The following is a 72,089-nucleotide window of genomic DNA, read 5'->3' on the forward strand; positions in this document are numbered from 1 at the left end:
AGTTTTGAAACTCTTTGGATTTGACAAGACCCAACTGAATTCTGCCAAGGCACTTTTTCCTAATTTTTTAGGCTCTTGTGTATTTGTGGAGAAATTTAATCCTTATGTTACTGATTCATTTACACTTAACTCATCAAAATGTTTGGTAAATGCACTTGATATCCAAAGAGCTTTATGAGAAGTTACATCTGGAAATTCTAAAGTTTTATAAATCATTCTTGAACTTCATTTCTTTAAACCAGAAAGTCACATTTTTCTAAAGCATGTGGAACTAGAACCTCAAATTTAACTTTAAGTTGGTACACTTTTGAAACCAAGTAGGAGTAAACTTAGTGAAATGTTTTTGAGTATTCCTCTTGTAAGGTATTTTGGTGTAGTGGATTTGGGTTTTCCCTAATGGGATAATATTTCAAAAATTAAAAATCTGAGTAATAGTCAAATATTTCATGTGTGTTGTCTTTTAATGGAAATGTTCCCTCTCAGAGGATGAAAAATTACATTTTAATCATTTTGAAAGCTCTCTTAGTGGGTAAATTTAATATAATAAGCCATATTGGCTAATTAGTTATCTGATTTTTCATTGGCAAAAACTTCAAAACTAACAAAATTGCCTGTGTCATAGTATTTTAAGTGTGATAAATGTTGTCTATGACCTCAAGAATGTGTCCTAAAGCAAGCAATGGTTAACATGTTAAAAAGAAAAAACTTTTAAAAATGCATTAGATCATGTCTGCAAAAGACAAATGTTTGTTAATAACACTGTGTTATTTGGCCTAACTTTTTAATGTCCTGAACATAAGGCATTAATGAAATAAGATTACACTTAAAGCAAATACTAGATGTGAGTAATCTTATTTCTATTCAGCAATCAACTTATGAAAACACAATGTGTATTTCCCTTAGATACACAAAACAACGTAGTATCATCAGGACATTTATTAGGTAAACAGTATGAAGTTGCCATTTTTACATTAAAAACTGATCAAATACAGGTAATTTCACAGGGCTGAACCAATATATGGTCATAAACAAATCAGTATGGAAAGCATTGTTTCTAGAATTGCTCTATGAGGAAGATCCAATTTACATATTTTAGAAAAATCTGTTCATATTATTATACTTTTCTAATCCAAATGTTTTCTTAATCTGGAAGTGGACTTCAAACTTTGGTAGTTCTTCAAGTCTGTCAGTCAATGCAGCCAGGTTCTATAGCTTTAACCCCTAAATTGCAGTGGACTAAACAATAATAAGTTTAATTTCATTCATGTTCACTATCTGCTTTGCATCTATTGCCTTCACTCTCAGACCCGTGCTGATGTGACACTGATCGTCATGGAAGCAGAGAGCAAAGGGAACGTGGTGAAGGACAGACTGGCTCATAAAACTTCCATGGGCAAGTCAGAAAGTTCACTTCTGCTCACATTTCACTGGCCAAAGCAAATTACATGACGACATCTATGGAAGTGAGGAAGCACAATGCTGCCAGGTGCCCGAGGAATGAGAGAACAGAATAGTGGTAAACAGTTTTAATGACTAGAATCCTGACACTTTAAATTAGAGTTCTGATAGATGAAAGATCTACTCAGAATGCAAACTTGCAGTAATACCTCATGTTATTCCAAGTGCAACTATAGAAGGATCTGTAAATATTAATAAAAAATGAATGCCGGAGATATAAAAATTAATTATGCATCAAATCTAGCAAAGACAGTAAAAAGTACTGCGTAGGATGGGGGAAAGAATATTCGTACCATTATCTTCTTTGGATGAACTATATTGTCTAGGCTTAAATTAGATTAACACTTACTGAAGTAAGTGAAATAGGACTGAGTCATATAAACCAGTGGATATGATCTGAACTAGAGATGATGATTCTTCAAGGAGCCGAATAGACTGTTGACTATGGCTTGCCATTGTGTCTACCTCAGTCAACTGGCTAATGTTGACTCAACTGAGACTGAGGGGGAAATAATAATCAAGTTTATCGGATTTTTGGCTTTGGAGGACTTATTGGATGTTTACAGAGAGACATACTCACACACGTTTGTCTTTTTCTTTTTCTTTTTTTCTTTTCTTACCTGTCACTGTAGATGTTAGCATAGCGTGCTGCATAGCCAAGGCCTGGAATAACAGACACCAGCACAAAATTTATCATTTTGTTTTGTAAGGAAGCAAACTGTATATGCAAGATGGTCAAACAATACACATGCTAGTAGGAGTAAATTATTTAAATATTTTTTTTACGTGAGACAAAATAATTTCAAGAAATTATATAAATAATAAAAAGAAATATTTGCACCACTTGGACTGTGTTTCAGCAGTAAAGAGTCAAACAAAAGACATTTAAGGGTAGAACATTAAGTCTCTTTAGGTTAACCAGTTAACCAACTTAAGTAATTTTGAAGTCACTATGAATGACATACTTAAGAATCTGATAAGCATCAATATTGTGATATTCTAAGCTTTTAAATAAATTATTTTCAAATTAGTTTTTGTTTCCTGATTCAAGAATCTTAGATCAAACACAGTGGTGGTATCACTAACTGCTCCCAGTGTAGTTACAAAAGGACAAAAGGGCTAAACCCATGATAAACTCAAGGCATGGCAAGTCATTTCCTCTAGCGTATAGCTTCTCTTTGCTTGATTTAAAAGACATCTGATATTGCTATAGGGTGGAAAGTTGACTCATTAGAAAGGAATGTGAATGTCTCACTTAGAGACCCCCTTGCTGCCATGACAGATTGTATTAGTCTAGCAAGCGACAGGGAAAACATAGCTTTAGTGAACCTGTACGTGAGTGGTCTGGTTGGTTTTATTCATTCTGATCTGACCACCTTCAGCTTTCTTTTCAAATGTAGCTATAGTTTTCTTTTTAAATGTAGCTACTCCATATTCAAGGAAGAGGGAACATTATGACAACATCACACAACATTAAAGATTCAAATATTAGGTATTAAATTTAAAGTATTATAGTAAATACATTATTAATGTAAATATAATGTCAGACATATAATACAAAAGAACCAATGTTATTTTTCATAGAAGCACTTTCTTTAATTAGCCATAATTTATTAATGACTGGAGTTTGATATTTTGCAATAAAAGTTTTAATCATTTTGAAACAACATGCTATTTTCCATGATTGAGTCTCTGCCTACTGGATAGGCCCAGAAATATTTTTATATCCTCTATCTCTTTTTAACTTTTTTCTTGGCATCTACTTTTGTATCATCTTGTTCTCCAGATGGTAGGTCCTTGCCTATGAGGCATGGCTCAAATATTCTGCTATTAACTTTTCTAGATCCTTCACATAATATATATCCTTATCCATGGTGTTTTATTGAGTTCACTCTCGGCTTTGTGGCTTCCATGGCATGACTGTCCGGAGATATTGTTTCACTTCAAAGGCCTAAATCAATCCCATTCTCATCTGCTGCCTCCAAGATCCAATTTTCCCACTCCCAACAAGCAAGATCTTGCCATCTTTTTTTTTTTTTACACATTGACATTCTTTTCTTTTTTCTTTTTTCTTTTTTTTTTTTTTTTTTTGCACATTGACATTCTTTTAAATGTTTTTAATGAGCCTAAAGCGCCAGCAGGATCTTGGCCAACTTTTCCACATTTACCTGTCTACTGTAATTCCATCTATTATTCAGCAAACCTACAAAAAGTTTTTTTTCATATTTTGTACTTTATACTTTCCATATATTGCTTAACCAAATTAAAATTAAAAGTTGGATTTAGTAAGCTATTTGGAAAGAAATGATTAATCTAATTTTTGAAATTTCTATAAGGTATTCATCAAGCAGATAGAGATTTCATATTTCTGTGAATTCATGGTTTATTTCTTACCATAAGTAGGTTTTTTTTTTAACCACAGTTTCACATTAAGAAAAAATCCTTATCATTAGGAAAGCCGAAAAAATTAGATTTGATGCACTTGGCTTAGTTTCTACCTTTCAATACACATTTACCCTCTTCAACATAGAGCTTTATCCTTTAAGGAGTTTTGGTGTGATTTAATGTTGTCTATTAATTCCTTATGTTTGATGCTTGATAGGAGGAGACGTAAGGACCCCAATCCAGAAAATATCATGAAGCCATTTCTCTTGCACTTATACCTGGAAATATCCTGGGATTGTTTGTACTTTTCTCAGTAACCTCTAATTCCCAAATCTCTGCCCACACCATAGGCAGTGACTCTTCACAGCAGAGATAAGTTTATTATTTTCAAGGCTTCAGCTGAAAGATACATACAACTTAGAGTGGGAGAAACTCTTCTACTCTCTTCCTAGGGATGAATTTTATTGGAGCCAAGATAAGCAATGTATTTCTAAAAGAAGTTTCATTTAAAAGATGAAATTGAGTCAAAGAAATAAATATTTATGAAATGATATGGTTCAGGCTTTCTAACAGATGAAAATAGATTTTGCCTTTTTAATTTTTTTTTTTTTTACCTCCCAGTTTTACCGCATGGCTTTTCATTGGCTTAATTCAATATCTTAAATAAGTGTATGCTAACTTTAAACAATAAGAGCCAAAGCTATTTGCCAGTATTATTTTCAGATTGCATTTGAATTCCCTCCATCTTTATGTTAAACCTCATTCCAATGCACAGGCAAGACAAGATTGATATAATATTTAAACAGAAACAAAGAAGGTTCTGTCCATAGTTGCAAATGATGTTGATGCAAAACCACTACCCTGGCGCTGAGTGATGAGTGCTACCCAGATAAGGAGTCCTAAGCATCAACAAACATCATTTAGGTAGTAATCCCAGGGAACTAGAGCAACACTTCGGACAGTCCTTAAGGGAAGATAATTGATAGTAAGTCACACACAAGCAATTTACTATTAAAAGCAAATAAAATAGTTTGAGGATCTTTTATATTTCTTTCCTTTTGAAGCAGAAAATGCCCTATTCACTTAACAATAGGAGGAATTGTAGTAAGAATCAAAAATGGAAGAGGATGAGATTAGCAGTTTGGTCTCTAACTATCTAAATGAGTAACCAAGCTTAACATTGTTAAAATGTACTTGGTTGATTTTCCTACTAATAACAACCACAAAGCCAGTTATTAACAGAAAATAGTAAGTAAAGATGGTGTTATTTAAACACTGAGATTACAAGACTTGGGCTTGAATAGTTAATGCTTTGACAACTTCCCACCTGTTAATGGAAATTAAACAAATTCATGATCATTTTAGACTATCACAGATTGAGTGATATGGATCAAATTGTGCACCCCAAAATTTGTATGTTGAAATTCCTAAACCCCAATGTGATTATATTTGGAGATAGGACCCATAGGAGGTAATTAGGGTTAAATGAGGTCATCAGGGTAGTGCCCTAATTTGATAGGAGTAATGTCCTTATCTGAAGAGACACAAAAGAGTTCCCTCTTCCTCTATTCTGTACAGGAAGACACAGCAAAAAGGAGGCCATCTGCAAGCCAAGGACAGAGCTCTCACCAGCAATCAAATTAGCTAGCCCCTTGATCGTGGACCTCCCAGCCTCCAAAGATGTGAGAAACAAGTTTCTGTTATTTAAGCCAGCCAGTCTGTGCGATTTCATGATGGCAGCCTGAGCAGACTAAGGCATTGGAATTAGAGCATTTGATGGAATGTTAAGGACAAAGGAATTTGTAAGAATTGGTAATCGAGATTTTTTTTTCCCCTTTCCTTACCGCACAGTAATAAATTCTGTTAACTTGTTTTTGCAGGAATGATATGGACTGTCATTATTGTTTCTTCAGCGGTTCTAAAGATAATTGGGTGAATATGTTTTGAAAATTTCAGATTCCAAGGTAAACACAAACCTTAACATGCAAAGTTTTTCTTAATTTGCAGCCTTTAAACTTTATTCAACCTATTTACATTCAGAAGAACAATTGCCACTAAATTCTGAGTCCAAACCATCAGGGTAGGACTTGTCACCTTGCCATTTTTTTTTGACCAGTTTTATTAATGTATTGGGATTGCAAGAGTAAATGAATTTACTTTACATGAAGTTGGTCGTGGTCCAAGTTGGCAGATGTTCAATAGGAACTTTTATGAGGGCATAGGTCAGAAAAGAGTATCAGAAACCAATTAAATATGCAAGAATTTCTTTTTCAATTATAGATATATTCTATTTATCATTCACTATTAGCAGTATGTTTGCCAAAGAAATAGAACAACATTGCTGACAAATGTTGTTGGGTTAGAAGTCCATTAATGAGCTTCTCTTATAAAATAGCTTCTTTCAACCTGATCGGTCATGTCTCTTCTGATGATTTAAACATGGTTCTTTAAATCTTAAAATCAAAACCAGGAGGTATAGTATAAATCACTGAAATGCAACTTCCCTTAAATTGCATAAATGCTTACAAAAAATACATGATTATTTCCTCCGCATTAGAGAACCCAAGAGCTCCTTTCACTTTCCTTTGAGATTCCATTTTTTCCTTTGGCAGGTGTCCAGTTAGGCAATGACATTTATGAATTATCCTGTGTGGACAAAGAATTCTTCTAGGCAAGAAAGAGAGATAAAAGCGAAGATGATGTCATAGACTAGAACTATGTTTTAGAAAAGGAGAAAGGGATTGTTTCCATTTTGCTGTATTGTAATTTGACCCTTGCATTCTATCTTTGCATTCTATCTTTGATATGCGTGGAATCGCACCATCTACGATCCCGCATATCACTGAGGTCTATGTACCTGGCACGTAGATAAGCACTTTACATGAATTCTTTTCTTATTTTTCAGATATTTTATTAGGTTGCTAGTAATATTGCCACAATGTTAAAGATAAGGAACTGAGACTCAGAATTAGTTAGGTAACTTCTTCTCAGTAACACTGCTTATTAATGGTGGTGCCACAGTTAAATATGTCTGTCCAGTTGAAATGCCAATGTTAATTTGCTTACTTTATATGGACTCTGTATAGAAACTGTCCTCTTCACTAATATCAGCCTAACATTAGCAAATCTCTGTAACCAAGATAAGCAGGTCTTTGGGGATGTGGCAAAATACACACATGGAAAATTACACTTTTAAATCAAATTAACAGAAAGTGAAAACAAATTTACCTTCTCATTTATGCTGCCATTTCCATTTCAATGATTTCTAGCATTCTTCTCCCCAAGTTTTTGCAGCATCATTAGACAATTTAGATAGGGGAGCAGACCTACCAGCTTGGGTAGGTCAGGCCCTGGGGGGAACTGGTCCAGCTCTAGGTGATAAGATCCGTTAAGTCTGGTGAGCACAATAGTTTCAAGCACAGCAAGAGCCTGAGATAAAGTAGTTGGTTTCCCAGTAGATGGCAGCAAAAGCAAAACACGTGTAGGCAGTATGGCAGAATCTGGGTGACAGGGCAGAATAAAAATCAGAGAAATGCATGGGTAAGTAGCAGATCTGAAGGCAAAAGAGCATGAGATTCAGGATGTCAGTCTCCAGGTAACTTGATCGTTATTAATAGAGGAGGGAACAAGATCTAGAAGGAAAATGGGGTACCAGATGTTCACCATCACAGAGACTATGTTGACCCAACATAGGCATCAAAAGGGAATCGGACTGGGGGATCACCATAGATACAAAAGTTTAAGGCAAAGAGGCTCATAAGCAGTGCACATGACTAGAACCAAGGCCAAAGAATAAAAGGTTAGAGCTGAATCAAGAAGCCTACCCACAGCAGAAATCAGGTGGTTACTGGATACTGAAATGAGCCTTACATCGTCACACAAAATCCATACATTTCTTTCTTTCTTCAACTTTCCTGTTGATTCACTACCATTTCCTCCCACCACTCTAATCAAGAACATTTTTACATGGAGACCATAACTAAAAATTGTAACCTTTCTTCAGTTCCTCTCTATCCGTGTTGCTCAATACTGTTCCTTCCAGTCCTCGTCTTTCCTTTCCCTCCTTTACTTACTTCGAATCCCACTTTTACCACTCTTCTCCCATCATAGCAGGTTCTCAGAAAATTAGTCATCTTGTCTCACAGCATCACTTCTCATGGCAGCAGGCATTTGGGGCAGTGCCTTGATGGCCCAGGAGGTCTCGCCATGGCTGCCAGTTGGTGAGAAAAATAGACACTGCTCTATGCTTTTAAATACCAAGTCCTAGTTCCATGACAATGGAGCAGGGTTGTATCTGTTACTCAGTGATGACCTTTTTATTAAATCGCAGGATTCTTAGAACATCAGGAGATGAACCGTTAACCTACATTATATCTCAAAGAACAAAAATGACCTATGTGTTGAGGAAGTTCCTAGCAAGATTAGACTCTGCCTCCCTGTAATTTGCTATTTCGGGTGTTGGGTAGAAGGGCTTAACAACAAGGAAGAAACCAAAAAAAAAAAGAGAAACATTCCTCTCTCCATTGATTCAATATTTTTCTGTTTCCATTTTAAAGATTCTGCTAACTACTTCAGAATGAGTAATCTCTGATTGTGAAATCAAAGGCTATTGTTCTAATCATAGTAAGGCCTATGCAAAGTGAATTTCAGGCTTACATTGCTGATGTATACATTTACAGCTGTGACAGTGAAATTTATTAATGTCAGTGATATTGAGGAAGTCCAGGCCCTTGAAGTCCACATTTTCCTTAGGATTAGTGTGTTTTTTTTAAGGGGCTCCAAATTTTCATATTGCATCCCCTACATAGATATTACATTTCAAATGTAGGAACTTTGATGTTTCCAAACAGTTTTTAAACATTTAGCTATAAATATATGAGAAAACCTAAATATAATATTTAACTCATTTTGAGAAATTAATGACAAACACGTATCAGTCCCCTTCAGTCAAATTCAGTCTTTAATTTTTTTAAATTGTTTCCTCTCTTGAAACAAAAGAGTACCTAGAAACTTGAATTCTACAATTTAATATTTACAAAATTTTTTTTCATTGATATGTACACAGCCTGGTTGAGATGACTAATTCCAAGTCTCATCAATATAGTAAAGTTTTGCATACATTACAAAAGAGATCAACAAACGTTTTCTGTAAAGAACCAAATAGTAAATATTTCAGCTCTGGAGGACATACGGCTTCTGTCGTAACTACTTAACTCTGCCATTGTAGCAGAAAAGCAGCCATAGGCCATATGCAAAAGCATGAGTGTGCCATGTTCCAATAAATCTTTATTTACAAAATTAGGTGACAGGATGGATTTGGTCCACAGGCTGTAGTTTCTGACCTCTGCATTAGAATTTCTCTCTTACTGCTTTGATTTGAGGAAATCATTTCCCAAAACTTTGTAGGAAGTTGTATATATAACTTGTATTATTATATGGAATAGTTGTGCATGTGTGTACTCATGACATCTTACCAAGGTCGTGTAGGTATTTGTGGGCATCTGACCCATTTTTCTCTTCCAGTTTTATAGATAGCAATGTTTGGTCTGATGGCATAGTCAAATAAGAAGAACACAAAACAAAACAAAAAAACCATCTACAATAACCATTTTCTCCTTCTTACTTTTCTGTAGAAAACAGTCTCATAGAAGACCAATGCCATGTATGGACTTATGGAATGTTAGATGAGAATGGACTTTGGTGATCATTTAATGTAAGTTCCTATTTTGCAGATGCGGATATTGGCATAAAGAAGTAAGTTATTAGGGCGCCTGGGTGGCACAGCGGTTAAGCGTCTGCCTTCGGCTCAGGGCGTGATCCCGGCGTTATGGGATCGAGCCCCACATCAGGCTCCTCCGCTATAAGCCTGCTTCTTCCTCTCCCACTCCCCCTGCTTGTGTTCCCTCTCTCGCTGGCTGTCTCTATCTCTGTCAAATAAATAAATAAAATCTTTAAAAAAAAAAAGAAATAAGTTATTGTTCAAATCAATATCGATAGGGAAAACAAGACAAGCAAACCCACCCAATTTCAGAGTTCAAGTCCGGCCTTCTAACCCTTTGGTATAGTGATCTTCTCACACAATCCAAAAACATTTTTAACATCTATCATAATCACTTGGTAAGTAGGAGTATCAGAGAAGGAGCAGCCTAACATTCTGGCTATTACCAAGATGCAAACAATGGTCGTTTAATTTCTCTGCCATGCTCTGAAGTTGACTCAAAATAAACTTGTATTTTCCTCAACTTTATCAATATTACTAGTTATAAGACATTATGTATTTAGTAAAGAATAAACAGCATGTTTATTCCATTCTAGCAATGGAAGCTGCACACTTCCCTCGTAAAAAGTATCCCATTAACAGTAAAATCTAAAGAGGGAAGAACTAATTCATTTCTATAAATCTCTATGTGATCTCTTCAGGGTTAATAATAACCCAGCTTTGATCTGCATCTTATCTTTTAGAAAAGTGAAGGTCAATCTAGTTTTGGCTGTAGGGTGTGAGTGTGTGTGTGTGTGTGTGTGTGTGTGTGTGTGTGTTCCCCTGTGAGCTTATAGAGATGAGCAGAATGTGTGTGGAATGTGATCTCCACGAGGGTACCAGAAGCTGGATGTGAGGTTGCTAGGCAGTTTCCCCATTGTTTTAAACAAACTGCACAGGGCTGGCAGCAGCTGTCAGAGTTCCTGGCTCTTAAGAATAACAGAGCTGAAAAACACGAAGAACAAAGGTCTTCCACAATAAATGGCAATAAATAACAGGAACTTTCTGTGCCAGTAAATGCAGGCACTTGGATGTTAAAGCAATTAATAGGGTTAACAAACACAAGAGGTCATTTGAATTCTATTTGTTGTCAAATACTTTCTTCCCTTGGACACTTTAATTTAAATGGTAAGACAGTCTGAAAAGAGAATGGTAGACTGCAATTTTAATAAATCATTCCTTTAAAATCACCGTTTTCTTGCTTGTTTATTTTTATTTTATTCATGCAGAATTTTACCTCAGAGGCAACAGTATAAGCCTTACTCTAAATAAGTTTTAAAGATTTCAAGTAGAAACAAATGCTACATTTTATGTTAAAAAGAAAAAAACAATTCATTCAACTATACTATCACCATAAGACTCTCTTTTTACCCCTTTATATAAGCCACATCCATTCTTCAACCCTTTTCTCTTCAGCATGGCGGTGGTTACACAATGCTATATGTGTAATGAAATTGAATAGAGCTACACACACACATGAGATCATTTATAACAGTTGAAATCTGAATAACTACTATAGATTCCATTATTGTCAATTTTTTGGTTGTGACTATATACTATAGTTGTGTAAGAGACTGCCATTGGCAGAGGCTGTGGTGTGTGAGACTTGCCTATACATAGCTTTGCAAATTCCTGTGAATCTAGAATTATTTCAAAATAAAAAGTTTTCAAAACAAACAGGTCCTTCGTTTCTAATATTTCGAAATTGGAGATTTTTTCTCTTAAATATTAAATCCTAGTCTTGTTGATTTACTTCCTATCAGTGTGTGGATGATTCTTTCCTTCAACTGATTAGTATTTGAGCACCCATTGCAAAATCATTTGAAAAGATGAAGCTCAGACATTTCCAGTCAATCAATTTTTTGACATATTACTGGGCTTAAAGGTTGTACAATGATTTTTTAAAAATCTATCAAAAATAAATAAAATCTATTTATGGAATCTGAACTTTTGGGGAATCTGAAATCAAGGGTCATTCTGAATAGAATGATGACTTAAGAGTTTGTATACTAAGAAACAAGTCTTTTCAAACCAACATTCTTTGTTTTTCCAAGTGTGTGTGTGTGTGTGTGTGTGTGTGTGTGCGTGCGTGTGTGTATTATAACTTTTTATTTTGAAATAAATACAGATTTTTTTGGAAGTTGCAAAGATAGTAAGTAGAGGTTCCATGTATACCCTTCACTCAGGGCACCCCCCCCCCGACAATGACTACATCTTGCATAACTATAGTCAAAAGCAAAACCAGGAATTCATATTGATACAGTATATGTGTAGAAGTCTATGTTACCTTAACACACATATACGTAGATTCTTCTAACCACCACCTCAATCAAGATTAAGACCTATTCCATCATCACAAAGAAGTATTGGTGTTGACAATTAATCAATTCACATGAAGTGTAGAAATTTCACCTCCTCTTAAGGAGTCTTCCATTACTCATAATACAATTATCCTAAATATTCCTTTACAAATATTCTATCCACATCAGATAATGTTACATTTAATGCTCTGTTAAATATAGTTCAAAATACTCCTCTCTCTCTCTCTCAAATAAGTAAATAAATCTTAAAAAAAAAAAAAACTGGGGGGGTGGGGCACCTTGGTGGCTCAGTCAGTTAAACATCTGCCTTTGGCTCCGGTCATGGTCCCAGGGTCCTGGAATGAAACTCCACATCGGGCTCCCTGGTCATCAGGGAGTCTGCTTCTCCCTCTCCCTCTGTGTGCTTGTGCTCTCTCTCTCTATCAAATAAGTAAATAAATCTTTAAAAAAATATAGTTCAAAATATTCAAGAGGAGAAGGAAAACATATTTACATTCACTTTTTTTCTTTATTCTCTCTTCCTTCTTGATGTTTTAAAATGCTTTCTTTAACATGAGAGACTATGGACTATGAGAAACAAACTGAGGGCCTCAGAGGGGAGGGGGGTGGGGGAATGGGATAGACCGGTGATGGGTAGTAAGGAGGGCACGTATTGCATGGTGCATTGGGTGTTATACGCGACTAATGAGTCATCGAGCCTTACATCGGAAACCAGGGATGTACTGTATGGTGACTAACATAATATAATAAAAAGATCATTAAAAAAAATAAAATAAAATGCTTTCTTTATTGTTTTCTTTCTTCCAAATTAAAAAATCATATAGTATGTTATAAAACTCAGATTTTACCCATTTTTTACCTATTTCTTATATTCCTAACTCTAGTCTTCCCAAATTTGCACACAGCTCTTAACCCTTCTGTTTCAATTGGGTTTTGTTATTATTACTGTTGCTGTTATAGTTGTTATTTTTGTTCTCAGTGATTCATCACTTGCATATAATACTCAGTGCTCATCATAATTGTTCCGATTAGTTTTTAGGCATTTAGGGATTTAAGATGAAAGGTTAAATGCTAAACTATCACTTCTTTGTTACTAGCCACACCAATACATAGTAGGCCTTCTCATATTTCCATTTAACATTTATTTTATTTCATTACTTCAAAGCAATCAGCCTGTCTCAGAAATTTGGTTTCCTTTTTTTGTCCTCTGTGTCTTTCTACCACAATTAAAAGACAGACAGTTAAGCCCACAACATCATATTTATAGGCAGGAGTGGAGTTCTTTTTTTTTTTTTTTTTTAATTCTAAATTCCTCCTCCCAGAAATTGAATAGAACACACAGGGTTCTGAATCTGAGATTGTTTTCCTGCAATGTGAAGAATTGCAATGCAAATCTGAATAGGCAAACTTGGTTTTCTTTTTGAATTATTCATGCTTGAATGTTTGAAGGATTATCTGAAAAGGTGTGAGTAAACTATATCGTTTGAAAAGAAAGTAGAAGTTATATGTAGTAAACAAAGCATTTTTCTTTTCACAGAAAAGCCTTACCATAAACTTAGTCTAAGTCTTAAGCTAGTCAATGTTATAAAGTCCATGCTTAAAACAATAAATGGCCAGTCCATACCTAATTAGTCTATAGGTAATATTGTAAGTAAAGCAGTGTTATAAGAGTACTTCTATTGATGATAAAGAACATTCTGGAGTCTGTCAACAAAAGATAATTTCAAGACAGGTGAACATAATTTCCCTATATGTCACTAGAGTTTTACATAATGTCTGCGTGAACTACATGCTCTTCCAGGAATAATAGATTGTCTCTACTCCTCATATTAAATTATTTATCTAAGTGTTAAAATTTTGAAGACCTTTCCGGGAATTTTATGGCTTAGGCACTTGAGTTCTGAGGAAGCACTGTACTAGTTTTAAGGACTTTATTTTCTTTTAAGACTAATGACTGAAATTAAAAACGTCCCTTCATAATTTGTAAGATGTTTATTATGTACCTACAATTTGTCACACTTTGGGGATATGTAAATAAACAAAATGAGTCTTGTCAAGCTGTGGTAGCATGAAGTAGGGCTCCTAACCCGTGGGAGTTGTGGGTATTAGGATAGTCAGAAAAAAACTTCCCAGAAAAATGATGGTATTTCTACTAGGTCTTAAAAATATGGTGAGATTGAGAGACTTGGAGGTGAGAGTGATTTTTATTAAATATTTTATTTCAGAGTAATAAATTACAATCTTATTTTTCTATATTTTCCACCACATTTGCTTAAGGTGAGAAGAGATAGAAAAACACAATTAGAGGTAAATGCTGTGTGCCAGGCATTGTTTTAGATGTGTTATAAATAACAAATCATTTAATCTTCAAAATTAACTTGTAAGGTATATTACAGTATTAACATACTCATATGGAAATATCAAGATGTTCTAAGAGCCATGGGCTGATTTTTATTATTTTTTTTGTTATTTATTTTTAAGGATTTTATTTATTTATTTGACAGAGAGAGACAGCAAGTGAGAGAGGGAACACAAGCAGGGGGAGCTGGAGAAGGAGAAACAGGCTCCCTGCTGGGCAGGGGGGTTCAATCCCAGGACACTGGGATCATGACCTGAGCCAAAGGCAGCCGCTTAACCAGATGAGCCACCCAGGTGCCCCAGTGGGCCAATTTTTAAACTCGTATGTCTGAATCCAGAGCCTTCATTTTTTTTTTAATATAAGGATTATTTTTTAAAGATATTATTCATTTATTTGAGAGAGAGCGAGACATATCACACAGGGAGAAGAAGACTTGCTGCTGAGCAGGAAGCCTAGTGTGGAGCTCAATCCCAGGACCCTGAGATCATGACCTGAGCTGAAGGCAGATGCTTAACTGACTGAGCCACCCAGGCACCCCAGAGCCTTCATTTTTAGCTACCACAATATATAGATGGAAATGAATACAAGCTTTGGAACTCGGCAGACCAGCTATCAAACCTCATCTTTACCACTTACATGCTGTGCAATCTTGGCAACTGGCTCAACCATTTAATGTCCTTATCTTTAAAATGGGAATAAATACTCTCATCTTGAAAATTTTATGAAGATTAAATTAGGTTAATCAAAACTTTCAACACTCCCTAAAAAGTCAACAAATAGTAGCTGTTTTATGATGTTATAAAGTTTTCTTTATAAATATACAAAATTAAATTTTATTTGAGTATTTTTCTCCTAAATGTGACCAATATTTTTTTTTAAAGATATCGATATATACTCTTTCTCTCCAATGGAACTTAATGCATTTTTTTCTCTTTCTCCCTCTCCCTCTCCTCTCTGCTTCTATCTCCAACTTCATCTCTATCCCCAGGAGCCTTATGTTTGACATTTGCATATCTTACTTTATCAACATCTCTCCAAAGTAAACCCTCCACTCTTGCCATCTTAAATGACCTGAAACGTGTTGAACTCATTCATCACTTTGTAGCTTTGTTCCTGTTGTTTTCTCTGTCTGGAATGTATCTATACGGTGTCTTCTCTACCTAATTCAAATATTCAAACCTAAAGATTTAGTTGAAATTCTGCCCATTCAACAAAGACATCCTATCTATTCTGGTTGACAATGTAACTCAGTATCGTCTTATAAAGTCCAACAGAAATTCTCTTAAGCCCCATTAGGAGGGATAATTGCATTAACTCAGAGTACCTGGTTTGGTTTTGGTGTATTTATACTGCCAATCATATAATAGATTTTTTGTGTCTATGTTTACCTGGTTATTAGGAACTCTGAGCTCAAATCTGTGGTCCATTTTAACAGCTGTAAAATACTTGAAAGCATGCAAATTGCTACTGTAAGTTGATACATGGATTAATTAATTAATTTTGCTACCCTATTTCTCCTTTTTCCTACCATATATATATTTTTATCTTAATTATTGCATCTAATACATTCTAAAGGTGCAATGAAATTTTATGTCACAAAAAGTAACCCTACAAAAGGAAATCCCTACACAAATCACTGAAAAATAGAAAAAAAATAAAACAAACTTAAATTATCTATAAATAACCAATAACCATCGAAAAAACCACTTCAAATATTTGGACCTATTCACATTACATTTTCTATGAATTTTATGGTTTTGATTATTTTAACAGGCTTGAAATGTGCTAAAATATAATTTTATATTACATTTTAAAAATTAATATTATGTATTTTCATGTCATTAAACATTATTTGAAAACATGATATTTAGTGCTCTTATAATAAATGTATCATCATTTAATTAAGGTATTTTCATATGGCTGAATATTTATGCTGTGTTCAGCAGTAAACACATTACTACCATGACAAACAGCATTGTGTTAAACATCTTCATTGTTAAATCTTTAGGTTCACATTTTTCATTTAAATTAATGGAAATGAAACTCTTAATTCATTAGTTGTGCATATTTCAAAAAGAATTAATAGTTGTCAAATTTTTCTTCATACAATTTCTTTATTAATTTGATATTTGTGGGCATTGCAATTCATTGTATATTTATACTATATGTATTTCTATAAATCAACATCTTTGGAAGAAGATGTATAAGTAAATACATAAATTAATAAATTAATGGATATATTTCCAATCCAAATTTATCTCTCCTCTAAAACCATGTAAATGATATATTTACATTATTTCACAGCTTTTTATATTGTGTTCTTTTTTTATCTTCTTTTATCACTGATATCATTTTTATCTCTTAACATCATTAGAAAGATTTTCTTGAAGAAGGAACTATGTATGTTATTTCTTCCAAATCTGTTTTCATCCTATTTGTGGGAATATAGTTACAAGCTATAGTACACTTGTCAGCTGACAATTAGACTTCAGAGTTCACAAAATAACACAACAGAACAAAAACAAAAAAGAACACAAACCTTTATCAGGAAGTAGTATTTATTGTAGTGAGAATACGAATAATGACAGACTCTCTCGTCCTGTCATCAACAGTAACATCATGACAGCTAAAAATAATCTTCCCCTACACTGCCCTTAACCAAGAATGTTAGACTGTGACAACATCACATTAAATTCTTTCCTAAATTCTGTTCATAACCTCTCGTGTGTCACACTTCAGGACATTGACTCCTTAGAGTTTCTGAACAACATGACAATGAGATCATTCAGTTGTCAGATCTCTAAACTCCGGGGGGCACGGATGTGTATTCTTGAAAGCATTTACTCAACCAAGAGAAATGCATAGACACACAAGAATGATTGAAGAGTCAAACAGCAAGACTACTTTGAGAAGAATGAACCTGAAATGGGTCATACCCAACCACCAGTACTGATAGGGTTACTTTGGAGTAGAGTGAACAGCTCACTAGACATGGTCACACTGAGTGCCCAGATTATGATCTCTAAATAGTTCTTTTCAACTCACAGGAACTAAGACTTCTTGGGGGAAAAAAAAAATAAAAAAAACCCAATTTCAGATTGGGAGCAGAAAATATGTAAGATGGATCTGAAACAGCTTCACATACCAGAGAACAAAGGCACTTTCAGAGCTAGTAGGGTCACATCTAAAGTAAGCAGGAGCCAACTGGAAGAGGATCCCATTGGACAAAGAAAGAGGATATTTGGTGCATCAGGAATGAAAACTGTGATAGATGGAAACATATCAAAACCAGTCAGGATACAGCTTCCTCCAGTTTCCTAAATAAGTTACCACATGTCTACCCAAACTCTTTTTTCTACAAGTAACTTTTCTTATGTCATTGCCTCAACTATCCTATCTGTTCTTGATGTTTTGTGGGTGTTCATTCACAATTTGGAGGACCTCAATAATCAGTAAAGAGAAACATATGTGAAAAAAAGAGAGAAACACATGTGTTTAATCTCCCATATTTAGTCATATGAAGTTTGGGTCTCAAATTTACGCTTAATATACTCTTAAGAAAACACACACACACAGGATCTGCTCTGGCAAAACAAAATAATGTTAAAAGTTTGTTTGGCTTCCTTTTCATAATGATAAGCCCCCTCTCCTCCTGCCGTCTTGTCCCAATTTCATTTTTCTGGTGGAGTTATTTTAATTTCTAATTCGAATAGAAAGAAAAAAAAAGAATTTGACAATTTTCCAAGAAATAGTTTCCCGAGTGATTTATTAGAAATAAATTATAGCCAATCAATCTGGCAATTTGGATAAAATAAGTATATTTGTTAAAAAATACAATGTAGCAAAACCAACAGAAAAAGAAATAGAAAATTTAATTAGTTCAGTATCTTCAATGTCTGTCAAACCTGTAAAGGTGTTGGGGCACCTGGGTGGCTCAGTGGGTCAAGCGTCTGCCTTTGGCTCAGGTCATAATCCCAGGATTCTGGGATCAAGCCCATGTCCGGCTCTCTGCTCAGCTGGAGGCCTACTTCTGCCTGCCACACTGCCTGCTTGTGCATGTATGTTCTCTCTCTCTCCTGTCAAATAAGTAAAATCTTTTAAAAAACTCAAAACAAAACTGTAAAGGTGTTAATGGAAAACCTTCCTATTAAGAAACTACCAGATTGCCTGGCTTCAATAATGAATTTCACTTAATATGTAAGAAAGAAATAGCCCCATTTTACACTACATCTTTAAAGAATAGAACAAAAGAGAATGTGCGCCCAGACTTTTCAGGAAGCCGGTTATATAATTTTGACATGCAAACTTGACAAAATCATTACAAGAAGAAAAATTACAATTAAATTCTTTCCATAAACAAAGATGAAAAATTTTAAATTTAGTATTAGCAAACCAAATTTGGCCAGGTATAAAAAGGATATTATACCATCATTAATGAAGTTTATTCAGATATATGCGTTAGCTCTAATATTTAAAAATTTGTTAAGTATAATTCACCACATTAACAGAAAAAAAGAGAAAGTTCCAGTATCATCTCAATAGATGCTAAAAAGGCATTTAGTTTTGTGTACATTTATGATAAACTCTCAAGTAATTAGTAATAGAAATGGAATTTCTTAATCTGATAAAGAATATCTACAAGCAAAAAAAAGAATATCTATAAGCAAACTCATAGTAAAGATCATACTTGATGATAAAATATTGAGAGCTTTGTCCTGAAATTGGGGAAAAAGTAAGGCCGTCTTCTATAATTATCATTATTTAATGTGTCAGTGCAAAAAGGTAACATAATGAAATAAAAGACATAAATGAAATGAAAGAAGCAAAAGTGTCCTTATTTGAATACAATATGATTTATTATATAGAAAATCTATAAACTATTAGAATTAATTAGTGAATTTAGCAAGATTGCTCAATACAAAGGTCAATATATAAAAATCATTCAGATATTTCTAAATCTCAAAAAAAAAAACTTAAAAAAGATACCAGTTACCAAGGCATCCATAAAATTAAAGTAACTAATATCTACATTGAAAACTGCAAAACATTACTGATGAAAATTAGAGCTCTAAAAGGGTGGAGAGATACAATGTGTTGATGGATAGAAAGTTTTATTATACAGATAGCATTTTCTTTCCCAATTGAAAAATAGATTCAATGCAATTCACAGCTGGGTTTTGTGTTTTGTTTTGTTTTGCTTTTAAATTGATAAAATGATTTAAAAACTCATGAGAACTGCAAAGGCTTAAGAAGAACCAAGGCAATTTGATGAAAAGAACAAAGGAGGATTTACACTGATAGAATTAAGGCATACTATAAAGCTGTAATGATTATGACAGTGGTTTTAGTACAATGATAGAGATAAAAAAGATTCTTTCGTGCATTCCATCTACAAAAATCAATTTCACATGGAGAGTAGACTGAAATGTGAATTGCAAACAAGCTATAAAGGAAAAAAATAAAGGACAACAACATTGTCTTTTCTGTGAGGACAAATATTCCTTAAATAAGACACAAATAGCACTAACCATAGAGCAAATGATTGATAAATTTGACTGTATTAGAACTAGGACCTTGTGGTTATCCAAGACATTAGGAGGAGAAGAAAGGCAGATTGATAGATTCTGAGGATATATTTGCTCAACATGCATTTGACTTAAATTTCATATCCAACATTTATAAATGATATTTACAGACCAATAGTAATTAAACAATACAATGGACACATGGGCTGGGGCACCTGTGTGGTTAATCAACCAAGTCTTGGTTTTGGCTCTGGTCCTGATCTCAGGGTCCTGGAATCCAGCCCCAAGTCTGGCTCTGCACGCAGCGTGGAGTCTGCTTGAGATTCTCTCTCTCCCTCTGCCCCTCCCCCTCTTCGTGCTCCTTCTCAAATACATAAATAAATCTTAAAAAAAAACATGGGCTAAACACTTGAAGAGATTTCATAATGAGGATAACAAATGACCAAAAAATATTAGAAGAATCTCTTTTAGTCAACAAGAAAATATAAATCGACATCATACTGATCTAACCCTAACCCCAAAATGACTAAGGAGGAAAAAAAAATGTAAATACCAACTGTTTTCAAGTGAAACAATGAGAGTTTTCTCCTACTTACTGCCGAGAAGAGTTAATTTCAAACATTCATGTTAGACATTGTTGGAAGTATCTAGGAAAAGTAGTAAATATCTATGTCCCAGCATCCGCTCTGAGGTATTTCCAACAAAAATACACCAGAAGGTGGTGGCAAATCTGAGCGACAGTGGTGGACAGCATACATCACCACCCTTCCCAGAAGATGCAAAATTTGTGTGGATCTTGTCACACTGGTGATAAGCTATTTTTCTTCTACTTAGGATCTAGATGTAACTGCTATTATTCTGGGGCGCCTGGGTGGCTCAGCTGGTGAAGCATCTGCCTTCAGCTCAGGTCATGACCCCAGAGTCCTGGGATCCAGCCCCATGTCAGGCTCCCTCTGCCCTTCCACCCCCAGCTTTTCTCTGTCTTTCTCTCCCTCTCTGTCTCAAATAAATAGAAAATTTTTTTAAAACTGCTATTATTCCAATCTAATTAGAAAAGCAGCTAAAATCAAAACTGACCAAGTTTATGCAGACAATCGAAGCTATTTTTAAAGTTTTTTCTCGTAAACTGATGAAGCACATCAGGTTTGTTATTCCTTTGCTAGTGTTCAAGTATGTTCTTGTTCTATCTTACAGGAGTTTCTCGGGCTCAGTGTTCTGGGGGTTTTTGTGGTCCCATAATTGCATGTTGCACTATTTCATAAGTGGCAGTGGCATTGACGGGAAAGTATTAGCAGAGTTTTGAAACACTGAAATGTCGACATGTTCACCTGTGTAAACCACTTTTATTGCCAACTGCTGCTTTTAATGCTTACCATCATAAGAATGGGCATGATTAATCTGGCGCCACATTTATGTCCTTGAAAATGCTGCCATAATTGAATTTGGCTAAATACTTTCATTTTATGCATGAGGACATTGAATCTGAGTGCTCAGTTTATCCAAAGTGACATAGATAATTTGTGACATAGTCCTATTCAGGGTTCTGACATTTACATTTCTGAACAATCCATACATATAATAGGTACATTCCAACTTATCAGTCATCTAGCAAGTGGTTCTAAACAAGGTTTTTGTTTTAGTCATAACCGAGTTCAGATGTTAGACCAGGAATTTACTAACTTTGTGCAATCTGTTTAACTTCTTTAGGCCTCAGTTTCTTCTTTTGTCAAATGGGGCCCTTACCTGGTAAGTTTGTATGAATGTATGAATGAGTTTGGAGACCTAGAGTGCTTAGTTTATTTGCAATTATTACTTTTGTTTAAGATAAATTCATTTATATTTCACTGTAAGTTTTACACGTTTACCACGCATGAGTTTGGAGACATCTAAAATTAGGGATTAGATTAAATAAGAAATTAATCTAAATTGCAAATTAACATTTTATATACACAATCGGCCCTATACCTTTGCAAGCTACAATCCATTCTTAATTTTTCAATAAAATGACCCCAAAACTCACTGAACAGACACAGCTCTTCATAAGTATCTGGTTAAATAAATAGGACACTGAAATCATAATAAATGATGAGAAAGACAAACAAAATAACTGAAAAAATAGTCAGATAATATGCAGAGAAACTTAAACTAGATTCCTGGAGCCATGTAGTGTCATAGGTGACGTTTTGACTTAGGATAACAAGTTTTTATTTCCTCTTCAAATTTTAAGTGCATTGGAGTCAGTAATCTTCTAATCTAGGAGTTATTGTTTGGGCCAATTCTACATTTGCAGCTAAGCCCACTTGAGGCAATTCATGTCCGCCTTCTTCCTATGCTCATATCACTTATTAATGAACCATTTTCATATTTAGAGTTAATTAAGAATGAAAATCTATCCGAACAATGTTAAAATGAAGAAATTACTGAATAGGGAATCACTCAGATAATATTCAACTTCTTTGTTCTAAACCAGTAGCCAAACTTTGGGAAGCTATGCTATTACTGCAGTGTTTGGAAAAACACTCTAGGATGCCAAGATTAACTGCCAAAAAAAGAAAGCAAATAATAATACCAAACATCAAAAGCTACTTTTCGCAGTTCTACCCTGAAACAGAGGATTATAAAAACCTTACTTGGTGGAGTCATAACAAAAACACGAAGTTTTGCGTCAAGGCAGGAATAGTTCTGAACCTTTTTAAGTTCCAGCTCAAATGAGACCCCTGATTAAAATATTAAAAAGAAAAAAAGGAACATGTTTGAGGTGCTAGGATTAAGGATAATTGCTGGTGAAAACCCCACACCGGAGCGATTGTTCAACAAACACATTTCTTACACTACCTTTAAGGTGTTATTCCTGTGTGGTTTTTAGGTAGCATAACATTTAGCTCCCTCTTTCTTAAGGATGCATCTCTGAATTTAGAATATGAATAAAAGAATTGTTTTCAATCATTTGCTAACTTCCGTTTTCTACTTGGAGTGGTGCAGAGAAATGCTGTGGATTTCATGCACAGTTCTACCTGTTTTTATGTTGGCTTTTTAAATGGACATAATTTAAGAAACAGGCTTTTGGATTAACAATACCAGCCCTCACCGTTATGTATCTTGCGAGAATCAGGTTAGAAGTAAGTTTATGCATAGGTATTTTTTTCCCAGTAAATTTCCATAAAATGTAAGGTGTTGTTTTTATTAATATTAAAGTATTTTTGTGAGTGGGATTTGGCCACAAAAATAGGGTCCATGTGTTATGAATAGTTGTCTCCTGTTATTTTTGCAACTAATGAACGAAGCAATGCTAGGAGAAGGCCACAGCTTTTTGGAAGAGCCCATTAAAGCATTAGCTAATTAATACTTTGGATTGTGATGAGATTATTCGTGAACTGTCAATTTTCAGTAAGGAATATAGAACAACATAGTAATTTCAGCTCAGGAAGCTCTGTTTAGAATTTTTAGTGTTAGTTTTAAGTAACAATTCATTCGTCTATTCTTCTTTAATATAACTTGAAGCTAATTAAAGAAAATCCTTTCAAATAAAGTCTTAAGTACTCTGAATCATAGGAATTTGAATTGTTTTTTTTACTTGACACAATCCTAATTTATATTTTCATAAATGGGACATGAGTTTTACACATTTTCACCCATGTTTGTATATTTCAGACTAAATTATAGCTATGTCATAAATCTGAATATTATCTTTTTGCCTATCAGTTTTACCAAACTGAAGTAAATAGGTATTTCTCAAGTCACTGTCAAGTAAATTATTTCTAATCCAGTAGTTTAATTCTGGTCAATTAAGAGCTATTTCTATTGTAGATCTATTATTTAATTGTTATATTGGTGCATTTTCCTTGAGTGCCCACTATTTGGCTGACACTGTGTTAGGTGTGGGATATGCAATTTAATAAAGCTTGCTCTGTGCCTGGAAGGAGGGCCCAGTGTCCTAGTGGAGAGAATGTCATGTTATGTTTTGTGCAGTGTTATATATGCATGCATTGTATTATGAGATGAGAACCCAAAGGAGAAGCCGTTAACTCAGACTTGAAAGGCAAGGAAGGCTTTGAGAAGGAACCATTGTGCTGTTCTGAGCAGGTCAGAAGGTGTCTGGCCAGGAGGGATCACAAGACATGTTAATATAGTTGTGAGGCTGTTGTTCTGAGAACCTGTTTTAACATAGTGACTTTATGTCCTCTGAAATTCAGACTCTAAGTTTGTACTTATTTTTATTACCAAGAAATCTGCAAAAGATAAATGCTCACCCTAATCCCGAGCCACACCTCAAACTTTAATTTTAGCCCAGCTATGACTCTGAAGTCTGGGTTTAAGGATAATGGATAAAGGAAGGCATGTGCCATAGTGGAAGTAAGAATCAGAGGGAGGTTTGGGAATAGCCTGAGGGGTGCATTGTGTGTGACCACCGTCTAGTCAAGGACAAATAACCCAGGGTTGCATATTTGCCATACTTACTCCTCTCAGGAAAGGCCATCGTCTCTCTAAAGTTCCTCCTCATCTGTGGGGCGCCTGGGTGGCTCAGTCAGTGAAGTGGCTGCCTTTGGCTCAGGTCATCTGCTCCAACCATATCTGTTTTCTCTTCCCAATTAGTTTTAGACAACCCTTACTGTGGTGTCTCTCCTGATCCGATGGGGGCCTTCAGATGTGGGGCGATGATTGGGTGGAAGCTGGTGGTACCAGCTGATGAAATGATTCCCCCAAGGGAATGAAAGGATTCCCCCAAGGCTGAGCAAAAGACATAGAAGTTTATGGAATACCCCAAAAGGGAGAGGCAAGGGGGTCAGCAAAGGAGAGCCTGTGGCAGTGGGTGGGGGTTGTTTTTAAAGAGAAAGAGATGAGGAGGTCTGGCGACATATGGTATTTCCTCTTTTGGGACACATGGTATTTCCCCTTTTTTGGTAACTGTGCCTGGTTGTAAATAGCCCATTGGTCAGTCAGGGCCTATGGCTACTTTGAGGTGGGTCACCTAATGGGCCTATCTGTATTCAGCCAGGTAGAGAAAGCAAATTCCCCTTAGTTTGCCTTTTTGTTCTATTCAGGCCTTCAGTGGATTGGATGAGGCTCGCCCACATTAAAGAAAACAATCCGTTTTGTTCCATCGATTGATTCAAATGTTAGCCTCCTCCAGAAACACCCTCACAACACACCCAGAATAATGTTTAACCCAATACCTGGGTATCTTGTGGTGCAGTAAGTTGACACATAAAATTAACCATCACAATGTGTTTAGAAATGTGCTCAATAAACTTGAGCAATTATAAGATTCAGAGCCTTAAAGGCAAATCAAGGTATGGATTTGTGTAAGGCTTGGGTGACTCTAAGAGCTGATATGATATTGCAAAATTTCTGAAACATTTTGACTATGTTAAAAGAGAAAGTCTTTTGACCTAACAGGACAAGGAATTATACCCAGTTCATTTTTATGGTAAATAATTGGAACACTATATAGGTCTTAAGCATTCTAAAAGTAGGTTGTTATGCTTTTGGTTGCCAGTTTGGGGTTCCACAGCACACCCATAGATCCTGGGAAGTAAGCAAAGAAAATTAAAAACAGGAAAAGTTAAATGATTTTGACAAACATTGCTGTATTTTTTTTTGAAGAATTTTTTTTTCCTGATGACTGGAGTTATCACTATGTAAAGATACTGTGGATCTATGTAATGTATTATTTAATGGGTACAGATAAAGACTAGATTGTATAATTTACATAGTATGAGAAAGTTCAATATATAGGAAGATAGGGGAAATTAAAGTTTTAAAAGGGATGTTTATTAAAATCATTGGGGAAAAAAAGGAACAAATTAATTTCCTTTCCTGCTAGTTTGACATAGATGGTAGTCCAAAACAAAAGTCACATGGAGACAAATAGTCAATGAGAGGATATTGCTGGAAATAGAGACTGACTTGTGACTGTTAATGAATCACAGGATGTGAAGGAGAGGAGAGCCTTGGAACCAGAACAGGAATCCCATCATGCCTCGAACTGTTATTTAAATATAAATGACTGTTATTTTAATATAATACAATGCAGTAAGCATAAAAATAGATTTTTGTTCACTTTATAACTCATCTGATAAATGTTAAATACTCCATTAAAATTTTAACACCCTGAAATATAGTTAACAGATGCTTAGTAAATGTAAGTTTCCTTCCCTTTTCTTACTCTTGCAAAGAGTGAAACTCTTTTTGAACTAATATCCTATGTATTTTGATTTCTGATAATTCCTGTCTCCTAATACTTTCTACTAGAAAGGCTGAACAGAGGGGTCAAAGTTCAATTCATGACTTAACCGGAAAAGAGACTTGTACATTCAAATTTTTCTTACGAAATTTCAAAATCTAAATCTGATTCTGTGCCTTGAGATTGCTCATTATTAATTTTAATAATTAGTCACAGGATATAGAAGATGCATACAAGATACAATATAAGGAAGTTATCTTCACATAAGAGAGAGAAAACACTCCCTGGGAGATCTGAATGGAATGCAACTGGGCTTAAAGTGCTGCCTAGCTCCCTGAGATAGGGTTCAGCAGCACTATTAGAGGCAGGGAGTTAGGTTCTAACGGGATATCTGGAATTCAGCAACAAGGAAGCCATGTCAGCTATCTGGAAAGTCAGAGCCCTGTCCTGGCAGCAGTCCACAAGGAGCCCTATCATACCAGACAGAACCAAGATGGTGGGTGCCATGACAGGAAGCCCCTGATCAATGAGGGCAGAAAAGGTGTGAAATCTTGCTTCCAAGAAATCCCTGTCCCAAGTAATGAATATTCCACACCTTAGTTAACAACTGTCAGTAAAATACAGAAACCCAACCCCCAGGATATGCAGCTCTCTCTCAAGCTCACCCACTCTCACATCTGGAGAGTGTACTTTCCCTTTAAGAAACTCTCTCACTTGTGCTGTGAGCAACATGCTGTGTTAGGTCTGTCCTTGAATTCTTTCCTGTGTGCAGACAAAGAGCCTCTGGCAACATCTTTTGGACTGAACCTGTTGAGGCCTCAGGGCTCAGTGACTCCCCAGTTCACCCAGCAAAAGCATCACTACATGGGCTTTGGCCAAGAGTGGCAGAGTGAGGCGGTAGAAACCATGCCCGGAGAGGAAACGTGAAGGCAAAGGAGGCTTGTGCACTGCTTATCATTTGGAGTTTTTGGTAGGAGGTCACCACCTAGTGTGTTCCATGACCACATGGGGTGGCCCTATTAGAGTGGAAATAATGACATTGTGTTCGGGCTCCTCTGCTGGGAGCCTGCTTCTTCCTCTCCCACTCCCCCTGCTTGTGTTCCCTCTCTCACTGGCTGTCTCTCTCTGTCAAATAAATAAATGAAACTTTTTTTAAAAAAATGACATTGTGTGATTAGGCAGAAAAAGAGCCCAGATTAATGCTTTGCATTCCCCATTTCCTGCTCATGGCATGCAGTACATTAAGTTATTTCTGGAGCTTCCATGATGAACACAAGTATGCTGAGAGAGCTGGTAACTAGAAAGACTCTGAGGTCTTCAGGAAGGGGATGCAATGTGGGAAATGGTAACTACTGTTAGACCATAGATATTTGCACAGAGTTGAACGCATGCCCAGAGGCTAAGAGAGGTTAAGTACAAAGGACAGCTAAGACCTGGAGGACAGTATTCAGGTAACAGACTGTTCCTTCCTCTATCATGATGTTATAGGTTTCCATCTATTCTCAGATGTTATGGAGGGAAAAGTGAAGAAAAAGGACAGATTAAAATCTTAAATTGACTGGAATTCAAATCTGCCCACTTCTAAGTAGATACAAAGTCAAATCATTCCTGAGCAATTGAGGCCCACAATCGGAAAGTAAGGAGAGGTGTATTTCTGCCTATCAGAATCATAAAATGGTTATAGAAAACACTGATGCTTACTAGACTCTGTTTCTAAACATTTTAAATATATAAACTCATTTTATTCTCCAAACAACTCTTTGAGGTAGATACTATTTTTATCAGCAATTTAAAAATGAGCAAACTGAACAGAGCTCATGAACTTAACGAGTAGGAATGCCATACTTCACAATGGGAATATTTTCTATCTACTTCATTTTATGCACATTTTCTTTTTTATCTCCATCTCTCGTCTTCACAGCATATACTCCTTGTTGATAATGACTATTACATTTCTTGTTTGTCCCATTTTTAACTTAGGCACTTGGAATCTTTAGACTTTTATGTTCCTTCCTTTGATAATATTGCTCCCTCAACTGCCATAACATTTTTATTTGTGATTTTGTGTTATCAAGCCAGCTGAGTTAATAAAAGTTTTTACTCTGCATGTTTCATGTCCAAGTAGTTCATTTGTGCTGATAGACTTTTACAGGATATTCATAACAATTAATTCGCAGAGTTTTTATAAAGTGAGTAGAAGTGGGATAAATGATTCATGAATTCAAGGGTCAGAATATGTGTCCAAAAATCAAATGGATTGGTGGAAGGCCATATGATATACTGTATTACAGTATATGCAATATGTTGTTCATAGGAAATAAATTTATTTCCATTATTTGTCAGCAGTCAAAGCAAGTATGTAATTGACTTTCCCAAATGATTATTTGGGAGATTATAGTATTATATAAGATAAGGGCCTAGACCTTGAAGTCTGACAGATCTAGATGCCAGTCCTACTGCCTCTAGCTTATGAGGTGTTTAATTTGAGACAAATTCTTTAACTTCTCCAGTCACAGTTTTTTTTTATTGATAACATAAGAATTATAATATCTATGTGCCATAGTATTTAGGGGGAGGCCTGGGTCACTTAGGAAAGTAAATGGCAGCCCAGGGTAGAAAACAGAATAACCACTTTATCATCATTATCATCAACCACCCCCACCATCATCATCATTATCTAATCATGTTATTTCTCTTCAAAAAAATCAACTATTTATTGGGTGCCGAGTGTGAGAAAATCATTGTTTTAGTGATTGAGGCACAGTAATGAGCAAAGCAGATAAACACTGTCTGTCACTTCGGGCTGCTATAATGAAGCCACACATGGCTATCACAAGAAATGAAGGCAAGCTACCAACAGAATGCTTCCAATGACAGATTTCTCACAGTTCTGGAGGCTGGAAGTCTGAGATCAGGGTCCCAGACAGCAGGGGGGAGGGGCTTCTTCCAGCTTGCGCCTGCAGAGCTCTCACCGTGTCCTCATGTCGTGGCAGGGGCAAGAGAGCTCTCTGGGGTCTTTTTTATAAGGACATTAGTCTGGTTCATGAGGCCTGCACCCTCATGACCTAATCATTCCCCAAAGGCTCCACCTCCAAATACCATAACATGGGGCATTAAAATCTCAAAATAGGAATTTGGATGGGACCAAACATTCAGACCATAGCAGTAACTCTCGCTTTTTGCTATTTACATTCTATCAGGATATAGACAAACTTCACACAGTAAATTAAAAATGTAAGTGAATCGTATGGCCTTTTTATAAGCCATTAAATGTCCTGGAAAGTGGCAAGAAGTAGAACAGGGTAGGCTCTATCTTGACTGTTGATTTGAAGGAACAGCGTATGGAATAGGTTACTGTTAAAAATATAGTCCTCATTGGAAAGTCAATATTTGGGCAAATGCTTAAAGGACATGAGAGAGTTAGCCAGAGAAAGTAGTTTGAAGCAGAGGAAATGACCAGGGCAAATGCCCTAAGACAAGAGCGCATGTGAAGTTGGAGAGATTACAAGGAGACCAGTGTGGTTGGAATGGAGTGAGTGTCTGGGAAAGACAGGGTTGAGGTCAGAAAGTTAACGTTGGAGATAGATCTTGTTGGTGCATGGAAGCCACTGTAAGTGCTTTGGTTTTATTCTGAGTAAGATGAGGGGCCAGTGCAGGGTTTGAGCCAGGAACAGATGATGTGTCAATATCTTCTTAACATGCAGTGAATCAGCACTTAAAACCCTCTCAACATATGAGAAATGGATCCTCTATACTTCCTAATAGTTATAAGATATCTGAACTTTTGAATTTCCAAGTTTTATTTTAACTGAATTTCTTCTTGCATTTTTCGGTAAAAGAAATTATAAAAGAAATTATAAAAATTGCATTTTTCGGTAAAAGAAATTATAAAAGAAATTATAAAAATTGTAAAAGAAACACTTCACTATGTTATATATACATATAACATAGAATGTATGTATGTATTTCATGAAGGAATAGCGAGGCTGGATTTCATCTAATAATAGAGTTAAAATTTTGTATGTCACTTAATGTGTGGTCACAAATCTATTTATGAATATACTTACATAGCCCTAAACATTATTTATTATTTATACCTACACTTCTCTGAGATTTTTTTTAAACATGTGCTCAAATATGTACTAAGCTAGGTATAAAATGTTTAAACACTTGAAAGCAAATAAGTTACAAATATTCATAAATATAAAGAGCTTTATCATTTTAAACACAGCTGGTTAAGGATCGTGATTTGAAACATTTAACATGCAACTAATTTGCATTTGACTTTCCTCTTCTTTTTTCTGTCCTGTTCAGAAATTGATTTGATTTATAAACATATTATCAAGGACAGCTTGCTCTCATGTAAGAGGGCCTCATCTTGGATGCACTTAGGCATTTGTCTAGCTTGCATGCACACTGGAGCTTGGACAATAGCTTAAATGAGGCTGTGCAAAGTATAAATTAAAGAATTAGAATCCAGAGTATCTTCTAGAAGTATAGTTCAGAAGCCATGAGCACATTTTCTACATTAGTTCTCTTACATGCCTTAATCTGGTCATCACAACTCAATGACTACTCTGTAACTACATATATATGGGTTCACACTGTACCCTAGAAATTAAAATAGAGGTGTCACTTGTTTCCTACTTCACAAACAAAAAATGCTCAACTTTCTTCAGCATTTGGTCTAGACTTATAGCACTGCTGGCTGTTGTAGAGACTACCTGGCCCTGTCCTTCATATAAGCTAGAAACACAGAGAAACAAAAGGGCATGCCTACAATCTCAGTAAATGCTCGGCACTCGAGCTTTCAGACACTTAACTGCCTTCTGAGAAGGCTTCTTTTTGCCTATGTGTAAGGAAACAATTCTTACTTTAGGTGAAATGGTCTGCTACAGTCATTGAAAGCACGATGCCGATTTTTGTTATAAAACCAAGGTGACGTGATTGAGAAGGAACATCTGATGGAGTAGAGAAAGGAAAGTCAAAATCTAAATGATTCCTAAAAGACTGCCTTGGAAGTGGTTAACTCTGGTAACCAAACTGGAAATTCCTTGATGACTCAGGGCCTACTACTCATCTGTGCTTGGCAAATTAATGGAGAACTGAAGGCTTGCCTCAGACAGGAAATTGGAATTTAGTGGGTAGTTAAGTAGTAAAGAACAGCTCTGTAAGAGGAAGAACAAAAAAGTTCCCTTGTCAGGAAACTGACATGAAGCTTTTAGTCTCCAAGAAAAAGCTCATCCACTCTGGAAATCATGTTACTATGAATGTGATGAAGTTGAGATGCTAGCCCAGAAAAGAGGCAAAGGAATTAGGTGTTAACAAAGAAAACAAAACTCTCAGACAGAAAAAAATGTACAATAAATTTTGGAATGATGTCCTCTTGACTCTTAAATTATATAACTGAAATTATACTTAAATTATTGTAGAATAAAATTCAAGTATATTGGTTTTCAAGTGCAGCACAGGTCTCATGTCAGCAATATGTGTGGTGTATTTGCTAGGCAACATAACAGAGGAGAATAGGTAGGTTTTTAAAAGACAATGGCCAGGGATGCTAAATATTCTGCGATGTGGCAAACACAAACAATCATCCCACCCAAGCACTATCAGTTGCCCCACTGAGAAAAAAAAAAAAAGACTCAGAGGATGTCTTTTTGAGAAGTTAAGTCTGTATTCTCAAGTGTCGAGACCAGAGGCAAATGGAAGATGCTCAAAACATGTTGAGGGAAACCAAAAAGAACCTCTCCTTTATAACTTAATCTCTTTCTAGAGATATATTTTTTCTTTTATTAATATTTGGTTCAATGTTGGAAAAGACCTGGAATAATTTTCTAATCTGAAATATAAATCCAAGGACATTATTTATTTCAAATAGGAGTGATGGCAAGTCAAAACAATGAATCAGTGAACCAGAGCGATAGAATGTGCCAATACCAGGAGGTGATAAGCGAATTGTGACTGCTGTTATCCTAGCGTTTTTCCCAAACTCCAAAAGTCCAGAGCAGTATGCATTCCAGTATCCTGTTCCGACTATGCTATGATGGTGTTTAACGTCCATAATGTGCAAAGAGAGATTGGAGGAGTGGGGTGGAGAGTTGTTATAGGAACAAATCTGAACCCAGTGCAATGCCTGGGTATCTACGTCTCTGCTCTAGATACTAACCTGATCTGAAGCAGATGCCTCCAACCAAAGATCTTGAACCACTCAGTTTTAAACATTCCCAATTCTTGGAGAGTGACTTTGACTTGTTCTATTTGCTCAAAGTGTTGCTTTAAAAGTCAGGATGGAATAATGAGGTCACTAGCTGCCCCACTACCTTTGGAACTTAAGCACTATTTTACGACTCATAGCAAGCTTAGTCATTTTTCAGCCTGTAAATTATCACATCGTAGTTGTCAGCCCAAGACGATCATGTAGGAAGGAGAAAAGGTGAGAGTCACATACATGTTTCTGTATTCAAAAGGGAAAAGAAGATTACATTGTGCTTTTATAATTAAAATCTCTATGGCCCATTTGCGTGTCGTATGTTTTAAATTTACGGTCCTTATCCTTGCTCTGCCAATTTATTGATAAAAAGTATCAACTTCATAGCAAATATTTAGAGACATTTTAGTATCTATAACTTTATTGTACATATCATTTTCTTGTGGGTCTCCTAGAAAATTTTCAAAAATGTCTCTACTACTTAAAATAAAATAAAGTGGTATTTTAAAGAAGGGAGTAAAACCCTTTATTGGGTCGGTGTACATTTTCACAATTTAACTTCTATCGACCTTATCAATGACCTTGGAATAAACCCAAAGTAGATATTACTTACAGATTCTATGAATAACTAATGATATGGTTATAAAGCAATTTGCCAAGGTATTAAGTACCCATTGGTATTAAGTGTCCAAGGATATGCTGACTACTGGGAAGTGGCCTGCTCATGTAAAAGGAGTAAATTCACTCCACGAAGGCAAGAGCATATGATTTACTATAAATACCTTCTCAGGTATTCAAGAAAGAATAAACTTACTTCACGCCATTGAGAAATGTTCTCCAAATTTATTTTAAAATATTATCTTCATCAGGGGTGTATGTTAAATCCAATTCCCAATTCCCTCCCCTAAAGCCTATGATTTAGTACCTCATGTGTGTGTGTCCAGGTAGTTTTTCTGATGTAGGTAAAAGGTACACTACGGAAAACCCCGCTGTAGAGCAGTTTTAGGTTAAAGCTTAATCTACACCAGTTATCCTAACAGAGAAATTTTAATACAAAGAACTAACACCTGCGGATAGAAAACTATAAAAATAAGAGGGGGGGGTGGAGGAGAAACTAAGGTGTGTTAGGGGTCCCCATGAGTAGCCCTAGGTTTTTGAGAGGACTCACAGGATTCAACATACAGTCATATTCATGGTTATGATTTATCAAAGCAAAAGGATAGACAGCAAAATCAGCAAAAGGAGAAGATTCATGGGTCGACTCTGGAGGAAAACAGACTGGAGCTTCGAAAGGTCCTCCCTCTTCCAGTGGCGTCTCACAGAATGCCCTTAAACCCTTCAGCAGTGAACTGTGGCAACGGACGTGGACTTTTGTTTACCAGAGAATCTCCTTAGACACTCGGTAATGAAGGATTTTATGGGGGTGGTCCCATGGGTACTCTCTGCCTATCGCATACCGGAATTCCAGACCCCCAGAGGGAAAGCAGGTACTTAGTATAAACCACAGTGTTTGCAGTTTAGGTATAATAAACCATTCTTATGCGGGACGGGTGGGAACCAATCAAAAATCTCAGTTCCCAGACACTCGCAGGGGCCAACCTTGAAAGCAGGACTTTCCACCCCGCCTGCTATACGAACTCTTTCTCACACATTAGGTGTTAAGGACGTAGCCACTGCGGGAAGCAGTCGCCACCGCTAGGATTGAGAAAGCAATGAAAAGAGGTTGGCATTATTAAGTTTGGGGGAAGGGCCTTCTGGAGTGAAACTCAGACCTCTGGAAAGGGGGCGGTGCTCCCCTGGCCATCTTGCCTCTGAGTCAGAGGGGGGCTGTGTGGAGCTGCCGTCCAAACATCTGGCAGGGGACGGTGGTATCAGGTGCACGATACTGATGTCTCAAAGGGGGCTCCGTGAACTCGTTCTGCAAGTAATGGAAACAATTCAGTCTGGAACACCTTCCATTTCTACAAACTGCCACTGCCAAGGGAAGGAAGGAGTGGGACAATGCTGACTGGAGCAGGAAATCAACAGTGAAACAGGAAGGAAGAAGTCCTTTCCAGAGCTTCTCAGTCTGTATCTAGCGCCCTCTTTGTGCAGAGCCTGATGGGACGGCTGGCCAAGCTAAATGTGGTTTGCAGTTTCAGCAGCAGCCTCCCTGAAGTCCGGAAAGGTGGATTTGGAGCTCAGAATCAAGCGCTTAGTAGCCAGCACAGGATTTTGTAATTTTTCTAAGACATTCCTATGGAAACCTAAAAAGTTTATGGAGGGTAATTCATACATATAAAATTGCGGCCAGAAACATTTGGAGCTTTGCTGTAGGAATATTTGCAATGGCAACACACACTACGACAGTGATGTGTAGCATGTAAAGTAATATATCTGTGTTCCAGAAAGCCGGCTTGTTTCCATTGGGTGGCTCCTTGTCCATTTCCATGGAAAGCTAAGTGGGAAGGGTGAGAATCGGAATTAGGCCACATTATCACAGACGGCATCCCACACTGTATTCTTCTCCTGCTGGGAGGTAGGTATGGTAGTCATGCAGTGGCCATGGCCAAGTTCAGTAAAATTTTCTGTCTCTAATGTCTCCTCTGATATTATGTTTTTGAATAAATTAAATGATCACATCGTACTTGTCAGCCCAAGATGATCGTGTAGGAAGGAGAAAAGGTGAGAGTCACATACATGTTTCTGTATTCAAAAGGGAAGAGAAAATTACATTGTGCTTTTATAATTAAAATCTCTATGTCCCATTTGCATGTCACATCACAGCCTTATGTTCTTTTAGTAGAAAAATGTAGCCACCTCTATCCCCTGTCTTGCTGTCACCCAATTGATCTGACTCATATGAACATTACCCTGAGTACTTCTACATTCCATGTGCACAGAAACCAGCTGGGTTGCCTTCAGTCCAAAGAGCAGTGTGCAAAAAGATGGGAAAATGACAACTATCATATCTTGATCTCTTAGCATGAGCCAGACATTTTCCCAAGTACTTATGCATTATCACTTATGTCTATAAAAATCCTACAGGCAAGGTATTATTTTCCGTTTTATAGATATGAAAACTTAAACTCATGTTCACAGAACTCTAACATCTGTGTTCTTCAGAGCAGGCCCCCCTACTGCACCCAAATATTTCATATTAAACTTCCAATTTTCTTTCTTAAATTTCATATTCAATCCATTACTACAAACAGAGCTTTGGTTTAACAGAAGGAATCCAGACATAAAAGGCACGATAGCTAATCTCTGCCTTTCTTTTATCTGTAATTAATCAAGCTACCATTTGCTTCCCTTACCAATTAGCATAGTTGACTTCTAAAGAAAGTAATGAGATCCAGTGGAAATACTATAAGCGATCAGACATAGAAGGTTTTAAATCCACGCTCCAACCTTATTATCCATCCAAGTGAGCTTAGAAGTTCTCTTAGCCAATTTTCTTAATTGCAAAAACGGTATAATACCTAATTCACCAAAGTATTCCAAGAGTTAAAATTATGCACGTGAAGTGATGGTTATACTTCATCTAATTTGCAGAACTGATTCAATAAATTCCCTGTAATGTTTAAATCATAGGCCCAAAACTTTCCATCACTTTTAAAATTGCTTTGGAGTATTTGGTGAATAAATAGTTAGTTCTCTTTATTCCAATTCTAAATTTGAATTCTAAATTTAAGCCCATTTTTCGATCTTTATTTTTCATTTCCTTTCTGGATCATGCTTCCCAAGTTTTGGCCACCAAAAATAAAACAAAAACAAAAACAAACCACATCTATCATGTGTACTGTATTCTCGCCTGGTTTCACTGGCCACTTCACCCCACACATTTTTCTCCGAGTCAAGTCATATTATTTTATTTTTAAAGCCAACACTCTAGGTTAAATCTAAAAATAATTCCGTATGATGGAACTCTCACTCACCTAAAGTGCTTCTCCCCTTTTTCTTTCTGGCGGCATTTTTTGTTTTTGTTTTTATTGTTACATACATTGATAATAAGGTTTTACTAAAACTTCAGAAGGCAATGAAAATGTATGCTGTGTTGTAGGAGAGCAATGTGAAAGCCTGGAAAAGCCTCAGTTATTTCTCAATTGCAAATCTGAGAGTTTTAATGATTGAAGTAAAAAAGTCTGAATGGTGTATATTTAATTAAGTCATTTTCCTGGGTCAAATAATCAGTACCTATTATTTGCATGTTATTTATTTTCATCTGTGGCGTTTATTAGATTTGTCATGGATTTCTTCTCCAATCGGCACTTTACTTTCCAAGATGAAGTCCAACAACCTGTTACAAAAGAGCTATTTACCACAGAGTCAATAGTAATTTTACAAGCAGAAAAAAGAAAAAAATCTGAGCATATAGTTAAGACTTTCCAGGGACTATTGAATTGGTTTACAACTTAAGTCAAGGATGGGCTTCTGAAAGATGATACATTCATAATAATAACAAACAATGAAGAGTCTACTAATGTAGATCCAGCATTTTCTATTAGAGATCAAATTAACAGACACAGAATCAATGTTATGCATCAGCATAACAGGAGTATAACAAATTAAAGTCCAAATATGGGTGACTACACAAACAAAAACTTGCATAAAATCACATGTGGGTAGACCAGCCCTCCAGCAGAAGTCTCCTATATGCAGCGATTTAGATACAGAAGCCCTTGGGGCGCCTGGGTGGCTCCGTAGGTTAAACATCAGACTCTTGATTCAGGCTCTGGTCATGATCTCAGGGTTGTGAAATCGGACTCCCCACTGGGCATGGAGCCTGCTTGAGATTCTCTCTTTCCCTCTTCCTCCGCCCCTCCTCTCTTTCTCTCCCTCTGAAAAAAAATAAGTCAAAGAAATAAATAGCATAGCTATTTATTCAGAGATAAGAAGCCCTCGCCCTACAACTGCTGTCTCACCCTGCAGTTCTATGATGCATACAGCAGAGGAAGAGGCAGTGTTCAGCGTAGTGTGCAAGTTCTTAAATACCTTAGTACAGAAGTGATGCACATTGCTTTGCTTAGATCAAGTCAATAGTCTCACATCATTAAAAAGGGACTTGGAAAGTTGAGTCTTCCTATGAGACCAGAAAGAAGGAAGAACCAGAATTGGATGTACATTAGAAACTACAACCATAGTCAAATAGTATTTTTTATTATATTCATTTAGTTAAAACACACTGACTCCGTATATGAGCCAGCGTCTGTGCTAGATACTGAGGATGTAAAGGTAATCAAAAATAGGGATTTTAAAAATCTTCCTACAGCTTACTGTTCAGAGAGAGATCTCCACTCACCCTGTTTAAGTAAACAATATAGCTCTCACGCAGTCTGTTGGCCTCATTCTTAATCCAAACAGAATGGCTAATAGGCTTCATACTTGATGTGGGGGTACAAAACTGCTCCAAACTGACCTTGAACTACAAAGTTGCTGGCCTTGGTACATTTGCATGGCTGTTTCTGGTCTAACTGAAGTCACAGCCTTATAAGGATTTCATAAATGGGTGCCCAAGGGTGTAGCTGCTGCACCTTGACTATGTGTGCATGTGAGGCGAACGAACAAGCCCTCTAGTGTCTCAGAAGAACAGTAATTCATCATGATGCATGTGCAAGGGGTTAAAGCAAGGGGGCTGGATTCAGCAGGTGTTATATTAAACATTGGTTTCCAACCTAGGTAAGCAGCACCAGATATGCTGCCCTAAATTCCATACTGCATTCAGTGTCAAAAGAGGAAAAAATATACAGATGAAATTTAGAGGTATAGGGCTTGTGACAAGCTCCAGGGTTATTCCTCTCTAGTCTCAGGTGACCCTGGATTGGTATGAGGGAATAATTTCCATGAAAGGCAGGTTTCATACCCGAGGTTGCTATTTGTTTTAAGTAAGAGACAATGACACCAGGTTCTGTACCATCAGCCCAAGAGAGTTTGGAAGAAGTTATTTTTTGAGAGATTTTCTTTCTAAACAAAAACATGGGCTAAATGGGGAAAGTAAGATTAAAAAGATGTCAGAAGTTTAAATGGATTTCAATATACTATAAAGGAAATTGAGATGCCTCAAATAAAACTCAGGGAAAACTCAAATAAGGATAGCTTTAAAGAAAAGAATGAAAATAAAACAGAGTCCCAATAGAAATGAAGGCAAAGCTGAATAATATCTGAGATGCTAGTGGTATCTATGCAAAAGTAGTCTAAAGCCTCTCTAGAGGTGGTCATAAATATACTTGACCCCGTCTAGACAGAGGCTACAGAAAGAGGTCTTGATTCTAAATTGAATAATTTGCCGGTATGTCGAATCCCTCAGGTGCAAGTGACATTTATATTCAAGCCATTTCCCAGAGTCATTGTTGAAATCCACAAAATGAAGTTTTTGACCCTGGCCATGACATTTCTCTTCAAAATTACCAAACAAGTCGAATGATGAGACATCCTAAATAAATGTGCACTAAGATATAACAAATCTGGGCTATGAGAACTTGCCGTCTAAAACCCCTTATACTAATTGATTCCTTGCCAAAAACTATTTATCGCTTTGATTAAATTACTCATAAGGAATACTGACCGAGAAAACAATTCTCCAATAAATGAAATCTCAAGCCATTTTGGTGGTTGCAAATCACTGTTGCTTTTGACTTCTGGTAGTGAATATTCCAAGATATGATTCAATGACATAAAGATAAGCATATTACTATTCCAGGATGTTAAAGAAGTGTTAGAGGTGATCCTTCCATTTACAGGATCTATAATCCAGAATAAATGCATTAAAAAAAGGCCTGTCTTAATCATAACAAAATACCAAGGGCTGGGTGGCTTCAACAATCGGAACTTATTCACAGCTCTGGAAGCTGAGCAGTCCAAGATCAAGGTGCCAGTAAGCGAGGTTCCATTCTGAGGCCTCTTTTCTTGCCTTGTGGGTGGTTGCTCCCTGGCTGTGTGCTCATATGAATTCTTCTATGTGTGCATGTGAGGCGAACGAACAAGCCCTCTAGTGTCTCAGAAGAACAGTAATTCATCATGAAGGCCCCACTCTCACGACCTAATCTGAAGTGAATAATCTCTGAAAAACCCCATCTCCATATACCATCACATTGGGGACCAGGGCTTCAACCTGTGAATTCTGGGGGGACATGAACACTTTGTCCACAACAAGAGCTGCATAAGGACAGGAGCACCAGTATTCCAGGAAAATAAAAAAACATTAGAAATAATCCTTTTCCTAACTGAAGGAGGGGGGAATCAGAGGGAGAGGAACCATGAGAGACTATGGACTCCAGGAAACAATCTGAGGGTTTCAGAGGGAAGGGGGGTGGGGGGATAGGGTGATGGCTATTAAGGAGGGCACATATTGTAATGAGCACTCGGTGTTATACACAAACAATGAATCATGGAACACTACATCAAAAACTAAGGATGTACTATATGGTGACTAACATAACATAATAAAAAAAAAGAAATAATCCTTTTCTTTATGGAACATTTAAGTGAGAGAAACTTATGCACAAACAATAATCACAATCTGATCATGCATAATGCCAACATAGCAGATTATAAAAATAGTCATTCAGAAAATGAATAAATATATAAATGATATGATGTACATTAATAATAAATAAATATATCGATATCTTTTGATAGTTAAGTATATAGAATGTAATATAGACTATAATAAATATATATATATATTTACTGTAGGGAAATATGTGGTTCAGGTACAGTTAATATAGTCATAAAAAATATAAATGCTATATGACTTTATGGAAGATATAAGATTTATATTTGGTCTTATGTTGCAAAGAATAATATCAACTCTAGTTTAAATCCCAATCAGTTTTATTGTCAAAATGCATCACAAAAAAGACTAAAAAATGTCAGGTCTAGACATGGAGATTAGAGATACTTGCATAAGTAGATATGGGTTATAATTATACAGCATTTTAACTGCTGTACGAACCAGTTTTAAATATGATTGTTTCTTATTCAAAGTGTTTTTCACGGTCAGTATTCTAAGACGTGTTTGCACTTTGTATGCTGGAGAAGTTCAACAAACATTTTGTATCGGGAAACTCTTGCAATCCAAGGATACTGCTTGAATACAAATGACTAACCTTGCTAATAGGTACAAGAATAAACTTCATTCTTACATTTTCTAATATTTTATTCTCTTTTATGAATATTGCATGTTATTTTGTCTTTGACCAAGATACAAAGATTCACCTTAGGTAATTATTTTTAAATTAGTGCTTTCCACAAGGGTTGTAACAATAATAATGGCTATGATTATATTATAATTACATTTGAATTTTTTATTAGATGTTTTACATACACGATGATAATCTGCCTATAATGGGCTGACTTGTGTCCCCCCCAAATTTAAATGTTGAATTCCTAACCCCGAGTACCTCAGACTGTAACTGTATTTGGAGATAGGAACTTTAAAGGGGTAATTACATTAAAATGAGGTCGTTAATGTGAGCTGTAATGAAATATGACTTGTATCCTATTAATAAGAGGCAATTAGGACACAGACAAGTACAGAGGGAAGACCTTGTGAAGACATGAGAGAAGATGACCATCTATAAGCCAGGGAGAGAGATCTCAGAAGAAACTAATCCTCTCTACACCTTGATCTTGGACTTCTAACCTCCATTTTTTATAAGAAAATAAATTTCTGTTATTAACTGCCTCAGTCTGTGGTACTTTGTAATGCAGTCTTAGAAGACTAATATACTGCCTAACACTGTACAAGGAGAAAACCAAGTTTCAGAGGGGTTGATTTACTCCCTGAAGGTTAAGGGTACCTACCTATAGCTTGGGTTATCATAAATCATTATTTACATTTTATGAAGACTTATATTGAAAAGGGATTAATTTATTACTCTTTCTTTAGTATTTTTTTGAATGTTAGATGGACTGTCTACAATCTATTAGTTGGGATGGCTTTCTGTATGTATCTTATTAAATTAAACTGACATTGCATGTGTGTGATAAGATGCAACAAGATATGAAAAGATTTAAGAGAATTGCTTATCCTTACTCTGATAATACGTCTTCTTTCAATACCTTAGGGAAATTTCGAAGCAATAATAAAATACCTGCTTTTTATAAAACTATGCTTACAAGAAAAGTTGGTACTAATTCAAATCAGCGTTTACCTTTGCTGTTAGCTATAAATCAATTTATTTCCTTTCTCCTGGAAGATTCAAAATTAGCAAGATGATGAAATAAAAATCAATTCTTTTTTGCCAATGAAATAGGTTAAATATGTATTTTTTAAAATCAAGTGACTATATAATATTGTTGTAGCTTTTCTCTTTCTTCAACTTCCAGCATTCTAATTTGTCTTCTCAGGGGAACTATGGTATAGTTTTGGGGATTTTACCCTACTTTAAAGAGTCTGACACTGTGGACAAGATCTAGAACTCTAACCAAAATAACTCTACAAGCTAACATGAAAGACTGTCACAGTTCCATGGATGCTGACAGATGAGAGAAGACTCTTGAGTCAGAGATAAAGGACTGAATGACAACAAAAGCAGGGGCGAGATTGTTAGCATTGTCCTACTGGGTCTCTGCATCCGAAGTGTCATAGCAAAGCCTATGAGACCAGGTAGAGCCTACGTGTGCCACGGGATGGGCCACATGAGAACTTAGGAAACCCACTACTTTCAGGCTAAGTTGTAAGCAAGTCTACTACATTCTGGAAAATAACTAAGTGCATGTAGAACTATTTGAGGATTTCTGCAATGCATTTCTTCACTTCTCAAGACTGTCAAGTGCATAAGCAATGCTGAGAAGTAGTCTGGATAAAGGACAATCAAAATGTTATGGTTTTTGCAAACTCGAGATATATAAGAATGCAAGAAGCTTATAGCAAACTGCCCTTCACCGGTAGACTCTTTAATGCCATCACCGGTGTGTGTGTATATGAGAGAGAGAGAGAACACAAGCAGGGGGAGTGGCAGAGGGAGAAGCAGACTCCCCACTGAGCAGGGAGCCCAATGTGGGGCTTGATCCCAGGACCCTGAGATCAAGACCTGAGCCAAAGGCAGACGCTTAACCAACTGAGCCACCCAGGCAGCCCATAAAATAAAGTCTTAAAAACATTACGTAGTTAAGTGAATCTCTCAGGGAGAGTGGTAGGTCCATGATTCTGAATTCTAAGATTAAATTTTCAAACTCTGCTCTAGGGGCAAAAGTAAATCAATAAAAATTGTCCTAGGTGAATCCATAAGAATAATTATTTCCCCCAGCACTGTTGTTAATTTAACACAGAAGTATTAGCTATGCACTAGGCTCATTTACTGAGATGCTAATTTGCCTAAAAGACTAAGAGCTATTTATGTTTGGTTCTGTATATTTTTCCTTTTCTGTTCCAAGAAGTTAGCTAGTCCATTTTTTTTTTAAACCATGTCTCAGTAATTTTGCGGCTGTCAATACATTAGTTTACTAAAGGTAATGCCTCTTCTGGTTTGGAGTTGGAGGGTATTAAAAAATTAGGGAGACATTTCGAGGGGTCCTAAATAGTGGGCAGAGAGTGAGGATAGATAGAGATATGCTTTGAGATGAGAAGGCAGGAGCAACTATAGACAGTGGATATTCCACCAAAGAAGGAGATAGTTGGTAGTCTCTAGTTTAGTGACATCATTAGAAAATGACAAAACCTGTATAGGAAGTAGGAGCATGGCTTGGTTGTAGCTGAACTTATGCTTTCTAGATGTTCATGGGAATATGAACATTTGGCTTAGTAACAGTTAAGCACTGAGCACTGAAAGCCTCTTGAAGTTTTCCTTCTGTTTAAGATCAATGTCGCTCTTGTACCAAAAGTATTTGTACCAAAAAGGGTAGTTTGGGGTACTTAAGGCTGTCCACAGTTTCACCAAATGAAGATCTAAGCTAGACCTAATTAGATTTTGGAAAAATAATATGACTTTTTTTGAATGCCGAAGTGTGTGAAGAAGTGACATTTATGCAACATATAAAATACACATCAACTAACTGGTGAACAAAGTAGTACTTGACCTTGAGTTGAATTTGAATTGTAAGTCAATTGAATTGAAATTGTCCAGTGTCTTCAGGTTTAATACTATCCTGGGGGCTGGGGGATACCATCGTTATTAATGGTGGTGTCTTATCTAAGACACCATTACTTAACCCAAGGTCATATTTTGTTGTCACTATTGGTATTTACTCAATGAAAATGCATCTGCCTAATCTGGGGAGTGAAGATAGATGAAGAGGGGCACCTGGGTGGCACAGTCCTTAAGTGCCTGCCTTTGGCTCAGGGCGTGATCCCAGCATTCTGAGATCGAGCCCCACATCAGTCTTCTCTGCTAGGAGACTGCTTCTTCCCCTCCCACTCCCCCTGCTTGTGTTCCCTCTCTCACTGGCTGTCTCTCTCTGTCAAATAAATAAATAAATAAAATCTTAAAAATAAAGAAGATAGATGAAGAGTTGATTAATGCAGAAATATCACAAATAAGATTAATATCTGTTTCTGAGGACAATACTCTGCATCATAAGAGAGATCTTAGAATGGTCCATGGGACTATCCCAGGTATGTGATACCAAAGAAAGGCATACTTAGGCAGCACCGATATAAAATTAATTATTGACTATAACTTTAGTTAAGACTGCAGAATACTCTCCCAGTAGCCATTGAAGAATCCCTAAAATGTCAATCTTTTTTGGAGCTATGGGAAAAGGCATTTAAGATATGTAAAAAGGATAATTTAGAGCTGGAACAAAGAAATTCTCTAGCTTAAAAATTTTCTATTTTTGCTTTCTATTTTCTGTAATGCAGACTGAATTAACTGTATAAAGCTATAGATGCCTGCATATATACTTTCAACCTATTCATATAACTTCTTTCCAAATCTGAACAATGAGTTAATTGCAAATACAATGCATTTATTTCAAGTCAATATTTTCTGCATTTATAGACTACAGATTAATAGTTTTAATGTTTTTCAAAACAGATAATAACTGTGATAACTGTGACTAATGTGATTATCTAAATGAACAGAGTAATCATTACAAGTAACAGATGGGACAACATCATCTACACTGTTCATACAACCTAAATGTTTCTCCCTCCATCTCTCTCTCTTTTTTTTTTCCTTTAAAGATTTTGATGAGGAACTCAGGTTATTTGCTCTCTAATTTCCCATAGTCTAGATGTTACACATTACATATTCATGATATTATTTCACATGTCTCTCTTTTCCTTATTTCTTTTGAGTCATTATTTTTCTTCTTTAAATAGGTAGTCATAACTATAGGTTTGATTAAATTTAGAATTTTCCCCCGAAAGTCCTTTTAAGGTGGAAATGGCTTGTCTAAGAAACCATTGTCTAACCTAGGTTCAAAGCATAGAAATAAAATTGTTATAATCTTGGGTTAGATGGTGGTTTCCTAGCTATAACACCAAAAGCATAAGCAACAAAACAAAAAATAAATAAACAGGACTGTCATACAATTACAGATTGTTTTTGCTTCAAAGGACATCATCAAGAAAGTGAAAAGACAGTCCATAGAATGCCAGAAAATATTTATAAATCTTGTATCAGATAAGAGCTGGTATCCACAATAAAAAAGAAAAACTCTTATACTCAAAAATAAAAAGACAACAACTCCAAAATAAATGAAGGATTTAAATAGACATTTTTCTAAAGAAGATACAGAAATGCTCAATAAACATATGAAAAATGCTCAACATCATTTGTCATTAGGGAAGTGCATATCAAAACCACATCATACTACTTCATATCCACAAAGATAGATACAATAAAAAAGACAGACACTAAGTAAAAAGTGTTGGCAAAGATTTAGGGAAACTGGAAACTTCATGAATGTACTTGTGGGAATATAAAATGAAAACACTTTTGAAAACACATTGGCAGTTCCTCAAAACATTAAACCTAGAGTGACCGTGGGACTACTCCTAGGTACATACTAAAGAGACATAGAAATATACATTCACTCAAAAATGTGTACATCGACACTTACAGTAGCATTATCAATAATATCCAAAAAGTGGATATGATCCAATGATTGTCAACTGATGAAGACATAGGTAAATTGTGGTATATTCATGCAAAAGAATATTTGGCAATAAAAAGAAATAAAGTACTGATAACATACTATAACATGGATGAACCTTGAATACACGCTAAGTGAAAAAACTCACAAAACACTACATGTTGTATTCTTCCATTTATCTGAAATGTCTGGAGTAACAAATCTATAGAGATGGAAAGTGATTGCCTAGGGCTGGAAGTTTTGGGAAAGGAGAATGGGGAGTGAAAGCTGATGGGTATGGCTTTTCTTTTTTTTTTTAAGAACGAACAGAAATGTTCTAAAATTAGATTCTGCTGATGGTTGCATAACATTGCAAGTGTACTCAAAAACATTAAATTGTATACTTTAAATGGGTATATGGTATGGCATGTGCATTGTATCTCATTAAATCTGTGGAGAAAGAAGGAAGGAAGGTAGGGAGGCAGGCGGGAGGAAAGAGAAAACAGGCAATGGTCCAGAAATCAGAAAATGGAGTTCCCATCACGATGAACCCGTATGTCTTGGAAATGTCTTTTAATCTTCTTAGCCTCAAATCAATTTTAGCTTGTTCATGTAAAAATTGAGGGGTTTAGATTAGGTTATCCTATTAGTCACTTTTGGTGAATAATCAGATTTGGAAATTAAAAGAGCATTCTTCACTTAATTATTATGATAAATCTTAATAAATTTTTGATTTCTGATATATTCATGTCATTAATCTCCCCTTGAGTAATTTATTAAGTTCATTATAGTTTCCAGAAAATAGATAACACCTGCCAAACCAGAACAAGGCAATGGCAGAATTCACTGTATTAGCATTTCTTGGCTGAGGTTTGTTGCATGAAATCCTTGGACTCTGGTATCATTGGTCCTGTCATGAAAACTGTCATAAAATATTCGAGCTACAGTAGTTAAGCAAATTTTTCTGTGCAATAACAAAAATAAATAAACCAGTGCAATATTCATATGTGGTTACACCTATATATGTTATTTAAATATATTTTACCAGCATTTATACATTTAAGACTGAAAAAGGAAATGCTAGTGATTCGTTAACAAGAGCAAAATTCCTTTGTTTTTTTGCTGGGTAGATGCTTCTATTACCTTCTATATCTTCTATTACCTCTCTTAATACTGTGGGGAATAAAACATACCATCCAAAAGACCATGCTATAATAATTCCCTTTCTTTAAATTGATTGAAGCAAAACCAGCTGCCTTAGGCATATTGTTCTAATGTGCTGTACTTTCCCTGAGATAATGAAAGGTAGTTGTCATGCAGTAAACAGAGATTTTTCACACACTTCTAAGATCTTCAAACATAGGAAGCACTACATAAAATGAAACACATAAGAGGAATTTAATGATCTATTTAACATAATTATGCAACTTTATTTTGTGTCCTTTGTTATTTTACATATATATCTAGAAGATTCTAGTATTTGCATAGAATATGCAAGATTTGGGCAATTGGTTCTTTATAGTTACTCAATCTGACTTCTAGATGGAACTTTGCATATATTAACACTTCATTGTGTTTTGAGATTTGCCATTATTTTACCTAGACATGGCTAATGAGGTTAGCCAATGAAAAACATTACCTTCTTATCTTACAACATTTATTGTAATTCTTTTATTTGTAACTTATTAATGTCAAGATAGAACTGACTTTTTTTAGTAATATAAAATAATTTGGAAGTATATTTGCTTAGAACTTCATTTGGTTTAATGTTTTCCCATATTTAAATCGTTTCTATTATTTCAGAACTATATTTATAATATATGATAGAAAACAGAATTGTGTGTTGTAAAGAAAATTCAACCTGGAGTCAGATGGCTTTAGTTTACTTTAGCAAGTCATTTACATTTCTTTTTTGTTTGTTTGTTTCCCTTCCTTTTCTTACTTACAACTGAGGTAAAACAGAAAAAAACAGAAACATCTGAAGTGTACGGTTTGGTGAATGCAATCATGTATGCAGAAGCCAGCTTTAAAAATGGAACATAACTAGCATCCTAGAAGCTTCCGTGTGCCTCCTTAGTGCTCCTCCAAGGGGGCTGGTATTATTCTGGTTTCTAACATGATCCATGCATTCAACCTGCTTTGATACTAATTAAGTTGAAATAAAAGAGTATTCTTCTCATATTAGTGAAAATACTTAAAGTTATCCCTTTATATTGTTATAGAGTATGTCACTCTGCAAATGTACCACCATTTATTTTAACCATTTACTATTGGTAGAGATCTGAGTGGGCTTCCTGTTTGGGCTTCTATGAATGCTGTTGCTATAGCATTTTAGTACATGTTTTTGGAAACTATATGCACACATTTCTTTAAGGTATATACCAAGAATGGGATTTCTGGATCAAAGCATATACACATATTTGGCTTTAGTAGATAGGTTCCCCCCCACCCCGCCCCAAACGGTTATTCAAAGGGCTGGACCAGCAGCATAAAAGTTTCAGCTGTTACACATTCTAGTCAACATGTGTTATTTGCAATATTTCATGACAACATTTTTCATTCAGTCATTCTGATGGGTGTGTGGTATGATTACATTGTGGTTTAATTTGCATTATCTTCTTCTTCTTTTTTTTTTTTTTTAAGTAATCTCCACACGAGGCATGGAGCCCAAAGTGATGCTTGAACTCACAACCCTGAGACCAAGACCTGAGCCTCATGAGATCAAGAGTCAGACACTCACTGATTGAGCCACCCAGGTGCCCCTGCATTTTCTTGATAACAATAAAGCTGAGTGCATTTTCATATATTTCCTTTTTTTGTGGAAATTGTGTTCAAATCTTTTTTTTAAATTGGATTTTGTAATGTTTCTATGTCACTTAAATTAACAAAAAGAGAAAAAGAACTGCACTTTTTGTGCTTTAAATTCCCTCCAATTTCTATCACTTTCTAATCTGTAGATGAGCTTAGTGTAGCTGAGTTCTTTACTATAGCTTAGCTTAGATCTCTTTGGCAATTAACAGTCTTGTTTTAGAACTTGCCCCAAGAGTTTGCTCTATGTATTTTCTTTTAATTAATTAATGCTAAATTTATCCCGTGTCTATTCAATTTTTGATATTCTCCCTTCTTTAGAAGAAAGGAAGGGGATCTTTTCTTTTAGGTTAGTGTCCTGAGTTAAACCATCTCTGATATATGTATGTTTTTTGTTTCTTTTTCTTTTTTTTCCATTACTGATCTCATTCGAACTCTGTTTTGAAGAATGGACAGAGTTTAAAAGGCAGATAAAGAGTGAATTCCAGGTGAAGAGAATAGGATGTGCAAACCTGTAGCAGCATGTTGTTTTACTGAGGAAGCTCATATTTTGACAGAAAGTAATAGATAAGGTTTAAGGGTTAGGTAACAAGCTGATTCATAAACCTTGTATTTCCAACAATGCTGCCGATGTTTTGCTTATTTAAAGACATGTAAGAAAAAGCAAGAGAGAAAGAAAAAGAGAGAGAGAGAGAAAAAGGAAAGAAGGAAGGAAGGAAGGAAGGAAGGAAGGAAGGAAGGAAGGAAGGAAGGAAGGAAGGAAGAGGAGAGGAAAAAAGAGTGTGGGGGGAGCAGGGGAAGCAGGGAGAGGGATCTTGTTCTTTGTGAAGCAGACACAAACAAATCACTCCTCTAAGGTGAGAGAAGGCATCTGGGGGCTTGTGTTTTTGGTAATATTGAAAAAGTTTATTTAAATTTACTCATCTGTGTCAGTTTTCTAGGGCTGCAGCACAAAGTACCACAAACTGAGAGGCTAAAACAACAGAAATGTATCACCTCTCAGTTCTGGAGGCTAGAAATCTGATATCAAGGTGCCCGCAGGGTTGGTTCCTTCTGAGGACTGTGGAGAAGGATCTGCTCCAAGCCTCTCCCCTCGCAGCTGGTGGCTTGCTGGCTGTTTGTGGGGTTCCTTGGCTTGTAGAAGCATCATGGCAGTCTCTGCCTTCGTCCTCACATGACTTTCCCCTCGTGTATGTGTCTGTCTGTGTTTAAATTTTGCCTTCTTATAAGGACACTAGTCATATTGGATGAGGGCCTGCCCTACGCCAATATGACCTCATTCTAATTTAATTACATATGCAAAGGCCCTGTTTCCTAATAAGGTCCCATCATGAAGTACTGGGAGTTGGGATTTCAACATAAGAATTTCTGGAAGAGATAATTCAACCCATAATATCATATATTGAAAACAACTAAAAATTATGGATGAAATAGTGTGTTAAATATCTTCTCTAAATGGATTGAAAATAAACACATGTTTATATGTATGTATAAATATGTTTATCTATATTTATGTAATGTAAATGAATAGTGTAAATATATATGAAAATGAATGCATATGTATTTATACACATTTACATGGATTGAAGAGCTAACAAAATAGAAAGAAACTATGAAGCCAAAAATTTTTTTAAAAGTGGCAATCCCCAGGGCGCCTGGGTGGCTCAGTAGGTGAAAGCATCTGCCTTTGGCTCAGGTCATGATCTCAGGGTCCTGGGATCGAGCCCCCCATCGGGCTCTCCGCTCAGTGGGGAGTCTGCTTCTCCTTCTCACTCTCCCTCTGTGCTCTCTCTCTCTCAAATAAATAAATAAAATCTCTTTTAAAAAAAAGAAAGTGGCAATCCAGAGAGGTGAGTAGTCTCTCAGAGCAACGAAGGAAGCTGGCTATGACATTTACTCATCAGGCGAACTTGGGCTTTGTAATTTAGGTCTCTGAAGACAAAAAGGCTAAAATAGACCCAGAGCTTACCCACAGTGGTTTATCTTATAATAATCCTCCCCACTTTAAACTGTGACCCAAAGCACTGTACCCCCTAGAACACTGCTTGGAAGGTTGCCTTGCCAATGAGTAGATCGGGATGAACAGAAGAAAGGAAGAGCAACAAATAAAAAAGATGAAGTGAGAATTAGCCATGGGTTTGAATCAGTTAAAACCTGGCATCAGTTTCCAACCCAGGTTTATATCACCTGCAAAGTGCATGAAACATGTCAATTTTGGTTTATGATGATCTTGACTTGATAGAATTTATAGGACAGCAAGAAACAAACGTACATTTTTTCTTACAGAAGCTAGTTTTTTCTAGCCTTCCACAAGTCTGTAAAAGTAATTTTTCAATAACAAGGAGAGGTATGCAGTCAGAGTTATCTCAATATGCATAGAAACAAGGCAAAATAGGTCAAAACCAGCAATAATAACATCAGAAACTGACTCAGACAAACTTCAGGTATTTGGAATTATCAGAGATAGATTATGAAATAACCGTGTTTACAATGCTTAGGAGTTATGAATAAGCTTGAAAATGTCTCAGAGGACAAAAAATATTAAACATGGCCTCAGATTTTTTGAAAATCAGAAATAATTTTAGACATCGAGCATTCAATAATAAAAATTGAAAGCTTAATGAGAAGGATTATCATCATATTAGACTGGTCAGATTAAATTATTTAGAATGGAACCCAATGTTAGATCCCTAGATTTATTTAGATATGGAATTTCACACAGAGGTTAAAGTGAGGTCTAAAATATGTTTACTTGGTCACAAAAAATGAAATCTTGCCATTTGCAATAACATGGATGGATCTAGAAGGTATACTGCTTAGTGAAATAAGTCACTCAAAGAAAGATACTGTATGATTTCAGTCATATGTGAAATTTAAGAAACAAGAAAAACAAAGCAAAAAAGAGGCAAACATGAAAACAGACTCTTCCCTATAGAGAATAAACTGGTGGTTTCCAAAGGGGAGGTAGGTGGGGGTTGGATGAAATAGGTGAAGGGGATTAAGAGGCACTTATCATGATGAACACTGAGTAATATATAGAATTGTTGAATTATTATATTGTACATCTGAAACTAATACAACACTGTATGTTAATTATATTGGAATTTTAAAAAATAAAAATAAAGCGAAAACACTTTCAAGTAAAAAAAAGAACACTGAACTAAAAAAAAAATTGTTTATGTATCAGTAAGAAGGAGAGGAGGGAGAAAATGAGGCAGTCAATATATAAAGAGATAATTTCTGATAATTTTCCTGTACTGCTAATAACACTAATTCAGGAAGCCTAACTAATTCTTTTTAGATTAGTTTTTCAAAGATTTCATTTATTTATTTATTTATTTATTTGAGAGGGAGAGAGAGGAAACTGAGAGGGAGAGAGAAAGGGAAAGCACCAGCAGGAGGAGGGACAGAGGGACAAGCAGTCTGGGATCATGCCCTGAGCCGAAGGCAGACACTTAACCGCCTGAGCCTGCCAGGCACCCCGAGATTAATTTTTAAAAAAAACCTCACATTTGGACATTGCTTAGTGAAACTTTAAAGTGTCAAAAATAAAAAAAAAATTCTTAAAATGAACTGCAGGACAAAAAGTTATCTCACAAAGGTACAATGCAATGGCATCTTCGATGTGCAAGAAAGAGGGACAGAGGACTGGTGTCCTAGAAGTCAGAACCAAGCAAAAATATCTTTTAATAATGAGAATAATTTGAATTTACTTTCAAGCAAATATGTACCTCAGTATGGCTCTGTGGAAAGCAGATGATTACAGATAGAAGGTTTAAGAAGGAAGAAAAAAACGAAGATCCAAGAAAATAGTAAACGTTCTGGTAAATATACATAAACATCAGTGATAATGCATTTTAGAGTTAAAACATCAATATGGAATTAAAATACCCACAACAGAAACATAAATACCGGAAGTTGATTACTTTATTTTGGTTCACATAACAGTCAGCAGGAAGACTGGGTTAACAAGAAACTTTTAATTTAATGTGGATGCTATAATTTGTAGGACATTCATGAAAGAAAAGAAAAACACCATATATTCTAAGTAGACACCCATATCTAATGACCCAACAGTTCTATTTTTAAGAATACATCCAAGAGAATTGGATACCTGGCACCAAGAAACATGTACAAGAATGTTTATTGTAACATCATTCAAAACAACTCCAATCTTGAAATAATTCAAATTTGTATCAACACTTGTTGGTTAAATAAATAATAGTATATTCTAAAATGTAGTTCTAAACAGTATTGAAAATAACAAACCCTATCTACATGTGAAAATACAGATAAACCCTACAAATTTTGAATGAAGACATACAGAGATTTTTAAAGACTTTGATCTTCTTTATATAATGTTCCAAAGATGAACAAAAGTAAATTATATTGTTTAAAAATGCATAGGTGATAACAAAACTATAAAGGAATGCAATAGACGAATTATAAAGTTATTGTAATAGGTACTTCTGGGAAGAGAACTTTATGGATTTGTGTTTGGAGTAGGATACATAGTTTTATTTCTTTTTTTTTTTTTTAAGATTTTATTTATTTATTTGACAGAGATAGAGACAGCCAGCGAGAGAGGGAACACAAGCAGGGGGAGTGGGAGAGGAAGAAGCAGGCTCACAGCGGAGGAGCCTGATGTGGGGCTCGATCCCACAACGCCGGGATCACACCCTGAGCCGAAGGCAGACGCTTAACCACTGTGCCACCCAGGTGCCCCTAGTTTTATTTCTTGACACGAGTGATGGTTGTATGGGTGTTGATGTTACAATTATTCATTAAGGGGGATCCTTTTTTGAGTATATTTTCTATTTCATAGAAAACAAACATTTAAAAATGAATGTATATTGAGGATACTGAAGGCAAATTATTATAATTAGAATAACAGAGTCAGGAATTTGAATGATTTTGTTTAAAAGATTTTTTCATATTACATAGTGAAAGTCCCAGTATGTCGGCCTTCAGTTTGAATTTACTTCGAATTAGCTAGCAACATTAACTAGCAATTTATGTTTTATAAATTCATGTTTATATATTTTCAATGATGTTGATAACAAAGTTAAGAATCAATACTATGTGCATTATATAGATGGGGAAATTGAAAAATATGAATAGATTTTCTCAAAAAAACAAAGTCAGTGAGGGGCAGCCTAAAGTGTTTTTTCTCTGGCTTATCTAGTGTTCCTTCAGTAAAAGAACTTGCATTTAGTTGGTGCTCTGATATTCTACTAACAAAAAGAAACAAAATAAAGAGATCAATCTAATTGCATAAACTTTTTAATATTTTATTTTATTTAAATTTTATTTAAATGTAATTCATTAACATATAGGATATCATCAGTTTCAGAGGTAGAGTTAATTACATAATCTTCTAAATGGTATTTTCTCTCAGTCTTTCCCTCCAATATATACTTCCCTGGGATAATTATGTATTTCTAAATTTTTTTCTTAAGTAATAAGAGCATGTAGTTAAATTTCCAAAGAGATCTGAGTGTTTCTGGTCAAATTGGAAAAGATTCTGAAGTGAACCTGGATGGCACATGTGGTTTTAGGCACCACCATGATTATCCAACAGTGAATAAAATATCTTTATCACATGAGTATGATTATTCAGTCTTTCTTTAGGATTCCTTTTCTGAAATTGTCTACAAACAAATCAGAATTCATTGTGCAATTTTATCCAATATGAGCTTGTTGCCATTTGACCATTCAACTCAACCAGAAGTTGACCAAGAATGAATATTTCTTTCATATTTAATTAGAGGTAAAACACAGAAAGTCATTTTTACTCATCAATTGTTGACTGTAGCTTGGTAGAATAATGACAAATTGTGATACTAAAGATTTATTTCCTAGCGATAGCTACAAATTTGAAGACACAGTATGACTATACACAAAAATTCAAATGCACCTGTTTATGAAAACATCTTCAAGGAAATCAAACATGCTTTGATTAGGCAGTTTAAGTTATCCATGTGCTGATGTACAAAGGTTTCCCCAAGGACTCCAATCTGATTGCTACCTAAATATTTTATGACACTTGGATTGATCAGGTTGTTCTAAAACATGATTATTCAAATTACTTTAGTTTTATCCAATAACTGAATAGTGAATTAATTATCATACCATTTATAGAACATCTTTCACAAATGCTTCACTTTTCCTGGCTGTTTTTATATATCATGTAGAGAGATTTGTAGAAGGAGAGAAAGATATGAAAGAATTTCTTATTTCAGGAAATTGTCAGTTTTTGCTTTTTATTATTTTTTATTTTTTTTAAAGATTTTATTTATTTATCTGAAAGAGAGAGAGCACAAGTGGGGTGAGAGGCAGAGGGAGAAGCAGGCTTCGGGAGCCTGACATGGAGCTCGATCCCAGGACCCCGGGATCGTGACCTGAGCTGAAGGCAGACGCTTAAGCTGAAGGCAGACGCTTAAGCGACTGAGCCACCCAGATGCCCCAGGAAACTGTCAGTTTTTAATTATGAAAATTGATGCCGAATTTCTGAACCAAGGTTCAATACTTTAATAAAATATTATGAACGGATACAAACAGAAAACATGCTACACTTTGATTTTTTTCCCCCTTTTCCCTATCCTCCTACAGAGCCCTGGTAACATCCAGGATAAAAAAGCAGCAAATCATCTATCACTAGCATTCTAGAAGTAATTTCGATAATGATTGAAGAAATATGAGCCAAATTAAATGTGCTTTCTTGCCAAAAAATGCAGTTAGCTATGAAAGAAGTGTCTGGAATACATAAAGGTAAAGAAGGGTTCTTGTCAGCTTTCAAAGGCAGTCATCCCATTCAATGACACCAGGGTGACAGACTCCTAGCTGAGTCAACAGGCACACTGTGTGAGAACAAACTCAGATTATTTATCCAGAGCTGTGTTTGTATTAAATCGGGATAAGCGGAGCCTTGGGAAAACTAGAGACAAGGAAAGGCTTTTTGGTTAAACTTCTTCTTTGGAGAAGAGCAAATGCCATTTGTATTCGTTCTGGCAAATACCATCAAGTTGTGATGTTCAGAGTAGATGTGTTCGAGAAAAGATACTGCACACCAAAGAATGAACTCTTCGCAGCATTACGAATAGCCCAAGAGTAATAATGGTGCTCTCGTTTTGTTCCTGTATGATTAAAACATTTCTTCAGTTTTGAGTGGCAAGAGATAGAATTCTTGCTGGACTCTTCTTCATTAAAACTAAGGAGCTGTTCTTTGGCACATGAATGGTTTCTTCTGCACATTAATTATAATGTAAATGTGCAAGATCTAAAAAGAGAAGAGAAAAAGACTTTAGGGAAAAGACATGCTTGCTTTATAGATATGTGGAAATTTATCACAGAAATCCATTTCAGAGGGGTTTGTTTTGTTTTGTTTTGCTTTGCAAATTGATTATTTTCCCCTGTTAGAGACATTAAACATCGTAATTACAGAACATGCTAGATAGATCCTCATTTCTTCATTCCCCAACCTTCTTGTGACAGCCACATCCCAGAAAAGACGTATTTGTGCTAAAGCAGATGAATTATTTTCTTTACATTCATTTTCCAGTGTAATTTTACTCCCCTTTGGTAGTTAACTGTATCAATCTCAGGTTCTCATTAAAGTACAGATTTAGGCAAATCCATCATGTTAAGAACAGAGAACACACTCCTTTTCCTTTGTAAATCTAAAAAGGTGCTAATGCGTATCTCCTGAGGTCAGAGACATAACTGTGGCTTCTCTCTCAATATTCTCCCCGTGCACGCTTATGTGATCTTACACTGTCCCAGTTCCCACAGAATAGGGTACCTTCAGACTAAAAATATATTGTGCTGTGGATACTTCGGCCTGAAGTAATTTTTAAAAATTATTTTTGTTTGCTATCTTTTACCCAGCATATTGAGGTCAGGCCTCTTAGCTGAAGCAAAGAACAGCACCCCATTGCAGATAATTCAAGTAATAGCATTCCCTAATACAGGTAGCTTAGGCAAAAGTTCATGAATTTTCTGAAAATTGTCTTACCTCTCTGATTTATTTGGCCTTGGAGCTATCATTAACTTGTGTGGGAAAAGCACCTATTTTCTTATGGTACAGGTATAAGTAATTTAGTGGGGAAAGAAACAAGCATTTTTTTTTTTTTTTGGTTTGGACAAAACATTACTGTAAGCTGTCCCCAAAGTGCAAAAGGGAGGATAGTTTAATGCACAGGAGATTCTGCTTTGAAATTATCATAAATTTTTGGCAAGGAAAATACGTAAAGAAGGAGTATAGCTCTAAGATCTAAACATGATTACCAAGAATGGAACAAAATTGAGATTGGTCCAATGAAATTATAAATAGACTAGTTACAAAATGAATGACGATTAAGTAACTAATATAACTCAGTCATCAAAAATCTTACTTTTGTGTTTTTGGTTTTTTTAGAAATTTACCAATACAGTCAACATTTTTGAGTATTAAATGTGGATAGTAGTATGGCTAAACCATAACAACATTATATTTTCACTGTTTCTCGTTTCAAAAATTTCTACCACATACATTGTCTCCAAAGGCTAATTCCGGCCTTTGGCATTCATTTGGAACTTATTATAAAATGCTCAGTTATCTTCGTGTTTTGTTATCAGCTTGTAAATGTTTTGAGATTAGAAATTTATACTTATTTGTATGCCCTCCGATACCTGCTGGATGTTTGCATCTCTCAGAGAGGAAAGTGTAGCCTGCATGCCAAATCGGGCCCACTGCTGTTTTTGTGAAGTTTTGCTGGAACAAAGCCAGACCCTTTATTTATAAGAACCGACCAAATTGGAGGTCAGGGGAGTAATCAGTCCTATTAATACAGCAGCTGACGTTGTGCAAATGTAGAAGAAAAGCTGGGACAACAGGATGTAACCATTCCGTGATTTCTCTCAGAAATACTGTAAAGAAAACCTTGAATATATGAAAAGGGACTTGGGGGAGCATTTCAACTTTCTTAAAGACTCCAGGAATGTTCTTTGAAGAACATTTCCCTAGTGTCCCTATAGTTTGTTTTACTTATATGAGACTAATGACCTGTGTTCTTAATGAAAATTGTTGCTAGAGTAATTGACAGAAATGGAAAGACGAGAATTCGATTCAGGGAACCAGAAGACATCACAAATATTGGAACGTTAAATGATGGGTAAGGACATTTGCACACCTCAGGGAATGATTCTGCCTGTTTGTGTGTATGTAGCTGGACATCAAGCCCACATTATGAAGTAGTAGGCCCCTGAAGTCAGGCTAATACAAGCTTAAAAAGAGTGAGTATTGCTGTAATCATCAAAATCAACAGGAAAAAAATAGTCCTTGTAACTAATGAGCTAAGTTATGTGTAACTGAGGAAAGATTAGAGAAATCCAAAGTAATAAAACTATGGCAATGGTGCTTTCAAATTTGATTGACTTTTAAGGTCCCATGAAGCTCAGAAAATTATGCTTTTACTTACTTTAAACCACGGCTGTATATTTGCGTGAAGTAAGGTCTTTCCTATGCCTTTAATGTCAATATGTAATGTGAAAAGTAAATAAGAAAAAAGAGGACCTAAGTTGTTGGCTGAATATTTTTAATGTCGTGCCTAGATCTGTTTTGGTTTTTTTCTTAAATGGAACTTTACATCAAAAACCAGGGATGTGCTGCATGGTGACTAACATAATATAATAAAAAAACATAAAAAAAATAAAAATAAAGTAAGTAAAAGCAGAGAGCAACATAGGGTTTGTTGATTTACTTTTCTTTTTCTTTTTGGGAGGGATTTTTCATATATTTCGGTGAGATTCTTGAAAACTTCCCAGCAGTGATAGTAACATGAAAGTAAGAGCAAAGAAACAGAATTAGAAGATCTTTTGCTGAGCAGTCACACAAAAAACAATGTGTTTTCTAGTCTTAGAAAGAAGCACATTTCATGACTTCCCATGCCTGAAATAACATGGAACCTAATTTTAGTCCTCAGGGCAGACATCAGATTGGACTAAACCCACTGAGGAAATAACCTACAGTGCACAGGAATTGGCTGCGAATGGGGAGAGGGCAGAGATTAAGAGAAAGAAGGGCTATAGAAACATGGAGGGGTGTTTTTCCTCTGCCCTGGTACGAACAACTTGCTTGTTTTTCCCTTTTTATGAAGATAGAAGAAAAAAAAAATGTCAGCTCAAAGGGGAAAAAAAAATGAGAGGATTCTCCTGCTAAGATTCAATGGGGACCAGAGGATGCCGGTAAAGGATTTCAGCTATAATTAGCGTGATTAATGAAGAACAAGAGGAAGGATGCTACCCCAAAGGGACGGAGGAATGGATACAGGCCCTCTGTATATCCCTGGGCCCAAAAGTTTTCCAGATCTCCTCCACAGATTGCCCATGACCTGAATCATATTTAAGAAACATGTATTATACAAAGGTTTCTTTTTCAGACAATATTGCACAGATTTATTGTGTTTTGCTAACTTCTCTTGTACAGAAATGTTTCCTATACTCTAGTTTCCCACACTGCAAATGGGGGAGTGCCAGGTTATTCAGTAACTTATATTTTCCCATCATTAAAGCTTCAGAGATAAAATAAGAGGCAACATTTAGGCACTAAGAAATATTAACCTGTTTATGCTTAGAAATAATTTGCCTTGCTAGCTCTTGTGGAACTCAGAAGGAATTCCCACGTTCGATGCAAAGGTGGGGCTGATTAATTCCAGCACTTGACCCACTCTGATCATTATATCTTTTCTTTAGAGTTTACACTTTTGTAAATATCCTGTCCCTGTATATGAATTTTACATACAAACTTTGATTGAATAATTTTCTAAATAATTTATTTATTTTTTCTAAATAATTTACTTTAAACAAAACCTCCTCTCTCTTGCTTCGAATGAAATCCTAGTGCAAGTGATTAGCACTACCCAGAATCTTCCAGTTGTTTCTCAACCTCGCTCTTTCCCTAGAGATGACGACCTCACCACCAGACGACTTCTAATTTTTGCAGGGCCCCGAACAAATAATATATACGAAAGCTCACATATTTATATTTAATAATTAATTATTAATATACTTAAATACTGTAAATTGATGTAATAAGCTGCTAAATTGTATATATTCTGTACTCCTATTCGACAAAACTTTGTTAAACACACACACACCCCTCCAAATGTATAAACTGTGGTTGTTTATTAAAGAAGAACAAATTTAAATATTACTGAACAAATCTGAATATATAATTAATGAACCACCAAATTTTGGGTTAGAAATAAAATAACATTGCACAAAATTCATAATACATTTACATAGTTCATAAGTTATTTTATTTCCCTCACTTATACAAAATCGTTTATGAATTTGTTAGAGTCAAGGTTTTCTTATAAATTTGTATTTAACAATAATAAGGTTATGACTCATTAAAGATGTTAGTTACACAAAATTTAAAAATAAAAGTGTAGTTATATTAATTTTAATTTTTAAACGGTTATTTTATTCTAAAATATTAAAAGTTTCTGGTCAAAATTAAGTGGAAAAAACAAATCCTAAGTAAAAATATCAAAAATTTAAAAAAAGTTATTTAAGTGTAAATGAGTATTTCATGACTTTAATTTTTGAAAATGTAACTAAATCTTTTAAAATAAAAAATAGAATTACCATTCATTATCGTAAAGAGTGGTTTAGGAAAGAAACGTTAATTGGTGCTAAACTTAAAAGAAATTTGGGTAAGGAGCAGGATACTAGGCGTCATCTTATATTGTTCTCTCACAGATTCCTGAAATTTGCATGACAAAAAAATAGTAACTCTGTGACGGAGAAATTGGAAATCCCTAGACCAGATGATTAAGCTGAGCATTACCAGTGAGAATCAATTGGACCGTTATATGCCACCAAGATGATGCTCTAAGAAAGATGGAGCTGCCTCTATACCTTATTCCATGTGGGAATGCCTAAATTTAATCTCATCATGGGGCCACATCAGAGAACCCAAATTGAGGCAGGTTCTGTTTCAGAAATAAGGGCAGGCTGTATTCTTCAATAATGTCCACGTTGTTACATTATTACATTAAAGACACAAAGGCTATGGAAATACGAGATTTGGAGAGATGAAAGACACTCGGCAATCAAATGCACCTGACCCTAGACTAGGGACTCTACATCACGTAGTTTCTTCTATTTTCAGCTTCTTTCTCTCTCTCTCCTTTCCTTCTGTTGTTTCCATTCTGGGTATGCCAGTGCACACAATGGAGTCACGCATTTCTCCGAGGCTCTTTTTGGTGTTCTTCCTTTTTCCTCTCTGTTCTTCACATTGTGTGCCTCTATCAAGACATCTTCAAATTCACTGGTTCTTTTCTTTTGCCTGCTCAAATCTTCTGTTGGGTCTCTCTAGTGAATTTTTCATTTTAGTTACAGTTATGTTTTTAATTTCAAAATTCACCTTTGGTTCTTTTTCATATTTTCTATCCCTTTATTGATATTTTCTATGCAATGGGAGATGGTCGTCATACCTTCTACTTTCTTTTTTTTAAGATTTTATTTATGTGACTGAGAGACAGCCAGCGAGAGAGGGAACACAGCAGGGGAGTGGGAGAGGAAGAAGCAGGCTCCCAGCAGAGGAGCCCGATGTGGGACTAGATTCCGGAACGCCGGGATCACGCCCTGAGCCGAAGGCAGACGCTTAACGACTGCGCTACCCAGGCGCCCCTCTACTTTCTTTTTTAATTGAAGTATAATTGACATACTTCTGTTACTTTTTTAAACATGATTTCCTTTAGCTCTTTGAACCTATTGATAACAACTGCTTCAATGTCTTTGTCTCGTAAATCCCACAGTTTCTCTTTTTTTCCCTTTGTATTTTTTTTTCCTTTCCATGCCCCATAATTTGTTTTTGTTTTGTTTTTTTTTGGGGGGGGGAATGGACATTTTAAAAAATAGATTTTTGCAATGCAGGGGGCTGATACCCCCTTCCACCTCTCCTCTCCCATGGATTGTTGGTGTGTATTTGCTCATTTATTTAGTAACTTGGCCAGAAAAATGTAGTGAATTTATTTCTCTGCAGTTTGAAGCCTCTGGTGTCACGCCTCGGAGAGCTCAACTTTGGGCTTATGCACAGTCAGCCTGCAATGGCAATGGTTTTAGCAGGGATCTGATTTTTCTTTCCCTGATCTCCCACCACGCTGTCTGCCTTTATTGTGCTCACATCCAGGTGTTAGGCTCCGCTAGCTGGTGGCTGTTTGTCCTGATGTTTCTGGCGATGCCTTGAGATATAAATTGCTCCAGTCTGATCCGATCACATCTGGGTCCTTTGCAGAGGTCCTTCTGTGGGCCAGTCTTTGAGGTTTGTTTTGACAACAGGAGGTCTAGGTCTCTCTGATAAACCATCTGCCCTACAGTTCAGCTGCTGTTCTCTTTAGCTATAGCCTATTCTTAATTGCTGACCAACAAAATACCCACAAATATCCATTGTTACGGAGATCACTGTCAGACTTGAACTTTTCAACAATGTTTCAATTCAATTCATTATTTTGGGCAAAGCTTTGAAGCTTGTTCTTATGGTAGGCCTCTCCCACTAAACAGAATCTCTGAGCCACTGCTCAGGGGCAGGAAGCAAGAACAGTTGTCACCGGCAAGACCCCCTAAACTCAGGAAACTCTTAGAAGCTTCCGCCTAACTATCAATTTTATCTTTTAGAAACTCACTAATGAGTTGCTAAAACAGAAGAAACATTTTAGTATGACCCCAGGCGGACGCCTGCACGGATGAATTATAAAATGCTGGACAGTTACCTCAGCCTCATTATAAGGTTAAAATCCAACACCCCCGCCTCCCACAGGAGCAGCAGCTTCATTAGCATAACAGACATGTACAGACAGGCACGTTTTTTGAGTGTACTTGTGCAACTTTATGCCTGCCCATTATATGTGATGATGTGGCCTCCCCCTCCCAATATTCATCTTAAATCCTAATAAAAGGAGCCTGCCTAGTCCTGTTGGGAGGCTCACGGATTTGAAATTATTCCCCATGGTCTCCTTATATGACCAATAAAGGTGACTCTGTGGGGCAATTCCACCTAGTGTCGTCTATGTTTGTAACTCACCCGGGAGCGGGACCCACACTGGTTCAGTAACACAGTGACCCACTACTCTCAGAGTAGCACCCTTGGTCTGTGTGGGGAAAGTAACTTCTAGTGCTTACAGATTATCTTACCCAATATGGTACCTCCACCCTATGAGTAAGCTGTGGTAAGGGCAATCAAAACCCAGTATTTTTGGCCTTCCACACCTGTGGTAAGCCTCTGGTTCATGAGTCAAATCTGGGTGGAGAAAAGGAGTTCCTGGCCCCTTGGCCTCATTCACTTGGAATTTAGCTTCTATAACATGTAGCTGGGGAGTGAAAACTGATGGTTCACCACCCATCCCAGAGAAATACCTTAACCGGGAGCTGGACAGAAAGGAGTCCCATTTTCTTGGCCACATTGTCTCCAAGTGGAGTTTCCATGAGTCTGAGCTATGTGTGTGTGGGTGGGAGACGAAGTGTGACTCAAGTACTACTGGATGCTCTTACCGTTTAGTAGATTTTCCTGAATCAATGTTTCTTCATTTATTGTATACACTTTGAATAATTTCCAGAAAATAAATTTGCATTGTTAAGAAACAATCAACAAGTAATGATTATTTCTTAGGGGAACTGGTCCACAGAGCTCATGCTATAATTCTGGTACTGGAATCATATCAGATCTCTTTACCTCAAATATCTGTCTTTGTAATTATTTAATTTTTCAATATATTCATCCAGTCATACAGCAGCTACTTCTTGACAATCTTTGAGCGTGACTCTGAATGAAGGAACAAATGTGGCAGAACAAATGTTAATATCTGAATCTAAGCATATATAATGTTTCTATAAAATAACAAATAAATGGTCTTTATGAAACTAAATGTTGTCTTATTGATATATTTCCACTGAAATCACTGCCAAAATAAAGAAAAAATAAATCCATAGGAAGCATTACACAGAGGTTAAGAACACAAGGATTGAAACAAGAAGATTCTTTTTTTTTGAATCCTAAATCTGGCCCTTAATGGCAAGTGAGTTGACCTCTCTTTGTCTCTGTTACCATATCAATACAACAAAAACAATAACAGTACCTATCTTACAGGGCTTTTGTGAGTTAATATATAAAACACAGAGTAGTCACTGGCATAGAGTAATTTTTATATAAATATTTACAATTTATTTTTCATAATGAAGCCTACATGATGGAATTCAATCTGTGTGTACAAAATAACTCCATAAGTATTTCTCTTCAGTACCAATTGCTTACACTAAGCTTACTGTGGCTGTTAAGGCAATTAAAACTGTGATTGTTAAGGACAAGAGTTCTTCGTAAGCTCAAAAAGCAAGTAATTGCAAAGAAAAGCTACCTTGAGACATTGCTACTCTTGTCTTAAATACATCCTTATTTTTTTTAAACCTATAATTAACTTATAATTATTCCTGAAGTCAAATATCTTCTATGGTCTATGAAAAGAAATAATTTTTCTAAATTTTAGATATTACATTTTAATTTTAAAAATTCAGTTATATTTTCCAAAATGCATTTAGCATCTACAATATCCATGCTCATATATTGTGTTTTGTTAAACAACTTTTCATCCAAGAAACAATTTAATTGAAAAAAATCAAGCCAGGGCTCCCTGCTCACCGGGAAGCCTGCTTCTCCCTCTCCCACTCCCCCTGCTTGTGTTCCCTCTCTCGCTGTCTGTCTCTCTCTCTGTCAAATAAATAAATAAAATCTTAAAAAAAAAAAAAAAAAATCAAGGCAGGCCTATTCCTATCATGTGAATCTGTATAGTTCCTAATCATCACAATGGAGCTTAATTACGTGTCTACATAGGTGGAATCCCATCCTACCAGATTCCTTGGGAAGAATAAACCTGCCATCACCTAACTACTGGAAGGATTTTAGAAGTGGAATCTGGAAACTGCTGTGTTTTAGGCTTATGCCACAAGTTGTGGATCCAGAGTAGGTGAGCTCTCTCCTTTAGGCGTCACATAAAAATCTGAGGAAGCAATGAAACTAAAGAAAACAAAGAACAGCAGTCGTGTTGAATGCATCTGCTTCTGGACTCATTTGAAAAGTTTGGCAACAAGGTATAGAGGTATTCTCTTTTTGCAGTATTGGTCTTCCTCAGTTGAATATACTTTCTTCCCTTTGTGAGTTCTCTTGAATGTGTCTACCATTCTAATTAGGGGTACCACTGTTCCACTGTCCTTTGCTTATTAAACTTTACAACTTCAAATGCCTCCTTTTGAGACTATTCATTAATGATTAATATATCTTCCTCTTTCATAAAGAACTTAGAGACATCATAGGGAAGTGGAAGGATAAATGGATTTTAGAATAAATATATATGCAGTTTCGAATCTTGGCTATGTACTTACAGTTTTTGGTTGATAATACATGTTCCTTCATTAAGAGCTAACAAGGAAAGATAAGATCATATTAGAATAAAAATCATTTCAGAAAGAAGGTCTTGATGTGATGAGCACTGGGTGTTATATGTAAGTGATGAATCACTAAATTCTACTCCTGAAACGAGTATTACACTAAATGTTAACTAACTAGAACTTAAATAAAAATTCAAAAAAAAAAAAAAAACAAGGAAGAAGGTCTTGAATTGAACATAAAATCTTCTAAAAGACAAAATGTATAAGGCAGTTGAAATCAGAATCTGCCATTCACCAACTCACTGCAAATGAAAACAGGTTTAACTGGAGCACGGGCCCTATGTGGTGAAGAGGAACCTAGAGAAAAAAGGCCAAGCATTAACCACAAAATACATGATAGACTGTTTCTGATGTTTTGGTCCTTGTTTTACCTGGTAGTTTTCTTTTCTTTATTAATTCTTACAGATTAAATTAACTAACTTCTTTTATTAAGGATTGAGTAAATATTTGATTTAATGGTTTAAATATAAGCATAATTTAAAAAAATAATATTCTCGATTTCTGCTCCTAAAGCTGATTCTGTCTAAATATCATGCCACTCTTACTTCTCAGAAAAAGAAACATGAAGTGAATACATGTTTTTCAAGAGGTTTAATCTGGAGGAAGAAGAACTAGCCTCTCTAGAGAAACTTCAAATTGTAATGAAAAGTTCCCCAACAAAGTAGAAAAAAGACTTGTAAAATATGTAAAGAATTTTCACTGTGTGGGGCTCAGTCAGTTAAGCATCTGAGTCTAGATTTTGGCTCAGGTCATGATCTCAGGGTCATGAGATGGAGCCCTGCGTAGGGCTCTGCCTTCAGCAGGGGGTCTGCGTGGGATTCTCTTTCCTTCTCCCTCTGCCACTCCTCCCGCTCACCATGCCCTCTGTCTCTCTCCAAAAAAATAAATAAATCTTTAAAAAAAAAAAGAATTATCACTGTGTGGATAAATAGTTGAGTGATTTATAGCATCCATTTCTCTTTTAGGACAGAAGAGTTTGGCTGAAGAATCTTTCTAGGTTATTGGTGCATGACTGTCATCTGCCAGGGCCATAGAGTCACATTGGATTGGGACACCACCGAAGAGTTATCCTGATTTTATACCTGAAAAGATGTAGAAAAAAAAATTTACTGTGTGTTTAGATGATGTTTCTAATTCTCTTTTTAAGTTCTGTTATACCTACTTTTATTAAAAAACATTTGACTTCTCCAATGTTTACTGTGGAAATGATCTTAGAATTAGAAACCCTACCTTTCCATGGGTTTCCTTCTTGTCTCTTAGCTTTGTCAATAGTAATAACAACTGTTTTTTCTGAAACATACACACACAGCAAAATCTGTTCTGGCTCTGTGAAACCATTTAAATTGTATGTTTTGCAATTTTAAAAGCGTTATTTTTACAAAATATGTCCAGGAAATTGACAGATGCCAGAGAAACATTTATATGTTCTCTGAAAGGAAATAGAATATGAAATTCCTTCAGCTAACTAAATATTTATTTTTTACCCTAAATAAAAAAAGTAGTTTGAGATTACATTCAGCTTCGTTTTAATTAGTGCCTATCTATTTATTCAGAAATCAATTTTCCTTTCCTTCTCCAATTTGATAACATGTCTTGCTTGCAGCTGGCACAATTAGATTTCACTAAAAAGTAGCTATAGTGGAATTCTCTAGGCTGTTCATCAGCCCTGACAGACTTCAATATATAACCAAATGTTTTATAAAAATCAGTATCCTACTTGAAATTTACCTGAATATCATTATGTTATTATGACATCACCAACTAGATTTTATAGCCTAAAAGACTGTTAAGCACAGCAAATCTAAAAAAAAAAAATTCATTAATATATGGTCCTTTTCTTCTTCTGTGTATGTGCACGTGTGAGTGTGTGTGTGTATTCTTTCCTTCTCTGGGTTTCTGTACTAGTATATCCATAAAATTATGCAACATATGGACAAAGAAAATGTTTACAAAAATTAAAATATTTTCCCATAGGAAGGAAGGCAAAGAAAGTGTCTTTGACAGATGTTCCACCTACATACCGTATGGCCCTTCCATTATCATTCTTTTTATCACGAATCCTATCACATGAAAACCATCATTACAGCTCCGGACATTTAATTTTGAGAACTGGTAAACTGTTGTAAATATTAGTCACTTGCGAAATAGCCTTAACATAATGAAGCATTAATTTTCCTTTTTGCAAGTTCATTACATGCTGGTAAATTCTCTTCAAATCTATGTATGGAAGAATAACTGGCCATCTGTCTGAAACAAAATCATTGGGCACAATAGATGTAAGCTTGATTTAAAAATATCCCTACATGAAAAACAAACTTTTGGTTTTATGGTTTTCCATGACTTCACGTGAATCATCCCTCCATTTGTGCATGTAATTTCTATGTCCTCCTGAGTGTTTCTTAAATTCTCCACAGTCTTTCAACTAATGTATATTTAGGATCTCTTTGAGCAAATTATGTGGGAGGCAGTTACACTTTTATGTGGCCTTCTCAGCAGTTTTTAGTACTTTTCTCACCTAAACACATCTAAGGGACATAATAAACACCCAATTCATATGAGAACCTATGGCATTGCCCATGCTCTCTTAACTGGGGGGATATGTGTCTGAGAGACTTAGAAATTCCAAAGATGAAAAAAATGTCTAGAAAATGAAAATTACCCTGGAGACTCATATGCTTCTTTTTGTAAAGGCACAGAGGTAACACACTTTACAGTTTCTCTGCCATCCACCATCACCACTACCATCACTCACACACACACACACACACACACACACACACACACACACACATTTGGGATGTACTATTTTAGATAACCTAGTCCAGTACTTTCTAAAATAATAGGGAAGAATCAAAGTCCAAGAGAGGCAAGAATGACTTGCCAAAGGACATCAATTTAATTAGTATTCCAGAAAAATTTTTAAAAAATATTTTATTTATTTGACAGAGAGAAAGAGACAGCCAGCGAGAGAGGGAACACAAGCAGGGGGAGTGGGAGAGGAAGAAGCAGGCTCCTAGCAGAGGAGCCCAATGCGGGGCTCGAACCCAGGACTCCAGGATCACGTCCTGAGCAGAAGGCAAATGCTTAATGACTGAGCCACCCAGGTGCCCCAATATTCCAGAAAACTTTTATCCCCAAATCATTAGGCTATTATGTTTGAGCTAGAAGTAATATTTAAATTCATGTTGAAGCTAGCATCTTTGTCAGTTCAACTGATGTGTTTTTTTAGTTTCCATTTCTTCCTATCTCCTACTCATGATATTTTATTTAGAGTGAATGCTGAAAATAATGTCATACTGAGTTGAAAACTTGTTTTATTTAACTTTAAACTAATTTCTGGGAAATAAAAGAAATAATCAGTAAATAATTAGTTAATGAAATGAATTAATTTAATTACCTACTTATATTACTATTTTTAACATTTATTGTGAAAAAGTGTATTTTTAAAGGGATTGCTTCTCTGTAGCCCTCTGGCTTCCTTGGACTGGGAACTTCTCTAAATATAATCTTGGCTAGATTCTGCCCTTTCACTCAGTCTTTCTCTGGAGAGATTAGGCAAGAACTAGCATTTATAGCTCTGCTTTGCTCTTTGCTTTTGGAAAGAAGACTGCCTCAGAAGGCAAATATATTCTTCCCTTCCCATGTTCTAAGTCTTATTGGTGGGTCCTTCCTTGTGGGGACTCTTGTTATTGGTACATCAGTGGGCAGTATTGGCAAACGTGTTAGTTCTTGTAGCTGGCTTCATTGACTTTTACTCTGAACTATGTTCTTCCATCTGGCTATTCTAAAAAAAAGGGGTGCGGAAGGGTAGATGTTACTTTGACTCTCATCCACTTTAATTTTTTGGTATTATCTTTCAGTATACATGAGAAAGCATTTGTCTTTGAAGTGCCTCTGAGGACTCAGCAAAAATATGAAGAGACGTTTCAGAGTTAAGATAAACACATTCTGAAATTGAGCAGTATGGAAGACATACACCAAGGCATACAGGCAAGAGTTACAACATTTGAGTCAGGTAGATCTGACACTGGCTTAGGTACGTTATTTACCCTTTTGAACCTCAGTTGTGACAATAATAAAATAGAAATAATACTACTTACTTCACAGAGTCCTGAGAATAGAATTTGGTAACCTTCTGTGGCTGGTGCATAGTAGGTACACAGCAAATGGTAGGTCCTACTAATGATATGTGAAGGTAAATCTGAATCCTCTGGGATTGAAAATTAACTTATTTACCAGACAAAAGTCCACATCAATATTATCTCAAATTCCTAGTCTACAGGTGTAATATATAGAATTAGCAAAATTCGAGCTTTATGGCCAATTCAACTAAGTATAGAAACATTATCCTGAAGAAACATGGCCTTATTTGGGAATCCATCAGTAGAAGAGAGAATCTTAAAATTTGCAGAAACAAAACAGATTGGAACATCTGGTCCGTGGAACTTCCCAAGACATCTGGAAGAAAAGGATAAAATTTCATTCCAGATGTGTAAACATGCAGATACATGTTTTATCCTCTTATTTTGTTTTTAGTATCTTTTCCTAAGAAATTATACAGGAAAAATATGTGGTGTGTGCTGTCATCAGCGAGCAGTTTGATGACTTATTGTTAAACTCCATATATGTGATTAAACTTACCACTAGAGGAAACTTCTTCAGCTTTCTATTCATTAAAAACAAAGTCCATATGGTAGTTTTATTTTTTAGTAATTTTAGTAGTTTTTTAAAAAAGATTTTATTTATTCATTTGACAGAGAGAGAGACAGTGAGAGAGAGAGAGAGCACAAGCAGGGGGAGCTGCAGGCAGAGGGAGAGGAAGTAAGCTGCTTGCTGAGCAAGGAGCCCAATGTGGGGCTCAATCCCAGGACCCTGCGATCATGACCTGAGCCCAAGGCAGACGCTTAACCTACTGAGCCACCTAGGTGCCCCTAGTATTAGTAGTTTTTTGAGGAATGGCCATATTATTTTCCATAGTTGCTGCAGCAATTGACATTTCTACCAACCATGTGTAAGAGGCTTTTGTTCTTCTCCACATCTCTCCAACATTTTTCCTCCTAATAAGTGTGAGGTAATATTTCACTGTGGTTTTGGTTTGCATTTCCCTGATAATTAGTGATGTTGATTTCCTTTCATATACCTCTTGACCTTTGTTTGTCTTCTATTCAGTTCCTTTGCCCACTTTTCAATTGAGTTATTTGGTTTAATGTGACTGAATTTAAAGAATTCCTTATACATTTTGAATATCAATTCTTTAACAGATAAATGGCTTGCAAACATTTTCTCCCATTGCATAGGTTGTGTTTTCCTTTCGTTTCTCTTTTTCTCTGCTGTATAGAAACTTATTGGCTTAATTCTATTCATCTATTTTTGCTTTCATTGCCTGTACTTTTGGTCTAAATCCAAGAAATCATTGCCAAGGCCAAAGAAGCTTTCTCCCTAAGAGCTTTCTTCTAGGAGTTTTATGGTTTTGGGTCTCACATCTAAGTCTTTAATCCATTTTATTTATTTATTTATTTATTTATTTAAAAGATTTTATTTATTTCAAAGAGAGACAGAGATAGCAAGAGTGAGAGCACAACAAAGGAGGAGAGGGGAGTCAGATGTGGGGCTCGATCCTAGAACCCCATGATCATGACCTAAGCTGAAGGCAGATGTTTAACTGTCTGAGCCACCCAGGCACCCCGTCTTTAATTCACTTCAAATTGATTTTGTGTATGGTGTAAGATAAATGACCAATTTTATTTTTATTTATTTATTTATTTATTTATTTATTTATTTATTTTGCATATGGATAACCAGTTTCCCCAACACCATTTATTGAAAAGACTTTCCTTTCCCCATTGTGTAGTCTTGGAACCCTTGTCAAAGATCAATTGACCATATGCGTGTGGGTTTACTTCTAGACTCTCTATTCTGTTCCATTGGTTTATATATGTTTTTATGCCACAACCATACTACATTTAAAGAAATTGAAATCAAAGTTCTTAAAGAAATATCTGCACTCCCATGTTCATTGCATGATTATTCACAATAGCCAAGACATGGAAGCCATCTAAGTGTCCTTGAAGGGATGAATGGATAAAGAACATGTAGTATTTACAACAAAATGACAGTATTCAGCCTTAAAAAAGAAATACAAACCATGGCATCATGCAACAAGCTGGACGAACCTGGAGAATATTATATAACTGAAATAACTGAAATAAGCCAGTCCCCAAAAGACAAACGCTGTATGATTCCACTTGTATTATGAAACTAGAATAGTCAAACTCATAGAAGCAGAGAGTAGACTGGTGGTTGCCGGAGTCTGGGGGTAGGAAAATGGAGAGGTATAGCCAAGTGGTACAAAGTTTCAGTTGTACAAGACGAGTAAGTCCTAGAGATCTTGTGTGCAACACAACCTATAGTTAACAATACTGTAATGTGTACTTAAACATTGGGGAAGAGGGCGATCTCTTATGTTGTGTTTGTGTGTACAAAAATAAATAATAAGGATAATAATAATAAATAAGAGGGTGAGAAAAAAACTTTCAGAGGTGACAGGTTTATGGCACAGATCGTGGTGGTGATTTCATGGGTATACAATTATCGTCAAACTCTAAGTTGTGTACATTAATTATGTATAGCTTTTTGGATGTGATAAATACATACACACATGTATACATAAAAATTTAAGTCTAAGAGTCCTCCAGATTTGCTAGTAATGGAACTATACTTCTGTCTAGTTATTAGCTTGGCTTGTGTCTATACCATTCCTTCTTGAAATAGTTTTTTAACAGATTTTTTTAGTTATAATTCAAATACCATATATTGGACCATTTGTAGTATACAATTCAATGGTTTTGAGCATATTCAAATATGCTACTTCAGGCAATATTTTGCATGAATTAATTATGTAGACACGTAAAGCATATACTTACTTGGCCTCTGGTTATTGGTGACATCAGTCATCCTATGGAAGATCCAATTTTGTTTGTGATTTTTGTGTATGTACTCTGTACTAATGCTTTGTCAAACAATATACCAAGGCTTACCCAAAAATGTGTTGTTACTTTTATGAAGAAAATGTAAAGGACAAGTTGTATAGTTAAGTTCAAATAGTCAAGCCTATAATCAGTTCTTATATACATAGTTAACTAAATAATCATTCAATGAAATGTTGAAATGTTCTTTCGCTGTTCTTAGAGATTTCCTTCATAAGGTAACAGAGAGTACTAGAGTTGTCAGAAGAAAAATAGTTTTTGCTGAGACTAAATGTATCCCGATACAATAGATCAAACTGAGAAGTTTATACTGTCAGGTTGTTAGTACAAAAGGCTCATAACATTTTGAGGAAATGAGCAACAGAAACAAAAAGAAAATATAAAGTCAGGAAAGTGATCTGTCATTTAAAGTTTGCAGTTAATGGAACTCAAAGTTGCCTAGAATGCATGCAAAGGAGTTTGAGCCCATTCAATCATAAAACAGCAAGTAAAAAGTATGGCCTACTCTTTACAGCATTATGCAGTATTCCAAGGATGTATTTTTTTTCTTAGAACTTCTTGGGTTAATAGTTAAATGAAAGAAAATGTATGTCATTGAGAAGGTGAAAGAAGA

Source organism: Ursus americanus, chromosome 13 (genome assembly GCF_024610735.1).
Source record: "Ursus americanus isolate L20-20 chromosome 13, mUrsAme1.1.p, whole genome shotgun sequence".
Taxonomy (NCBI): Eukaryota; Metazoa; Chordata; class Mammalia; order Carnivora; family Ursidae; genus Ursus; species Ursus americanus.